Source organism: Triticum urartu, chromosome 3 (genome assembly GCF_003073215.2).
Source record: "Triticum urartu cultivar G1812 chromosome 3, Tu2.1, whole genome shotgun sequence".
Taxonomy (NCBI): Eukaryota; Viridiplantae; Streptophyta; class Magnoliopsida; order Poales; family Poaceae; genus Triticum; species Triticum urartu.
The window spans coordinates 635014509-635086597 of record NC_053024.1 but is presented as its reverse complement, the minus strand read 5'-3'; the positions used below and the strand labels follow the sequence as shown (position 1 = coordinate 635086597).

The 72089-nt window shown below is 41.8% G+C and overlaps 1 protein-coding gene across 1 annotated transcript; it reads right to left on the bottom strand.

Moving 5' to 3' along the window:
• Positions 1–42142: 42142 nt before the first annotated feature.
• LOC125545517 (probable inactive receptor kinase At2g26730) lies at positions 42143–47605 on the bottom strand. The gene is made up of 2 exons (XM_048709479.1): positions 46082–47605; positions 42143–43272 (listed from the first exon to the last, which is right to left on the bottom strand). Exons 1-2 carry the CDS (start codon positions 47496–47498, stop codon positions 42590–42592), a joined length of 2100 nt encoding a protein of 699 aa, XP_048565436.1. The 5' UTR covers positions 47499–47605; the 3' UTR covers positions 42143–42589.
• Between the last annotated feature and the right edge of the window lie 24484 nt (positions 47606–72089).

The following is a 72089-nucleotide window of genomic DNA, read 5'->3' as shown; positions in this document are numbered from 1 at the left end:
CTGAAATCCAATCTCTTTAAATAGACACTTTACTTACATGGCTGGGGTGTTATGTGCAAAAAATACTATGGCCTCTCATATTCGCTCGACACGTGGAAGCTGAAGCCATGGATGCACAGAATCCGATGGGTGCAACATTAAATGGAGGGCCGAATACAACTCCTTGAAGTCATCGGAGGAGGAACCCACCTTGCAATGCCGAAGACAATCTGCACGCCGGACACCTCGTCATTGAAGCCTAGTTCGGGGGCTACTGAGGGAGTCCTGGACTAATGGGTCCTCGAGCGTCCGACCTGTTGGACATGGGCCGGACTGATGGGCTATGAAGATACAAGACCGAACATTCTCTCACCCGTGTCCGGATGGGACTCTCCTTGGCATGGATGGCAAGGTTGTCGTTCGGATATGAAGATTCCTTTCTCTGTAACCGACTTTGTACAACCCTAGTCCCCTCCGGTATCTATATAAACCGGAGGGTTTAGTCCGTAGAGACAATCATAATCATATAGGCTAGACTTCTAGGGTTTTAGCCATTACGATCTCGTGGTAGATCAACTCTTGTAACCCACATACTCATCAATATTAATCAAGCAGGACGTAGGGTATTACCTCCATCAAGAGGGCCCGAACCTGGGTAAACTTTGTGTCCCTTGTCTCCTGTTACCATCAACCTCAGACGCACAGTTCGGGACCCCCTACCCGAGATCCGCCGGTTTTGACATTGGCAGCGGGCGGCCATGGAAATCAAAGGGCTCACATCCCAGTGGGCCTGCGCAGAGTACAACTCGCACGCTTCCCGGTGAGCCTGCGCACTCGAGGACAGCTTGCACGCCTCTCGGTCAGCCTGCACACCGGACGGCGCTTGCACGCCTCCCGTTCAGTCAAGGTCAAGTAGCTGTCCGCACGACACCCCCTACAACCATTAAAACCAAGACACGTGGCATCACATGAATGGTTAACGGAATTTTGAATTTACTAGAATTTAAAAACCAGGCATCACAATGTTTTGCCTGCAATCAACGGTGCCTCGGTGTTTGAAATTCATGCCCATTTCTTGCATGGGACCTAAGCATGCACCCAAGGACACAGATTTGATTTTTCAACCAATTTATATGCACTGGAGCATGTGCATGTAGTTCAAATTCGAATTATGCACATAAAATGCAATGAAAACTCAGTTAATGCATAAAAATGTCCAAACGAACCCCCCAAAATGACAAAAATTCACACTACACTCTTGTTGCTCTATGTTAACACGAGAATTTTTTTGAAAGCACTAAGAGGCAATGGATATCGTTTCGACCCCAAAGGTGGACGTTCCCTACCGAAAACCATCATGCTTGTTGTGAGAAGCTCCGGTTTGTGAAAAACATATACCCAAACCTGCCCCAAATGGGACAAAATTTGTACACAACATGTTGATGCCACTCCATGGTAGCATGCCAAGTTTCATGAATTTCAGACGAGTTTTGGATTTACTAGAATTTAAAAACCAGGCATCTCAATGTTTTGCTGGCGATCAATGGTGCCCTCGTGTTTGAAATTCATTCCCATTTCTTGTATGGGACCTAAGCATGCACCCAAGGACGTAGATTTGATTTTTCAACCAATTTATATGCACTGGAGCATGTGCATGTAGTTCAAATTTGAATTATGCACATAAAATGCATTGAGAACTCAGTTAATGCATAAAAATGTCCAAACGAACCCTGAAAAATCACAAAAATCCGCACAACACTCCTGTTGTTCTATGTTGACTCGAGAAAAAAATTTGAAAGCAATAAGAGGCAATGGATATCGTTTCGTCCCCAAAGGCGGAACGTTCCCTACCGAAAACCATCATGCTTGTTGTGAGAAGCTCCGGTTTGTGAGAAGCATATACCCAAACCCGCCCCAAATGGGACAAAATTTGTACCACGACATGTTGATGCCGCTTCATGCTAGCATGCCAAGTTTCATGAATTTCAAACGAGTTTTGGATCTTTGTCTGCACAATGAAGAAGACATCAGTTCACTACAGGATGGTACTGACTATTATACCTTGCCTTTTTTATTCCTTTGTCCCATTTCCAATATAGAGAAGATATTTATGCACATCCTTGTTTTCAGGCCTTTCCAAAGCATTTCACTAATGATTACCTCTCAAACCACCTGTATGGTCAGGAGGCGAGGAAGGTATTCATACAACACCCACGGTTCAATATTGAAGTGTTCCTGAAGAGGACGAAGGATGGACGGTCAATCATCCACACGCACTGGCCTAAAGTTACAAAGACCTTCAACATCAATGAAGGCTCAATATTCGCCTTCTGCTTCAGCAGTTTTCCAGATGAGATACATATGTCTATGTACCGTCTATGATGCTAATTTCGAAAGGTTATAGATGTTGCATGTGAAACTTGGTCCTGGTGTAGTTGTGTAATGGGGTAGCTGAGTGCTGAAGCTATATGATGTTGTACTTTGATGTATTTCAATTATGAAAATGAAATATATTGTGAGCTTAATATGAACTGTCAATTAGATTAATAAATGGATTATGCATAATCGGATAATTAGCCTGCTAATTGGGTTTTGCTATTGCAAACGGTTGTTAAAAAAATACCATGGGTGATGACCTCAAGCAATGCACACAGTTTCTAGGAATAAACCGTGTTAGATCAATGAACAATCACACACGATTTTCTCTTGAAAACTGTTTGTGTTAGGCCACCTTGCGCAAACGTTTACCACATGAAAACTGTGTGTGATGGACATCCTTTCACAGTTTCTTCCATGGACCGTGTGTGATATATTCAATAACGCAAGAGATTTAATGGGAAAAATTGTGTGTGATGTACCTGCAAAAGAAAATGTTTTCCTTCGAGCGACTGTGTGGGATGTACATACGAACGGAAATGTTTAGCAGGGACTGATTGTGTGGGATGTACTTGCGACCGGAAACAATTTCGTTGTATAATTGTATTTTTTAGCTCTACTATATGTATTTCCATATTTGAGCGCTCGTCGGTCGCACACGACCTCATTTTGCCAAATGTGTGTGCCAGGAGGGCATATCGCCAACGGTTTTGGGGTCGTGTGGAAAGGACCCCCTATCGCCCACACTAACTTGGCGACGGTTCCAACACCGTCGCGGAAAGGGGTTTTAAACTGTTCGTTTAGGAGCTCGTTGTACTAGTGCAATTCTAATTTTCAAAATAAACTTCTCTTTTGTGTGTTTGTTTCGCTCGCGGAGCGGTGAGGGGTGGCTAATATTTTCCATGCTAGATGTGTTATTCTCAAGATGAGTGTTTATTCACTTGTCATTACACAAGAGTAAGGCAAAGGTATTAGGGATGCCCAATCCCGAAATGCAAAAAAAATGAATTTACTTTATCTCATCAAATAATAAATTCCTTGGAAAGCGTTGGTATGGAGGGTAACCATGGATACGGCTAGCCATGGAAAGTGAAAGTTATGGTGGAAAAAGGAATAAACTTTATTTCCTGTTTGGGAACCGCCTATGATATATCTATGCATGGAAAGTATTGGGAACTCTAAGTCGTTTTCGTTGGTGGGATGGATACACCTCTCAAAATGTTTTTATCTCTAAGTTTTTCGCTTTGAGCTCTGGCACCTCTACGAATCCCTACTTCCCTCTGCGAAGGACCTTTCTTTTACTTTATGCAATTTTTATTTTGAGTCTCCATCTTCTCTTATAAAAGCACCAACTAGGAGGCAATATGATCATACTTAAGTATTGGGTGTAGCTAATATTCGAGTGTGTTTCATGAATGGATCAATGTTTGAGCATGATGGGTTAGGGATAACTTATTTTAGCGTTGATATCTTGAAAGACATGGTTGCTTGTTGATATGCTTGACTATCTAAATTATCATGTCAAAACTAGACTATTGCTTTGAACAACTAAAATTCCAATTGTCCATGCTATAAATAAAAGAATATGATATGACATGATATGCAGCATTCCACATCAAAAATTCTATTTTTATCACTTACCTACTCGAGGACGAGTAGGAGTTAAGCTGGGGGATGCTGATACGTCTCCAATGTATCTATAATTTTTTATTGTTCCTAAAGGAAATATGCCCTAGAGGCTATAATAAAGTTGTTATTTATATTTCCTTATATCATGATAAATGTTTATTATTCATGCTAGAATTTTATTGACCGGAAACTTAGTACATGTGTGAATACATAGACAAACAGAGTGTCACTAGTATGCCTCTACTTGACTAGCTCGTTGAATTAATGATGGTTATGTTTCTTAACCATAGACATGAGTTGTCATTTGATTAACGGGATCACATCATTAGAGAATGATGTGATTGACTTGACCCATTTGTTAGCTTAGCACGATGATCGTTTAGTTTGTTGCTATTGCTTTCTCCATAACTTATACATGTTCCTATGACTATGAGATTGTGCAACTCCCGAATACCGGAGGAACACTTAGTGTGCTATCAAACGTCACAACGTAACTGGGTGACTATAAAGATGCTCTACAGGTGTCTCCGATGGTGTTTGTTGAGTAGGCATAGATCAAGATTAGGATTTGTCACTCCGAGTATCGGAGAGGTATCTCTAGGCCCTCTCGATAATGCACATCACTATAAGCCTGGCAAGCAATGTGACTAATGAGTTAGTTACGGGATGATGCATTATGGAACGAGTAAAGAGACTTGTTGGTAAGGAGATTGAACTAGGTATTGAGATACGGACAATCGAATCTCGGGCAAGTAAGATACCGATGACAAAGGGAACAACATATATCGTTATGCGGTTTAACCGATAACGATCTTCGTAGAATATGTGGGAGCCAATATGAACATCCAGGTTCCGCTATTGGTTATTGACCGGAGACGTGTCTCGGTCTTGTCTACATAGTTCTCGAACCCGTAGGGTCCGCACGCTTAACGTTCGGTGACGATTGGTATTATGAGTTTATGTGTTTTGATGTACCGAAGATAGTTCGGAGTCCCGGATGTGATCACAGACATAACTAGGAGTCTCGAAATGGTCGAGACATAAAGATTGATATATTGGATGACTATATTCGGACACAGGATGAGTTCCGGGGGTCACCGGACGGAGTGCCGGGGGGTTATCGGAACCCCAGGGGGACTAATGGGCCAACATGGGCCTTAGTGGAGAGAGAGAGGGCCGGCCAAGGAAGGGCCACGTGCCCCTCCCCCTCTAGTCCGAATTGGACTAGGGAAGGGGCGCAACGACCCCCTTTCCTTCTCTTCTCTCCCTCTCCTTCCTTTCCCCCTTCCTCCTCCTAGTAGGACTAGGAAAGGGGAGTCCTACTCCTACTCGGAGGAGGACTCCTCCCCTCCTTGGCGCGCCTCCAAGGGCCGGCCGGCCTCCCCTTTTCTCCTTTATATACGGGGGCAGGGGCACCCCATAGTCACACAAGTTGATCATTGATCCCTTAGCCGTGTGCGGTGCCCCCCTCCACCATAATCCACCTCGGTCATATCGTCGTAGTGCTTAGGCGAAGCCCTGCGCCGGTAGCTTCATCATCACCATCATCACACCGTCGTGCTGGCGAAGCTCTCCCTCGACACTTAGCTGGATCGAGAGTCCGTGGGACATCACCGAGCCGAACGTGTGCAGGTCGCGGAGGTGCCGTACTTTCGGTACTAGGATCGGTCGGATCATGAAGACGTATGACTAGATCAACCGTGTTGTCTTAACGCTTTCGCTTACGGTCTATGAGGGTATGTGTACAACACTCTTCCCCTCTAGTTGCTATGCATCACCATGATAGATCTTGCGTGTGCGTAGGAATTTTTTAAAATTACTGCGTTCCCCAACAGTGGCATCCGAGCCAGGTCTATGCGTAGATGTTATATGCACGAGTAGAACACAAAAGAGTTGTGGGCGTGGGTATATACATATTGCTTTCTGTCACTAGTTGATTCTTGATTCGGCGGTATTGTTGGATTAAGCGACCGAGACCGACATTACGCGTACGCTTACGCGAGACTGGTTCTACCGATGTGCTTTGCACACAGGTGGCTGATGGGTGTCAGTTTCTCCAACTTTAGTTGAATCAGATTCAATGAACGGGGTTCTTTCTGAAGATCAAAAAGCAATCACTATACCGCATTGTGGTTTTTGATGCGTAGGTAAGAACAGTTCTTGCTCAGCTCGTAGCAGCCACGTAAAACTTGCAACTACAAAGTAGAGGACGTCTAACTTGTTTTTGCAGGGCATGTTGTGATGTGATATGGTCAAGACATGATGCTAAATTTTATTGTATGAGATGATCATGTTTTGTAACATAGTTATCGGCAACTGGCAGGAGCCATATGGTTGTCGCTTTATTGTATGAAATACAATCGCCATGTAATTGCTTTACTTTATCACTAAGCGGTAGCGATAGTCGTAGCAGCAATAGTTGGCGAGACAACAACGATGCTTCGATGGAGATCAAGGTGTCAATCCGGTGACGATGGTGATCATAACGGTGCTTTGGAGATGGAGATGAAAGGCACAAGATGATGATGGCCATATCATCTATACCTACTAATAAAGCAAGGTGCGTTTCTCCAAATTTTTCATCCGTTCACCAGCGAATAGATTTTTTTACTATCCGAGGTGGTACTATTTTTTTGTGCATCCATGTGCTAGAAAAAGAAATATGGTTTATCCAGAATTTCGTGCATGGGCCACGCGTTAAAGCCCAGTAAAGCCAACCCACTTATTTCTCTGCCTACGCAGCTGGGAAACCCCTATTTGCCGCACGTGGCGACAGATAGTTGGAAGTTCGCGCAGATAGCCCTAGACTGGGCCGGCCTGTTTTCATTTTTTGTGTTCATTTTATATTTAACATTTTATGTTCCTTTCTCTTTTTATTTCTTCTTTACTCTTTCTTTTTCCCGTTTTCATTTTTAATCTTATTTTTGTTTATTTTTACTTTTTTATCAAATAATTTTTTTATGAAATGTTTAGAATTTCAATTTAGTTCAAAATTTTGAAGAATGTTCAGAATTCCAAATTTCATTCCTGTTTTAAAAATGTTCAGATATTAAAAAAATTGTCATTCTGAAATTTGTTGAAAACGGAAAAATGTTTCTCTTTTACAAAATTGTTTCAGATTTTCAAAAAAAACATTGTATTTTAAAAATGTTCCAAATTCGAAAAAAAATCTTATTGTATTGAATTTTTCACAAATTCAACTTAAAAATATTTTAAATAGCCCCGTATTGCTCTTTACATACGGTCTTACCAATTTATAAACGTGCGTGAAACTACATGTAGTAATAAGATGTATGAAGTATGGATCTATTATTCCGGACAAAGGATGGATGCATTGGCACGTGAGCTAGCTGGAAAGGGACACTGAAATTTTTAAATGAAAAGTAATGTTCCCATTTTTTCAAAACAAATTGTATTTTCCAAAATTGTTCAAGATTCTTAAAAAAATACATTTTAAAAAATGCTCCAAATTTGAAAAATATTCTTGCTATAGAGAAATGCTCACAAATTCAAATAATGTTCACGTTAAAAATTACACATTTTCTAAGATTGTTCTGAAAGGTAAACATGTTCCCATTTTTGAAAATTGTTCAAAAATTCAAAAAATGCTCGTGTTCTTACAAAAGGTTAGTGTTTTTGAAAAATGTTTGTGAATTTTAGAAAATGTTCCCATTTCAAATTTTGTTTTTGTATTTCTGAAAATGTATGTAACTTCCAAAAAACAAATTACAGTTTTGAAAATTGTTTAGGATTTCAAAATTTGTTCATGTTTCCAAGAATATTCGGCAATTCATAATAATAATGATTTTTTAAGAAGTAAAAAAAAGTAATCATAAAATGTTTCAAATCTGACGTTGCGGTATGTTCTTAAATATTTACATTTTCCATTGGTTAGCAGAACATGTTTATTCGAGTCAATGGCAACACTGTGTCAGGTGTTTGAGATCGTGAGTACGATCCTTCAACTCATCTTTCTTTCTGGATTTTTACTCACGCCTTACAAACACAGGTCAATTCGATGTCTGAGAATTTCACACCCCACACAATTTAGCTAGCCCAGCTACCTAGGAAATAAGGAAAATAAAATATGTTCAATATTCCCATATTGCTCATTTACATACAGTCGTATCAACTTTTATACGTGTGCGAAACTATATGTAGTGAACTGAATGAAGGATAGATGAATTAAACTGAATGAAGCATGGATAGATTCGTACGTGAGCTTTCTAAAAAAGGGAATTAAATTCAGTACGTGAGCTAGATGGATGAATTGCTAGCTAAACTATCTACAAAAGGGCCCTAAATTTCTCAAGGATTCCTACTCGAGGCAAAGAGAAGAGAATACCCGACTACGGGAGCTAGATGCATGAAAAAGAAAAGGCCCGGCGACCTCCCACATTATGGAACTTCAGACTTAAATCCTCTCGACCAAGGAACGCAAAATAGTGGACTACAATTAACTCCGGTTGTACACATCGGTGACTTGTACATGGAAAAGAGAAGACCCGCCTCATTTCCATATTATTGAACTTTATGCCTTAAAATCCCCTCAAATGAATGCAAAAATAGATTGAATAATTCACGGACGTTCTTTGGTGTGCGATGACCTAATAAAACTCTTAAATCGACTAGATCAATGAATGTAAAAATAACAGATTGATTACTTCACACGCGGCGAAACCCAGAACCAAAATGTTCCTTCTTGACATGCACACAGTGTTTTTCTTGCACATATAATTCTCAGTACATTAAGTGCACACTATTTTTCCTCCCGTTGCAACGCACGGGCATATGTGGTAGTATCACTTATATTGATTGCATGTGATGATTATCCTTTATGCATATTATTTTTCTTAGTTCGGCGGTAGCATTATAAGATAATCTCTCACTAAATTTCAAGGTATAAGTGTTCTCCCTGAGTATGCACCGTTGCTACAGTTCGTTGTGCCGAGACACCACGTGATGATCGGGTGTGATAAGCTCTACATTCACATACAACGGGTGTAAGCCAGTCTTGCACACGCGGAATACTCAGGTTAAACTTGACGAGCCTAGCATATGCAGATATGGCCTCGGAACACTGAGACCGAAAGGTCGAAAATGAATCATATAGTAGATATGATCAACATAGTGATGTTCACCACTGAAAACTACTCCATCTCACGTGATAATCGGACATGGTTTAGTTGATATGGATCACGTGATCACTTAGATGATTAGAGGGATGTCTATCTAAGTGGGAGTTCTTAAGTAATATGATTAATTGAACTTTAATTTATCATGAACTTAGTACCTGATAGTATTTTGCATGTCTATGTTGTTGTAGATAGATGGCCCGTGCTATTGTTCCGTTGAATTTTAATGCGTTCCTAGAGAAAGCTAAGTTGAAAGATGATGGTAGCAACTACACGGACTGGGTTCGTAACTTGAGGATTATCCTCATTGCTGCACAGAAGAATTACGTCCTGGAAGCACCGCTAGGTGACAAACCCGCTGCAGGAGCAACGCCAGATGTTGTGAACACCTGGCAGAGCAAAGCTGATAACTACTCGATAGTTCAGTGTGCCATACTTTATAGCTTAGAACCGAGACTTCAACAACGTTTTGAACGTCACGGAGCATATGAGATGTTCGAGGAGTTGAAGTTAATATTTCAAGCAAATGCCCGGATTAAGAGATATGATGTCTCCAATAAGTTCTACAGCTGCAAAATAGAGGAGAATAGTTCTGTTAGTGAACATATACTCAGAATGTCTGGGTACCACAACCACTTGACTCAACTGGGAGTTAATCTTCCTCATGATAGTGTCATTGACAGAGGTCTTCAATCACTGCCACCAAGCTACAAGAGCTTCGTGATGAACTATAATATGCAAGAGATGGATAAGACGATTCCCGAGCTCTTCGCAATGCTAAAGGCTGCAGAGGTAGAAATCAAGAAGGAGCATCATGTGTTGATGGTTAACAAGAACACCAATTTCAAGAAAAAGGGTAAAGGGAAGAAGGCGAACTTCAAGAAGAACAGCAAGCCATTTGCTGCTCAAGTGAAGAAACCCAAGTCTGGACCTAAGCCTGAGACTGAGTGCTTCTACTGCAAAGGGACTGGTCACTGGAAGCGGAACTGCCCCAAGTATTTGGCGGAGAAGAAGGATGGCAAAGTGAAAGGTATATTTGATATACATGTTATTGATGTGTACCTTATTAATGTTCGCATTAGTGCCTGGGTATTTGATACTGGTTCAATTGCTAACATTTGTAACTCAAAACAGGGGCTATGAACTAAGCGAAGATTGGCTAAGGACGAGGTGACGATGCACGTGGGAAATGGTTCAAAGTCGATGTGATCGCTGTTGGCACGCTACCTCTACATCTACCTTCAGGATTAGTTTTAGACCTAAATAATTGTTATTTGGTGCCAGCGTTGAGCATGAACATTATATCTGGATCTTGTTTGATGTGAGACGGTTATTCATTTAAATCAGAGAATAACAGTTGTTCTATTTATATGAGTAATATCTTTTATGGTCATGCACCCTTGATGAGTGGTCTATTTTTACTAAATCTTGATAGTAGTGATACACATGTTCATAGTATTGAAGCCAAAAGATGCAGAGTTGATAACGATAGTGCAACTTATTTGTGGCACTACCGTTTGGGGCATATTGGTGTAAAGCGCATGAAGAAACTCCATTCTGAGGGACATCTGGAATCACTTGATTATGAATAACTTGGTACTTGCGAACCATGCCTCATGGGCAAGATGACTAAAACTCCGTTCTTCGGAACAATGGAGCGAGCAATAGAGTTATTGGAAATCATACATACTGATCTATGTGGTCCAATGAACGTTCGCAGCGGATATCGTTATTTTCTCACCTTCACAGATGATTTGAGCAGATATGGGTATATCTACTTAATGAAACATAAGTCTGAAACATTTGAAAAGTTCAAAGAATTTTAGAGTGAAGTGGAAAATCATCGTATCAAGAAAATAAAGTTTCTATGATTTGTTCATGGAGGAGAATATTTGAGTTACGAGTTTGGTCTTCATTTGAAACAATGTGGAATAGTTTCGCAACTCACGCCACCCGGAACACCACAGCGTAATGGTGTCTTCGAACATCTTAATCATACTTTTACTAGATATGGTGCGATCTATGATGTCTCTTACTGATTTACCGCTATAGTTTTGGGGTTATGCTTTAGAGACAGCTGCATTCACGTTAAATAAGGCACCATCTAAATCCGTTGAGACGACACCTTATGAACTGTGGTTTGGCAAGAAACCCAAGTTTTCGTTTCTTAAAGTTTGGGGCTGCGATGCTTATGTGAAAAAGCTTCAACATGATAAGCTCGAACTCAAATCGGAGAAATTTTTCTTCATAGGATACCCAAAGGAGACTGTTGGGTATACCTTCTATCACAGACCCGAAGGCAAGATATTCGTTGCTAAGAATGGATCCTTTCTAGAGAAGGAGTTTCTCTCGAAAGAAGTGAGTGGGAGGAAAGTAGAACTTGATGAGGTAATAGTACCTGCTCCGTTATTGGAAAGTAGTTCATTACTGAAATCAGTTCCAGTGATTCCTACACCAGTAAGTGAGGAAGCTAATGATGATGATCATGAAACTTCTGATCAAGTTACTACTGAACCTTGTAGGTTAACCAGAGTGAGATCCGCACCAGAGTGGTATGGTAATCCTGTTCTGGAGGTCATGTTACTTGACCATGACGAACCTACAAACTATGAGGAAGCGATGATGAGTCCAGATTCCGCAAAATGGCTTGAGGCCATGAAATCTGAGATGGGATCCATGTATGAGAACAAAGTGTGGACTTTGGTTGACTTGCCCGTTGATCGGCAGGCCATAGACAATAGATGGATCTTCAAGAAAAAGACTGACGCTAATGGTAATGTTACTGTCTGATAACCCACAAGTATAGGGGATCGCAACAGTTTTCGAGGGTAGAGTATTCAACCCAAATTTATTGATTCGACACAAGGGGAGCCAAAGAATAATCTTAAGTATTAGCAGTTGAGTTGTCAATTCAACCAGACCTGGAAACTTAATATATGCAGCAAAGTATTTAGTATCAAAGTAATATGATAGTAGTGGTAACAGTGGTAAAAGTAACGGTAGCAGTTTTGGTTTTATAGTGATTGTAACAGTAGCTACAGAAAAGTAAATAAGGGAAGAACAGTATGTGAAAAGCTCGTAGGCAATGGATCAATGATGGATAATTTTGTCGGATGTGATCAATCATGCAACAGTTATAACATAGGGTGACATGGAATTAGCTCTAGTTCATCAATGTAATGTAGGCATGTATTCTGAATATAGTCATGCGTGCTTATGGAAAAGAACTTGCATGACATCTTTTGTCCTACCCTCCTGTGGCAGCGGGTTCCTATTGGAAACTAAGGGATATTAAGGCCTCCTTTTCATAGAGTATCGGACCAAAGCATTAACACATAGTGAATACATGAACTTCTCAAACTACGGTCCTCAAACTACATAATGGATACTAGGGATCAAACCCTAACAAAACTAACTCGATTACATGATAAATCTCATCCAACCCATCACCGTCCAGCAAGCCTACGATGGAATTACTCACGCACGACGATGAACATCATGAAATTGGTGATGGAGGAAGGTTGATGATGACGATGGCGACAGATCCCCCTCTCTGGAGCCCCGAACAGACTCCAGATCAGCCCTCCCGAGAGAGATTAGCGCTTGGCGGCGGCTCCATATCGTAAAACACCATGAATCTTTCTCTTCGATTTTTTTCTCCCTGAACACGAATATATGGAGTTGGAGTTGAGGTCGGTGGAGCACTAGGGGGCCCACGAGGCAGGGGGCGCGCCCAGGGGGGTAGGCGCCCCCCACCCTCATGGACAGGGTGTGGGGCCCCTGGCCTTGATTCTTTCGCCAGTATTTTTTATATATTCCAAAAATAATCTCCGTGTATTTTCAGGTCATTCCGAGGACTTATATTTATGCAAAAAAATAACACCATGGCAATTCTGCTGAAAACAGCATCAGTCCGGGTTAGTTTCATTCCAATCATGCAAGTTATAGAGTCCAAAACAAGGGCAAAAGTGTTTGGAAAAGTAGGTACGATGGAGACGTATCACTATCTGCAAAGCTCGACTTGTTGCAAAAGGTTTTCGACAAGTTCAAGGAGTTGACTACGATGAGACCTTCTCACCCGTAGCGATGCTTAAGTCCGTCCGAATCATGTTAGCAATTGCCGCATTTTATGATTATGAAATTTGGCAAATGGATGTCAAAATTGCATTCCTTAATGGATATCTTAAAGAAGCGTTGTATATGATGCAACCAGAAGGTTTTGTCGATCCTAAAGGTGCTAAAAAAGTGTGCAAGCTCCAGCGATCCATTTATGGACTGGTGCAAGCCTCTCGGAGTTGGAATATACACTTTGATAGTATGGTCAAAGCATATGGTTTTATACAGACCTTTGGAGAAGCATGTACTTACAAGAAAGTGAGTGGGAGCTCTGTAGCATTTCTGATATTATATGTAGATGACATATTGTTGATCGGAAATGATACTGAATTTCTGAATAGCATAAAAGGATACTTGAATAAGAATTTTTTCAATGAAAGACCTCGGTGAAGCTGCTTATATATTGGGCATCAAGATCTATAGAGATAGATCAAGACGCTTAATTGGACTTTCACAAAGCACATACCTTGATAAAGTTTTGAAGAAGTTCAAAATGGATCAGGCAAAGAAAGGGTTCTTGCATGTGTTACAAGGTGTGAAGTTGAGTCAGACTCAATGCCCGACCACTGTAGAAGATAGAGAGAAAATGAAAGCCATCCCTATGCTTCAGCCATAGGTTCTATCATGTATGCAATGTTGTGTACCAGACCAGATGTGTGCCTTGCTATTAGTTTAGTAGGGAGGTACCAAAGTAATCCAGGAGTGGATCATTGGACAGCGGTCAAGAACATCCTGAAATACCTTAAAAGGACTAAGGATATGTTTCTCGTATATGGAGGTGACAAAGAGCTCGTCATAAACGGTTACGCCGATGCAATCTTTGACACCGATCCGGATGACTCTAAGTCACAAACTGGATACATGTTTTTATTAAATGGTGGAGCTGTCAGTTGGTGCAGTTTCAAGCAGAGCGTCGTGGCGGGATCTACATGTGAAGCGGAGTACATAGCTGCTTCGGAAGCAGCAAATGAAGGAGTTCATATCCGATCTAGGTGTCATAACTAGTGCATCGGGTCCAATGAAAATCTTTTGTGACAACACTGGTGCAATTGCCTTGGCAAAAGAATCCATATTTCACAAGAGAACCAAGCACATCAAGAGACGCTTCAATTCCATCCGCGATCAAGTCAAGGAGGGAGACATAGAGATTTGCAAGATACATACGGATTTGAATGTTGCAGACCCGTTGACTAAGCCTCTCTCATGAGCAAAACATGATCAACACCAAGACTCCATGGGTGTTAGAATCATTACAATGTAATCTAGATTACTGACTCTAGTGCAAGTGGGAGACTAAAGGAAATTTGCCCTAGAGGCAATAATAAAGTTGTTATTTATATTTCCTCATATCATGATAAATGTTTATTATTCATGCTAGAATTGTATTAACCGAAAACTTAGTACATGTGTGAATACATAGACAAACAGAGTGTCACTAGTATGCCTCTACTTGACTAGCTCGTTGAATCAATGATGGTTATGTTTCCTAACCATAGACTTGAGTTGTCATTTCATTAACGGGATCACATCATTAGAGAATGGTGTGATTGACTTGACCCATCCGTTAGCTTAGCACGATGATCGTTTAGTTTGGTGTTGTTGCTTTCTCCTCCATGACTTATACATGTTCCTATGACTATGAGATTGTGCAACTCCCGAATACCGGAGGAACACTTAGTGTGCTATTGATACGACTCCAACGTATCTATAATTTTTTATTGCTCCATGCTATATTATCTACTATTTTGAATGTTTATGGGCTTTATTATACACTTTTATATCATTTTTGGGACTAACCTATTAACCCAGAGCCCAGTGCCAGATTCTCTTTTTACCCTGTTTTAGGGTTTCGAAGAAGAGGAAAATCAAACGGAGTCCAATTGACCTGAAACTTCATGGAACTCATTTTTGGAAGGAAAGAAGCCCAGAAGACTTGGAGTGCACGCCGGGGGATCTGCGAGGAGGTCACGAGGCAGGGGGCGCGCCCACCCCCCCTGGGCGCGCCCTCCACCCTCGTGAGCCCCTCGTGGGCCCCCTGACGTACTTCTTCCGCCTATATATCTCCATATACCCTAAAAACATCTGTGAACACAATAGATCAGGAGTTCCGCCACCCGAAGCCTCCGTAGCCACCGAAAGCCAATCTAGACCCGTTTCGGCACCCTACCGGAGGGGGAAATCCCTCTCCGGTGTCCATCTTCATCATCCCGGTGCTCTCCATGACGAGGAGGGAGTAGTTCTCCCTCGGGGCTGAGGGTATGTACCAGTAGCTATGTGTTTGATCTCTCTCTCTCTCTCTCGTTCTTGAGGTGATACGATCTTGATGTATCGCGAGCTTTGCTATTATATTTGGATCCTATGATGTTTCTTCCCCCCTCTACTCTCTTGTAATGAATTGAGTTTCCCCTTTGAAGTTATCTTATCGGATTGAGTCTTTAAAGATTTGAGAACACTTGATGTATGTCTTGCCATGGATATCTGTGGTGACAATGGGATATCACGTGATTCACTTGATGTATGTTTTGGTGATCAACTTGCGAGTTTCACCCATGAACCTATGCATAGGGGTTGGCACACGTTTTCGTCGTGATTCTCTAGTAGAGCTTTGGGGCACTCTTTGAGGTCCTTTGTGTTGGTTGAATAGATGAATCTGAGATTGTGTGATGCATATCATATAATCATACCCACGGATACTTGAGGTGACATTGGAGTATCTAGGTGACATTAGGGTTTTTGTTGATTTGTGTCTTAAGGTGTTATTCTAGTACGAACTCTAGGGCTATTTGTGACACTTATAGGAATAGCCCAACGGATTGATTGGAAAGAATAACTTTGAGGTGGTTTCGTATACCCTACCATAATCTCTTCGTTGTTCTCCGCTATAGTGACTTTGGAGTGACTCTTTGTTGCATGTTGAGGGATAGTTATATGATCCAATTATGTTATTATTGTTGAGAGGACTTACACTAGTGAAAGTATGAACCCTAGGCCTTGTTTCACACATTGCAATACCGTTTACGCTCACTTTTATCATTCGTTACCTTGCTGTTTTTTATAATTTCAGATTACAAATACCTTTATCTACTATCCATATACCACTTGTTTCACCATCTCTTCGCCGAACTAGTGCACCTATATAATTTACCATTGTATTGGGTGTGTTGGGGACACAAGAGACTCTTTGTTATTTGGTTGCAGGGTTGCTTGAGAGAGACCATCTTCATCCTACGCCTCCTACGGATTGATAAACCTTAGGTCATCCACTTGAGGGAAATTTTCTACTGTCCTACAAACCTCTGCACTTGGAGGCCCAACAACGTCTACAAGAAGAAGGTTGTGTAGCGCGGACATCAGCTATCAAATGTCACAACGTAACTGGGTGACTATAGAGATGCTCTACAGGTGTCTCTGATGGTGTTTGTTGAGTTGGCATAGATCGAGATTAGGATTTATAACTCCGAGTATCGGAGAGGTATATCTGGGCCCTCTCGGTAATGCACATCACTATAAGCCTTGCAAGCAATGTGACTAATGAGTTAGTTATGGGATGATGCATTATGGAACAAGTAAATAGACTTGCCGGTAACGAGATTGAACTAGGTATTGAGATACCGACGATCGGATCTTGCGCAAGTAACATACCGATGACAAAGGGAACAACATATATCATTATGTGGTTTGACCGATAAAGATCTCCGTAGAATATGTGGGAGCCAATATGAACATCCAGGTTCCGCTATTGGTTATTGACCGAAGACGTGTCTCGTTCATGTCTACATAGTTCTCGAACCCGTAGGGTCCGCACGCTTAACGTTCGGTGACGATCGGTATTATGCGTTTATGTGTTTTGATGTACCGAAGATAGTTCGGAGTCCCGGATGTGATCACAGACATAATGAGGAGTCTCGAAATGGTCGAGACATAAAGATTGATATATGGGATGACTATATTCGGACACCGGATGAGTTCCGGGGGTCACCGGATAATTATCGGAGTGCCGGGGGGGTTATCCGAACCCCCGGCGGGACTAATGGGCCAACATGGGCCTTAGTGGAGAGAGAGAGGGCCAGCCAAGGCAGGGCCGCGCGCCCCTCCCCCTCTAGTGTGAATTAGACTAGGGAAGGGGGGCGGTGCCCCCTTTCCTTCTCTTCTCTCCCTTTCCTTCCTTCTCCCTTCCTCCTCCTAGTAGGACTAGGAAAGGGGAGTCCTACTCCTACTAGGAGGAGGACTCCTCCCCTCCTTGGCGCGCCCCCAAGGGCCAGCCAGCCTCCCCCTTGCTCCTTTATATACGGGGGCAGGGGCACCCCATAGACACACAAGTTGATCATTGATCCCTTAGCCGTGTGCGGTGCCCCCCTCCACCATAATCCACCCCGGTCATATCGCCGTAGTGCTTAGGCGAAGCCCTGCGCCGGTAGCTTCGTCATCACCGTCATCACACCGTCGTGCTGACGAAGCTCTCCTTCGACACTCAGCTGGATCGAGAGTCCGTGGGACGTCACCAAGCCGAACGTGTGCAGATCGCGGAGGTGCCGTACTTTTGGTACTAGGATCGATTGGATAGTGAATACGTACGACTACATCAATCGCGTTGTCATAACGCTTCTGCTTACGGTCTACGAGGGTACGTGGACAACACTCTTCCCCTCTCGTTGCTATGCATCACCATGATAGATCTTGCGTGTGCGTAGGAAATGTTTTGAAATTACTGCGTTCCCCAACACTTCCATGCTGTTATATTATCAATCTTGGATGTTTTATAATCATTTTATAGTCATTTTATATCATTTTTTGGTACTAACCTATTGAAATAGTGCCAAGTGCCAGTTCTTGTTTTTTCTGTGTTTTTTACATCGCAGAAAATCAATATCAGACGGAGTCCAAATGCCACGAAACTTTACGAAGATTTTTTATGGACCGGAAGGAACATGTTGGGCCCTGGTTGCACCTAGGGGTAGTCCCGAGGAGGGGACAACCCACCAGGGCGCGCCAGGAGGCCCAGGCGTGCCCTGGTGGGTTGTGCCCACCTCGGGTGCCCCCCGGACTGTCTCTTTGCTCTATAAATACCCCAAAAATACCAAAACCCTAGGGGAGTCGACGAAATATTCATCCAGCCGCCGTAGAGTCCAGAACCACCAGATCCAATCTGGACACCATCTCGGATGGGGTTCACCACCTCCATTGGTGCCTCTCCGATGATGCGTGAGTAGTTATTTGTAGACCTTCGGGTCTATAGTTAGTAGCTATATGGCTTCACCTCTCTCTCTCTTGATTCTCAATACAGTGGTCTCTTGGAGATCCATATGATGTAACTCTTTTGCGGTGTGTTTGTTGGGATCGATGAACTTTGAGTTTATGATCAGATCTATCTTTTTATATCCATGAAAGTTATTTGAGTTTCTTTGATCTCTTATATGCATGATTGCTTATAGCCTCGTATTTCTTCTCCGATATTTGGGTTTTGTTTGGCCAACTTGATCTGTTTATCTTGCAATGGGAAGAGGTGCTTTCTAGTGGGTTCGATCTTACGATGCTTAATCCCAGTGACAGAAAGGGAAACGACACGTATGTATCGTTGCTAATAAGGATAAAACGATGGGCTCTATCTCTACATAGATAGATCTTGTCTACATCATGTCATTGTTCTTATTGCATTACTTCGTTTCTCCATGAACTTAATACACTAGATGCATGTTGGATAGCGCTCGATGTGTGGAGTAATAGCAGTAGATTGATACGTCTCCATCATATCTACTTTTCCAAACACTTTTGCCTTTGTTTTGGACTCTAACTTGCATGATTTGAATGGAACTAACCCGGACTGACGCTGTTTTCAGCAGAATTGCCATGGTGTTATTTATGTGCAGAAACAAAAGTTGTCGGAATGACTTGAAACTCCATGGAGATTATTTTTGGAAATAATAAAAAATACAGGCAAAGAATCAAGGCCAGGGGGCCACACCCTATCCACGAGGGTGGGGGCGCGCCTGCCCCTTGGGCATGCCCCCTGCCTCGTGGGCCCCCTAGTGCTCCATTGACCTCAACTCCAACTCCATATATTCGTGTTCGGGGAGAAAAAAAATAAAGAAGAAGGATTCATCGCGTTTTATGATACGGAGCCGCCGTCGAGCCCTAAACACTCTCGGGAGGGCTGATCTGGAGTCCGTTCAGGGCTCCGAAGAGGGGAATCTGTCACCGTCGTCATCATCAACCATCCTCCACCACCAATTTCATGATGCTCACCGCCGTGCGTGAGTAATTCCATCGTAGGCTTGCTGTACGGTGATGGGTTGGATGAGATTTATCATGTAATCGAGTTGGTTTTGTTAGGGTTTGATCCCTAGTATCCACTATGTTCTGAGATTGATGTTGCTATGACTTTGCTATGCTTAATGCTTGTCACTAGGGCCCGAGTGCCATGATTTCAGATCTGAACCTATTATGTTTTCATGAATATATGTGAGTTCTTATCCTATCTTGCAAGTCTATAGTCACCTACTATGTGTTATGATCCGGCAACCCCGAAGTGACAATAATCGGGACCACTCCCGGTGATGACCGTAGTTTGAGGAGTTCATGTATTCACTATGTGTTAATGCTTTGGTCCGGTACTCTATTAAAAGGAGGCCTTAAGATCCCTTAGTTTCCACTAGGACCCCGCTGCCACGGAGGGTAGGACAAAAGATGTCATGCAAGTTCTTTTCCATAAGCATGTATGACTATATTCGGAATACATGCCTACATTACATTGATGAACTGGAGCTAGTTCTGTGTCACCCTAGGTTATGACTGTTACATGATGAACCACATCCGGCATAATTCTCCATCACTGATCCATTGCCTACAAGCTTTTCACATATTGTTCTTCGCTTATTTACTTTTCCGTTGCTATTGTTATCATCACTATAAAACACCAAAAATATTACTTTTGCTATCGTTACCTTTTGTTACCGTTACCACTACTATTATATTACTTTGCTACCAAACACTTTGCTGTAGATACTAAGTTATCTAGGTGTGGTTGAATTGACAACTCAGCTGCTAATACTTGAGAATATTCTTTGGCTCCCCTTGTGTCGAATCAATAAATTTGGGTTGAATACTCTACCCTTGAAAACTGTTGCGATCCCCTATACTTGTGGGTTATTAAGACTATTTTCTGGCGCTGTTGCCGGGGAGCATAGCTCTATTCTTTATGTCACTTGGGATTTATATTTGTTTATCATTATGAAGAACTTGAAAGATCCAAGAACCAAGATTTATCCCTCAACTACGAGGGGAGGTAAGGAACTACCATCTAGCTCTGCACTTGACTCACCTTCTGTTTTGAGTAAGCTTGCGACACCTAAACCTGCTTCTGCTATTAATTCTGATATGTCGCATGTTATTGATGATGCCACTTCTGCTATGCATGATACTTATGATGAAACTACTTCTATGCTTGATACTACTGTGCCACTTGGTGAATTTCTTGATGAACAACTTGCTAGGGCTAGAGAGAATGAAATTATTGAAACTGATAATATTGATGAAAGTGATGATGAAGGCTCTCCCAATAAATATGAATTGCCTGTTGTGCCTGAGGGCTATGTTATGGATGAAGAAACTAAAAGAGACTTTCTTGCTTGCAATGATAGAAGTGATCTTAAGAAATTATTAGCTAAGCTTAAACAAAAAACTCTAAATGCTAGAATGAAATATGATCCTGCTTATGCTACTTCACATATCTTTGTTACTGATAAGGATTATGAATTCTCTATTGATCCTGATATAATTACTTTGGTTGAATCTGATCCTTTTTATGGCTATGAATCTGAAACTGTTGTGGCACATCTTACTAAATTAAATGATATAGCCACCCTGTTCACTAATGATGAGAGAACTCACTACTTTTATATCCTTAAAATATTTCCGTTCTCATTAAAGGGTGATGCTAAGATATGGTTTAATTCTCTTGATCCTGGTTGTGTGCGTAGTCCCCAGGCTATGATTTATTACTTCTCTGCTAAATATTTCCCTGCTCATAAGAAACAAGCTGCCTTAAGGGATATATATAATTTTGTGAAAATTGAAGAAGAGAGTCTCCCATAAGATTGGGGGAGGCTTCTCCAATTACTTAATGCTTTGCCTGATCATCCTCTTAAGAAAAATGAAATACTTGATATCTTTTATAATGGACTAACCGATGCTTCCAGAGACTACCTGGATAGTTGTGCTGGTTCTGTTTTTAGGGAAAGAACACTGGATGAAGCTGAAATTCTATTAAACAATATGTTGACAAATGAAAATAATTGGACACTTCCTGAGCCTATTCCTAAACCAACTCCGAATAAAAGAGGTTTTCTATTTCTCAGTCATGAAGATATGCAAGAGGCAAAGAAATCCATGAAAGAAAAGGGTATTAAAGCTGAAGATGTTAAGAATTTGCCTCCTATTGAAGAAATACATGGTCTTAATTTACCGCCTGTTGAAGAAATATATGGTTTAATCCATCACCTATTGAAGAAACACATGGTCTTGATAACTCGACACAGGTAGTAAAGGTAAATTCTCTCTATAGATATGATAAAGCTGAAATCCCTCCTACTAAGTTTGCCAGCCAATGTTTGGATGAGTTTGATAACTTTATGGTTAAGCAAGAAGACTTCAATGCTTATTTTGGTAGACAATTGAAACAAAATGCTTATATGATTGAACAATTGGGTGATTATATGTCTAGAGTGAAAGGTGAACTTAAACTCATTAGTAAACATGCTTCTATGGTTATCACTCAAGTAGAACAAGTACTTAAAGCTCAGAATGATTTGCTCAATAAATTAAATAGTAAGAAAAATGATAATGTTGTTAGAGTTATGACTAGAGGTGGTAAAATGACTCAGGAACCTTTGTATCCTGAGGGCCATCCTAAGAGAATTGAGCAAGATTCTCAGAGAAATAATATAGATGCACCTAGTCCTTCTAAAAGGAAGAAAAAGAAAAATGATAGGACTTTGCATACTTCTAGTGAACCTGTTATTGACACACCTGAGAATCCCAATGATATTTCTATTTTTGATGCTGAAACACAATCTGGTAATGAACATGAAACTAGTGATAATGTTAACGATGATGTTCATGTTGATGCCCAACCCAGTAATGATAATGATATAGAAATTGAACCTGCTGTTGATCTTGATAACCCACAATCAAAGAATCAACGTTATGATAAAAGAGACTTTGTTGCTAGGAAGCACGGTAAGGAAAGAGAGCCTTGGGTTCAGAAACCCATGCCTTTTCCTCCTAAGCCATCCAAGAAAAAGGATGATGAGGATTTTGAGCGCTTTGCTGAAATGGTTAGACCTATCTTTTTGCGTATGTGTTTGACTGATATGCTTAAACTAAATCCTTATGCTAAGTACATGAAAGATATGATTACTAATAAAAGAAAGATACCAGAAGCTGAAATTTCCACCATGCTTGCTAATTACACTTTTAAGGGTGGAATACCAAATAAACTTGGAGATCCAAGAGTACCCACTATACCATGCTCCATTAAAAGAAACTATGTTAAAATTGCTTTATGTGATCTTGGAGCCGTTGTTAGTGTTATGCCTCTCTCTTTATATCGTATACTTGATTTGAATAAGTTGACACCTACTAAAATATCTTTGCAAATGGCTGATAATCAACTGCTATACCTGTCGGTATTTGTGAGGATGTGCCTGTTGTGGTTGCAAACGTTACTATTTTAACGGACTTTGTTATTCTTGATATTCCCGAGGACGATAGTATGTCTATTATTCTTGGAAGACCCTTTTTGAATACCGTAGGGGCTGTTATTGATTGCACCAAAGGCAATGTCACTTTTCATGTTAATGGTAATGAGCATACGGTACACTTTCCGAGGAAACAACCTCAAGTTCACAGTATCAATTCTATTGGAAAAATTCCATCGATTATTTTTGGAGGCTTTGAATTTCCTCTTCCTACTGTCAAGAAGAAATATGATATTATTATTGTTGGGAATGTGCATATCCCCGTTGAGGCAACCTAGTGTTATTCGAAAATTCTCTGGTTCCATGTTATTCGGAATGAGTTCGTTAACAAGACCTGATCAACCTTGTTAGTGGATTCCTTTTGATGAGCGTGAGATGGACGAATTTAGAAAACACAACTCTCTGTACCCTCTTTTTACTTTCTGCTATTTATATTAAATAAAGCAAAATAGTAATTTCTGTCTGTTTTCTGATTATCCGTGCAATATAAAAATACCCCGAAAATAAAAGTTCACCAAATGCCCTGAAATTTAAATATGATTTTTTTCTGGAATATTTGAGAATATCTGGCACTGAGAACATAGCAGGGGGAGCAAGCACCTGGCCATGAGGGTCCACGGCACGCCCACTCCCTAGGCGCGCCCCCTGCCTCGTGGGCCCACGGTGGCTCCCCTCCACTTATTCCTGCACCCACACACTTCTTCTTCCTCCCCAAAAAATCACCATGCAGCTCAAGCACGAGTTCTGGCTCATTTTGCTGCGATTTTCGATCTCCTTGCTTAAAGCACCTCTCACAAAACTGCTTTGGGGGATTGTTCCTTGGTATGTGACTCCTCCATTGGTCCAATTAGTTTTTGTTCTAGTGCTTTATTCATTGCAAATTTGTGCTGCCTAGGTGACCATGTTATTGAGCTTGCATGTCAAATTTATATGGTTCCAAGTAGTTCTAATGCATGATATAGGCTCTAGGCACTTGTAGGGGTAGTTGCTATGTATCCATATTATTGAGCTTGGTTCACTTTTATTTGAAGTTACAAAAAATTTTAGAAATTTTTCACAAGAAGAAATGTGTTTAGGAAGATGTACCAAGGAGGTCCTTCAAGGAATCAAGGACCCATGCTTGCAATGCGTGATGATGATGATGAGCCACCAAGGGACGCTCCAGTGCGGCCTTGTGAATGGCCTTCAGAGGACTTCATGGGTCGAGCAGGAATTAAGGAAGAATTTAACGCATATTTGTGTAACGCTGATCTTGTGAGCTTCGAGGCAGAAAAGTGCTGTCAGTACCACTATCTCACTAGTTCCTTTGTGAGGAGGTTTGAATTTTCATCTTCACGCAATTCTCAAACTGTCATGTTTGATCTTTATGAAAATTCTTATACTATGGACTTAGAGGACTTTACCACTGCTTGCAAACTTCCACAATGGGGTAGTGCTAGTGAACCTCGCAAATCTGAATTTAGAGATTTTCTTGCTAGTATAACTGTGGGGGAATCTAGAGATATAGCACAAGCTACCATAGGGAGCATTCATTTTCCTGCTATACATTATTTTGCTCTCTTCATAGGTAGGTGCATAAATGGTAAAGATGAAGCATGTCATATGTGTGTCCCTGACCTCAGTATTCTTAGGAGTGTTGTGTTTGGAGATAAGTCTTATAATTTGGGAGCCATTGTTGCACGTAGGTTGCATCATAATATATTTAATGGAGATTTCTTCGGTGGAATTTATGCAACCCGTATAGCTAATTTTCTTGGTATAACCATTCGTGAGGATGATATTGAGTTCCCCCCTGCTTATTTGGATTATGAGGCTGTGGTTCATCATCATTTTGTTGAGAGGAACGATCAGTTCCTCCAGTACCAACTAATCTTTGATAGACGACGCACCTATCACGTCGCTCTCCCTGCTTCTACTTTCTTTGACTTTCAGGCAAAAGGGAGATATTTTATAACCAGAGAGGAGGCGAAAGAGTATAAGAGGAGGGATGAGATAGCTCGCCTCCAAGCTGCAGCCCACCATGCAATGACTGCTGCATCTCAGTACGACCCCAACTACAACTTTGGATATCCGCCAGGCCATCCGTGGCATTAGACCAACTTAGGCCTAAAGCCTAAGCTTGGGGGAGTACGTATTTCCCACCGACATTACATTCATATTCACACACTCATTGCTAGTTGTCGGTGCTCATACTTTTTCATTGTATCATCCATACTAGTTTATTTCCTTTTTATGCTTTCTACTTGTGTGTTTGATAAACCTTAAGAAAAACCAAAAAAAATAGTTGTAGCTTTTAGCTAGCTTTAATTCCTATGCTTGTAGTAGTAATTAAAAAGAAAACCCAAAACGATTTCCTGTTCTTCTTTTGCTTGTTGGGAGAGTTCCCGTGTAAATAGTTTTATTCTTTTCTTTTCTTTGGGGGTCGATAGGAGAAGACCATAATTAAATTGTTAAAGTGGCTCTTATATGCATTATTGTTGATCTGACAAAAGAGCCCATATTGCCTTGTCTTCTCCTGTTTATTGAATGCTTGCAGATTCCAGCTTAGTCCAATGCACGTGCACTATTATTATTATTATCCACATCGTTCGGTCGTGCAAGTGAAAGGCAATTATGACGATATATGATGGACTGACTGAGATGAGAAAAGCTGGTATGAACTCGACCTCTCTTGTTTTTTGTAAATATGATTAGTTCATCGTTCCTGATCCAGCCTAGTATGAATAAACATGTTTGCAATGACAACTAGAGATCATAGTTTCTTGTGCCATGCTTAATTAGCTAGGAGCCTATAATGGTTTACCTTGCGTGCCAACATGCTATTAAAATGGTTGTGATGTGGTATGATAGGGTGGTATCCTCCTCTGAATGATTTAAGTGACTTGACTTGGCACATGTTCACGCATGTAGTTGAAACAAAATCAACATAGCCTTCACGATATTTATGTTCATGGTGGATTATATCCTACTCATGCTTGCACTCAATGTTCATTGACTTTAATGCATGTTCATGGTTGTTGTCGCTCTCTAGCTGGTCGCTTCCCAGTCTTTTGCTAGCCTTCACTTGTACTAAGCGGGAATACTGCTTGTGCATCCAATTCCATAAACCCCAAAGTTATGCCATATGAGTCCACCATACCTACCTATATACGGTATCTACCTGCTGTTCCAAGTAAATTTGTATGTGCCAACCTCTAAACCTTCAAATATTCATTCTGTTTTGTATGCTCGAATAGCTCATGTATCAACTAGGGCTGTCCGTATCTTCCATGTTAGGCGGGTTATTCTCAAGAGGAGTGGACTCCGCTTCTCACTCATGAGAAAATGGCTGGTCACCGGGATGCCCACTCCCATGATTTATGCAAACTAAATCAAAATAATTGCAAACAAAACTCCCCCTAGGACTCTTGTTAGTTGGAGGCACTCGTTGTTTAGAGCAAGCCATGGATTGATGCTTGTTGGTGGAGGGGGAGTATAAACTTTACCATTCTGTTTGGGAACCACCTATAATGTGTGTAGCATGGAAGATATCGCCATCTCTTGGTTGTTATGTTGACAATGAAAGTATGTGGCTCAAAATATTATTCATCTCTATTTTAAGACCGAGCTCTAGCACCTCTACAAATCCATGCTTCCCTCTGCGAAGGGCCTATCTATTTACTTTTATGTTGAGTCATCATCCTCTTATTAAAAAGCACCAGTTGGAGAGCACGGCTGTCATTTGCATTCATTACTGTTAGTTTACATGGAGTATGACTTGATTGGATCTTTTTTACCATGAATTACAATGTCTAGTCAGTCCTTGATCTTTAAAGGTGCTCTGGATTTATGTTTTGCGGTCTCAGAAAGGGCTAGCGAGATACCATCTTGTTATACCATATCATGATTGTTTTGAGAAAGTGTTGTCATCCGAGATTTATTATTATTGCTCGCTAGTTGATTATGCCATTGATATGAGTAAACATGAGACCTAAATCTTATTGTGTATATGGTTAGTTCATAATCTTTGCTGAAAACTTGAATGCTGGCTTTACATATTTACAACAACAAGAGCAAACATAGTTTGTAAAAGTTCTTCTTTATCACTTTCAGTTTATCAACTGAATTGCTTGAGGACAAGCAAAGGTTTAAGCTTGGGGGAGTTGATACGTCTCCGTCATATCTACTTTTTCAAACACTTTTGCCCTTGTTTTGGACTCTAACTTGCATGATTTGAATGCAACTAACCCGGACTGACGATGTTTTCAGCAGAATTGCCATGGTGTTATTTATGTGCAGAAACAAAAGTTCTTGGAATGACCTGAAACTCCACAGAGATTATTTTTGGAAATAATAAAAAATATTAGCAAAGAATCAAGGCCAGGGGGGCACACCCTAGCCACGAGGGTGGGGGCGCGCCTGCCCCCTGGGCGCGCCCCCTGCCTCGTGGGCCCCCTGGAGCTCCACCGACCTCAACTCCAACTCCATATATTCGTGTTCGGGGAGAAAAAAATAAAGAAAAAGGATTCATCGCGTTTTACGATACGGAGCCGCCGCCAAGCCCTAAACTCTCTCGGGAGGGCTGATCTGGAGTCCATTCGGGGAGAGCGATGTGATAGGTGCATCATCCATAACATGTGACGTGATAGGCCGCCAAGCCCTAGCAAGTTGTTCATCAAGAAATTCACCAAGTGGCATAGTAGTATCAAGCATAGAAGTAGTTTCATCATAAGTATCATGCATAGCAGAAGTGGCATCATCAATAACATGCGACATATCAGAATCAATAGCAGAAGCGGGTTTAGGTGTCGCAAGCTTACTCAAAACAGAAGGTGAATCAAGTGCAGAGCTAGATGGCAGTTCCTTACCTCCCCTCGTAGTTGAGGGATAAATCTTGGTTCTTGGATATTTTAAGTTCTTCATAATGATAAGCAGATATAAATCCCCAGTGACTCAAAGAATAGAGCTATGCTCCCCGGCAACGGCGCCAGAAAATAGTCTTGATAACCCACAAGTATAGGGGGTCGCAACAGTTTTCGAGGGTAGAGTATTCAACCCAAATTTATTGATTCGACACAAGGGGAGCCAAAGAATATTCTCAAGTATTAGCAGCTGAGTTGTCAATTCAACCACACGTAGAAACTTAATATCTGCAGCAAAGTATTTAGTAGCAAAGTAATATGATAGTAGTGGTAACGGTAGCAAAAGGTAATGATAACAAAAGTAATGTTTTTGGTATTTTGTAGTGATTGTAACAATAGCAACGGAAAAGTAAATAAGCGAAGAACAATATATGGAAAGCTCGTAGGCAATGGATAGGTGATAGAGAATTATGCCGGATGCGGTTCATCATGTAACAGTCATAACCTAGGGTGACACAGAACTAGCTCCAATTCATCAATGTAATATAGGCATGTATTCCGAATATAGTCATACGTGCTTATGGAAAAGAACTTGCATGACATCTTTTGTCCTACCCTCCCGTGGCAGCGGGGTCCTAGCGGAAACTAAGGGATATTAAGGCCTCCTTTTAATAGAGTACCGGACCAAAGCATTAACACATAGTGAATACATGAACTCCTCAAACTACGGTCATCACCGGGAGTGGTCCCGATTATTGTCACTTCGGGGTTGCCGGATCATAACACATAGTAGGTGACTATAGACTTGCAAGATAGGATCAAGAACTCACATATATTCATGAAAACATAATAGGTTCAGATCTGAAATCATGGCACTCGGGCCCTAGTGACAAGCATTAAGTTATCGGCAACTGGTAGGAGCCTTATGGTTGTCGCTTTATTGTATGAAATGCAATCGCCATGTAATTGCTTTACTTTATCACTAAGTGGTAGCGATAGTCGTAGAAGCAATAGTTGGTGAGACGACAACGACACAACGATGCAGATCAAGGTGTCAAGCATGTGACGATGGAGATCACGACGGTGCATTGGAGATGGAGATCAAAGGCACAAGATGATGATGGCCATATCATGTAACATATTTTGATTGCATGTGATGTTTATCTTTTTATGCATCTTATTTTGCTTAGTATGGCAGTAGCATTATAAGATGATCCCTCACTAAATTTCAAGGTATGTGTGTTCTCCTGGAGTATGCACCATTGCTACAGTTCGTCGTGCCGAGACACCACGTGATGATCGGGTGTGATAAGCTCTACGTTCAGATACAACGGGTGGAAGCCAGTCTTGCACGTGCAAAATACTCAGGTTAAACTTGACGAGCCTAGTATATGCAGATATGGCCTCAGAACACTGAGACCGAAAGGTCGAACGTGAATCATATAGTAGATATGATCAACATAGAGATGTTCACCATTGAAAACTACTCCATCTCACGTGATGATCGGACATGGTTTAGTTGATATGGATCACGTGATTATTTAGATGACTAGAGTTATGTCTATCTAAGTGGGAGTTCTTAAGTAATATGATTAATTGAACTTTAATTTATCATGAACTTAGTCCTGATAGTTTTTTGCATATCTATGTTGTTGTAGATCAATGGCCCATGCTACCGTTCCCTTGAATTTTAATGTGTTCCTAGAGAAAGCTAGGTTGAAAGATGATGGTAGCAACTACACGGACTGGGCCCGTAACTTGAGGATTATCCTCATTGCTGCACAGAAGAATTACATCCTAGAAGCACCGCTAGGTGCAAGACCCGCTGCAGGAGCAACTCCGGACGTTATGAATGTCTGGCAGACTAAAGCTGATGACTACTTGATAGTTCAGTGTGCCATGCTTTACGGCTTAGAATCGGGACTTCAAAGACGTTTTGAATGTCATGGAGCATATGAGATGTTCCAAGAGTTGAAGTTAATATTTTAAGCAAATGCCCGAGTTGAGAGATATGAAGTCTCCAACAAGTTCTATAGCTGCAAGATGGAGGAGAACAGTTCTGTCAGTGAACACATACCCAGAATGTCTGGGTACCATAACCACTTGACTCGGCTGAGAGTTAATCTTCCTGATGATAGTGTCATTGACAGAGTTCTCCTATCACTGCCACCAAGCTATAAAGGCTTCATGATGAACTATAATATGCTAGGGATGGAAAAGACAATTCCCGAGCTCTTCGCAATGCTAAAGGCTGCGGAGATAGAAATCAAGAAGGAGCATCAAGTGTTGATTGTTAACAAGACCACTAGTTTCAAGAAAAAGGGCAAAGGGAAGGAGGGGAACTTCAAGAAGAACAACAAGCAAGTTGCTACTCAAGGGACTGGTCACTAGAAGCGAAATTGCCCCAAGTATATATTTGGCGGATAAGAAGGATGGCAAAGTGAAAGGTATATTTGATATACATGTTATTGATGTGTACCTTACTAATACTCGTAGTAGCGCCTGGGTATTTGATACCGGTTCTATTGCTCATATTTGCAACTCGAAACAGGGGCTACAGATTAAACGAATATTGGCTAAGGACGACGTGATGATGCACGTCGGAAATGGTTCCAAGGTCGATGTGATCGCCGTCAGCACGCTACCTCTACATCTACCTTCGGGATTAGTTTTAGACCTGAATAATTGTTATTTTGGTGCCAGCGTTGAGCATGAACATTATATCTGGATCTTGTTTGATGCAAGACGATTATTCATTTAAATAAGAGAATAATGGTTGTTCTATTTATGTGAGTAATATCTTTTATGGTCATGCACCCTTGATAAGTGGTCTATTTTTGTTGAATCTCGGTCGTAGTGATACACATATTCATAATATTGAAGCTAAAAGATGCAAAGTTAATAATGATAGTGCAACTTATTTGGGGCACTGTCGTTTAGGTCATATTGGTATAAAGCGCATGAAGAAACTCCATGCTGCTGGGCTTTTGGAATCACTTGATGCTTGCAAACCATGCCTCATGGGCAAGATGACTAAGACTCCGTTCTCCGAAACAATGGAGCAAACCACTGACTTATTGGAAATAATACATACTGATGTATGCGGTCCGATGAGTGTTGAGGCTCACGACGGGTATCGTTATTTTCTGACCTTCACAGATGATTTGAGCATATATGGGTATATCTACTTCATGGAAAATAAGTTTAAACATTTGAAAAGTTCAAAGAATTTCAGAGTGAAGTGGAATATCATTGTAACAAGAAAATAAAGTTTCTACGATCTGATCGTGGAGGTGAATATTTGAGTTACGAGTTTGGTCTTCATTTGAAACAATGTGGAATAGTTTCGCAACTCGCGCCACCTGAAACACCACAGCGTAATGGTGTGTCCGAACATCGTAACCGTACTTTATTAGATATGGTGCGATCTATGATGTCTCTTACCGATTTACCACTATCATTTTGGGTTTATGCTTTAGAGACGGTTGCATTCACGTTAAATAGGGCACCATCTAAATCCGTTGAGACGACACCATATGAACTGTGGTTTGGCAAGAAACCTAAGCTATCGTTTCTTAAAGTTTGGGGCTGCGATGCTTATGTGAAAAAGCTTCAACCTGATAAGCTTGAACCCAAATCAGAGAAATGCATCTTCATAGAATACCCAAAGGAAACTATTGGGTACACCTTCTATCACAGATCCGAAGGCAAGATATTCATTGCTAAGAATGGATCCTTTTTAGAGAAGGAGTTTCTCTTGAAAGAAGTGAGTGAGAGGAAAGTAGAACTTGATGAGGTAATTGTACCTTCACCCTAATTGGAAAGTAGTTCATCACAGAAATCAGTTCCAGTGATTCCTACACCAATTAGTGAGGAAGATAATGATGATGATCATGAAAATTCAGATCAAGTTACTACCGAACCTCGTAGGTTAACCAGAGTACGGTCCGCACCAGAGTGGTATGGTAATCCTGTTCTGGAAGTCATGTTACTTGACCATGACGAACCTATGAACTATGAGGAAGCGATGATGAGCCCATATTCCACGAAATGGCTTGAGGCCATGAAATCTGAGATGAGATCCATGTATGAGAACAAAGTATGGACTTTGGTTGACTTCGCCGATGATCGGCAAGCCATAGAGAATAAATGGATCTTCAAGAAGAAGACTGACACTAACGGTAATATTACTGTCTACAAAGCTCGACTTGTTGCAAAAGGTTTTTGACAAGTTTAAGGAGTTGACTATGATGAGACCTTCTCACCCATAGCGATGCTTAAGTCTGTCAACTCATGTTAGCAATTGCCGCATTATGAAATTTGGCAAATGGATGTCAAAACCACATTCCTTCATGGATTTCTTAAATAACAGTTGTACATGATGCAACCAGAAGGTTTTGTCGATCCTAAAGGTGCTAACAAAGTGTGAAAGCTCCTGCGATCCATTTACGGACTGGTGCAAGCCTCTCGGAGTTGGAATATACGCTTTGATAATGTGATCAAAGCATATGGTTTTATACAGACTTTTGGAGAAGCCTGTATTTACAAGAAAGTGAGTGGGAGCTCTATAGCATTTCTGATATTATATATGGATAACATATTGTTGATTGAAAATAATACAGAATTTCTGGATAGCATAAAAGGATACTTGAATAAGAATTTTTCAATGAAAGACCTCGATGAAGCTGCTTATATATTGGGCATCAAGATCTATAGAGATAGATCAAGACGCTTAATTGGACTTTCACAAAGCACATACCTTGGTAAAGTTTTGAAAAAGTTCAAAATGGATCAGTCAAAGAAAGGGTTCTTGCCTATGTTACAAGGTGTGAAGTTGAGTCAGACTCAATGCCCGACCACTGCAGAAGATAGAGAGAAAATGAAATTCATTCCCTATGCCTCAGCCATAGGTTCTATCATGTATGCAATGATGTGTACCAAACCTGATGTGTGCCTTGCAATAAGTTTAGCAGGGAGGTACCAAAGTAATCCAGGAGTGGATTAATGGACAGCGGTCAAGAACATCCTGAAATACCTGAAAAAGGACTAAGGATATGTTTCTCGTTTATGGAGGTGACAAAGAGCTTGTCGTAAATGGTTATGTCGATGCAAGCTTTGACACTAATCCGGGTGACTCAATGCCGCAAACCGGATACATACTTATATTGAATGGTGGAGCTGTAAATTGGTGCAGTTCCAAGCTGAGCGTCGTGGCGGGATCTACGTATGAAGTGGAGTACATAGCTGCTTCGAAAACATCAAATGAAGGAGTCTGGATGAAGGAGTTCATATCCGATCTACGTGTAATACCTAGTGCATCGGGTCCAATGAAAATCTTTTGTGACAATACTGGAGCAATTGCCTTAGCGAAGGAATCCAGATTTCACAAGACCAAACACATCAAGAGATGCTTCAATTCCATCCGCGATCAAGGCAAGGAGGGAGACATAGAGATTTGCAAAATACATATGGATCTGAATGTTGCAGACCCGTTGACTAAGCCTCTTCCATGAGCAAAACATGATCAGCACCAAGACTCCATGGGTGTTAGAATCATTGCTATGTAATCCAGATTATTGACTCTAGTGTAAGTGTGAGACTAAAGGAAATATTCCCTAGAGGCAATAATAAAGTTGTTATTTATATTTCCTTATATCATGATAAATGTTTATTGTTCATGCTAGAATTGTATTAACCGGAAACTTAGTACATGTGTGAATACATAGACGATACAAAGTGTCCCTAGTATGCCTCTACTTGACTAGCTCGTTAATCAAAGATGGTTAAGTTTCCTGACCATAGACATGTGTTGTCATTTGATGAACGGGATCACATCATTAGAGAATGATGTGATGGACAAGACCCATCTGTTAGCTTAGCATAATGATCGTTAAGTTTTATTGCTATTGCTTTCTTCATGACTTATACATATTCCTCTGAGTATGTGATTATGCAACTCCTGAATACTGGAGGAACACCTTGTGTGCTATCAAACGTCACAACATAACTAGGTGATTATAAAGATGCTCTACAGGTGTCTCCGAAGGTGTTTGTTGGGTTGGCATAGATCAAGATTAGGATTTGTCACTCCGAGTATTGGAGAGGTATCTCTGGGCCCTCTCGGTAATGCACATCACTATAAGTCTTGCAAGCAATGTGACTAATGAGTTAGTTACGGGATGATGCACTACGGAACGAGTAAAGAGACTTACCGATAACGAGATTGAACTAGGTATGATGATACCGACGATAGAATCTCGGGTAAGTAACATACTGATGACAAAGGGAATAACGTATGTTGTTATTACGGTTTGACCGATAAAGATCTTCATAGAATATGTAGGAACCAATATGAGCATCTAGGTTCCGCTATTGGTTACTGACCGGAGATGTGTCTCGGTCATGTCTACATTGATCTCGAACCCGTAGGGTCCGCACGCTTAACGTTCGGTGATGATTTGTATTATGAGTTATGTGTTTTTGGTGACCGAAGTTTGTATGGAGTCCCGGATAAGATCACAGACATGACGAGGAGTCTCGAAATGGTCGAGAGGTAAAGATTCATATATTGGAAGGTAGTATTCGGACATCGGAATGGTTGTGAGTGGTTCGGGTATTTTACCGGAGTACCGAGGGGTTACCGGGACCCCCCCCCCCCCGGGGAAGTATTGGGCCTAGATGGGCCTTAGTGGAGAGAGAGGAGGGCTGCAAGGGGTGGCCGCGCCCTCCTCCCCCATGGCAGTCTGAATTGGACTAGGGGAGGGGGCGGCGCCCCCCTTTACATCTCCCTCTCATACTCCTTCCTTTTCCCCTCTAGTGAAGAAAGGAAAGGGGGGCGGGCGAATCCTACCAGGAGTGGAGTCCTAGTAGGACTCCCCCCCCCCCATGGCGCGCCTCCTGACCGGCCGCCTCCTCCCCCCTCCTTTATATACGGGGGCAGGGGGCACCCCATAGCACATCAATTGTTCTCTTAGCCGTGTGCGGTGCCCCCCTCCATAGTTTACTCCTCCGGTCATAGCGTCGTAGTGCTTAGGCGAAGCCCTGCGCGGATCACATCACCATCACCTCCATAGTTTACTCCTCCGGTCATAGCGTCGTAGTGCTTACTCTCCCTCGACCCTCTACTGGATAAAGAGTTCGAGGGACGTCATCGAGCTGAACGTGTGTTGAACTCGGAGGTGCCCTACATTCGGTACTTGATCGGTTGGACCGCGAAGACGTTCGAGTACATCAACCATGTTAACCTAACACTTCCGCTTTTGGTCTACGAGGGTACGTGGACACACTCTCCCCCTCTCGTTGCTATGCATCTCCTAGATAGATCTTGCGTGATCATAGGATTTTTTAAAAAATTGCATGCTACGTTCCCCATCAGCACCCCCCCAGGTGCTTCTTCGGCCCATTGGTTGTCTTCTGGTCCAAAAAAATCTCCAAAAAGTGTCACTGCGTTTGGACTCCGTTTGGTATTGATTTCCTGTGATGTAAAAAACATGCAGAAAACAACAACTAGCACTTGGCACTATGTCAATAGGTTAGTACCAAAAAATGACTATAAAATGATTATAAAACATCCAAGAATGATAATATAACAGCATGGAACAATCAAAAATTATAGATACGTTGGAGACGTATCAACTACTCCTAGTTCTATTAGTGTGAAGCGACGTGCAATAATAGCTCCCAGACTGTAGGTTCTATCACTGAAAAGTGCACAACATAAAATGGCAAGGTCAGGGGCACTGAGCGTACCACCCTCATGTCTAGTAGTCAAACGTTTTCCTATAAATAAACCAAAGTAATGCACAACAGCAAAATGCAGACTAGTAACTCTAGACTTAGAAACTCCTCTAAATTCTCCCACATGCAATCCTCAAACTCATCAGGTTGAGGTTCACCCAACTCACCCTTAGACGGAATCATGCATATTTCACAAAACCTATCAAATGGTATTTCAAAGGGTTGATCATATAGGTGAAAAGCAAACCATGGGAATGTCTAGTCTAGGCATGAAGTATTGTACAAATGATTTTGTGAGAAGTAGGTATAGATTACACTTATCCACAGTAAAGTTGGTCAAGTCAGCGTTCGCCATGAATTGCTTGAACTCGTGTCGGGAACCGGCCTCACTCATGAAGGTGTGGCATGGCCATTCACACGGCCATACCTCCGTTCTACGAGGGAGGTTGAGACCGGGTGCTCCATCCGAAACTCCCTTGGAGCCTCGGTTCGAAGAACCTCTCCTAAACAAGTTCATCTCTCTGGAAATGTTCTGAATTACTTTGCCACAAATAAAAGTTCAACCGATCTCAAAGTTGATAGCAACAACTCACACAAGTGTCTAGAGGCTATATCAGGCATTCAAACTACTTAGAACCAAATGAATTCAACATGCAAGCTCATTTTCATGGTCACCAACAGTAGCAAAATAACCAAAATATAAACCATTAGAACAAAAACTAATTGGACCAATGGAGGAGTCACATACCAAGGAGCAATCCCCCAAAACTTTTTCAAAAACGGAGCTCCAAGCGAAGAGATAAAAAATCTCAGGTTTCGGGGCAAGAACACGAGAACAAGAGTTACCATGATTTTTTCTAGAGAAAGAAGAAGCGATGGGCAGGTGTACTAAGTGAGGGGGTCCCCATGGGCCCCATGAGACACCATGGCGCGCCAAGGGGGTAGGTGATACATCTCCCTCGTATCTACTTTTCCTAACGCTTTTGCTCTTGCTTTAGAATCTAATCTGCATGATTTGAATGAAACTAATCTGGACTGGCGCTATTTTTAGCAAAACTACCATGGTGTTGTTTTTGTGCAGAAATAAAAGTTCCCGGATTTGGACGAAACTTTTTGGAGAATTACTTTGGAATAAATGATAAATATTGGAACCAAGACCCACTGGAGGGGGGCTGGCTGCCCACAAGAAACCAGGGCGCGCCACCCCCCTCTAGCGCACCCTAGTGGGTGGTGGGGCCCTCGAGGCCCCTCTGACCCTAATTCCGACACTGTAAAATCCTATTTTTCATTTTTCTAGAAAAAATAAGAGAGGAAGTTTCATCGCGTTTTACGATACGGAGCCGCTGCCACCTCCTGTTCTTCGTCGGGAGGCCAGATCTGGAGCCCGTTCGGTGCTCCGGAGAGGGGGATCTTCTGTCTTCGTCATCACCAACCATCTTACATCACCAATTCCATGATGCTCCCCACCGGGAGTGAGTAATTCCTTCGTAGGCTCGCTGGTCGGTGAGGAGTTGGATGGGATTCATCATGTAATCGAGTTAGTTTTGTTAGGGCTTGATCCCTAGTATCCACTATGTTCTAAGATTAATGTTGCTATCACTTTGCTATGCTTAATGCTTGTCACTAGGGCCCGAGTGCCATGATTTCAGTTCTGAATCGTTTATATTTTCACAATTATATCTATGTTCTAGATCCAATCTTGCAAGTCATATGCACCTATTACGTGTTAGGATCCGTAAACCCCAGGGTGACAGTAATTGCGATACTTTCCGGTGATGACCATAGTTTTGGACTTTGAGGAGTTCATGTATTCACTATGTGTTAATGCTTTGTTTCGGTTCTCTATTAAAAGGAGGCATAATATTCCTTAGTTTCCTTATGGACCCGCTGCCACGGGAGGGTAGGATAAAAGATGTCATGCAAATTCTTTTCCATAAGCACGTATGACTATTTACGGAATACATGCCTACATTATATTTATGAACTGGAGCTAGTTATGTGTCGCCCTAGGTTATGACTATTATATGAATATCATCCAACAAAGTCATCGATCCAATGCCTACGAGCTTTTCACATATTATTCTTGCTAAGTTACTACTGTTACAACTGCTACAAAATTACTGCTACCATTGTTACTACCGTTACCGTTACCACTGCTATCAAACTATCATACTACTGTGCAACTGATCACTTTGTTGTAGATATTTATTCTTCAGGTTTGGTTGAATTGACAACTCAACTGTTAATACTTAGAAATATTCTTTGGCTCCCCTTATGTCGAATCTATAAATTTGGGTTGAATACTCTACCTTCGAAAACTGTTGCGATCCCCTATGCTTGTGGGTTCTCAGCGCGCAGCCGAGGTCCCTGTCGGCGCTGCAGGAGGCAACCGCCGCCACCGGGCACCACCATGACTCCATGGCCTCCGCATGAAGGGAGACACGAACTGTGCTCGACTTGGGGGGGGGGAGGGATGGAGCCGCATCACGAGGGGACGCTTCCGGCCACCGGAGGACGTCAGAGCCGGACGGGAAGCGGATCTTCGGATCCCGACTGTGTGGTTGGGGCGGATTAGGCGTCGCGGTGTCGCAGCCATGGGCGAGAGGCCCCGCCGCCGCCGCCACAACACAGGCTTTGCCTGGAGGTGGCCTTCGATGGCGGCGAGGGGAGGGGAGGGTAGGTGGGCTGGCGGCGTGCTATGGGGGAAGCCGACCGTGTCGCCTAGGGTTAGGCGACGCGGGGGCTGGGCTCGTCGGGGGTGTAGTTCTTACAAAAGGCTACCAACCGAAAATGACGCCGTTCAAATAGTTTTGATAGTTTAACTTGCAATCTATCTCTATTATTTTTGGACTCCAAGACTTGTATCTTTCCCTTATATATATATATATATAGTAATAAAGCACGGATTGACTTCGTGTGTTCACCGTCACAATACGTTTCTTCCCGTAAGTTTACGCTTTCATTTCGAATTTAAAACATATACACGAGGTGGTACTAAAGTAAAGTTTCCAGATATTGGCTCTTTTTGGTCAAGCACCCACGATCGGTTTCCCAGGCACGATCGATCCTTCCTGACCGATGTCTAGTCAAATTGTTCTGGCCCATGCGACCCAATGAAACCTGACGGCCCAGTTGAACAAGGATGGCCCAGTGCAGTCTGGAGGAGGCAAAATATAATTGCTGATTTTGTGATTTGAACACGTGACCTAGTGGCAAACAAATACTATCAATACCAGCTAAGGTACCATGAACTATGCGTTGTAAAGGAAGCCTGACCTGTATATTAGTCCTACCTCAGTCCCTTACATGCAATCCTCTCAACTTAAATACGTCTTTGAATTTTTTGGATATCAAGGAGCCTTGTTAGAAATCAAAAAGGAAGGAAATAATTTGTCATGTTCAGATAAAATAAGGAATGAAAGAGAATATAAGGAAGGAAAGGAGAATAAGCCGGTCCGTTCCTCCACATGATTGGAAAGAGAGTAAGAAGATGAATCATGTTCGTGAAATTAAGGAAGGAAGCAAAATTGAATCCTATCTGTGATGGTCCTTAAAGGAAGTAAACAGAATTGATATTAGTGAAAGGAAGGAAAGTGTCAAAGAGGCAGTCGGAATCGAATCTATTTAAGCCCCTCGCAACAGCCGCAACAGCAAAATACAAGTTGCCGGCTAGCTTGATTGATCTGTGTTAGCATAATGATGAATACACACGCACGCTACTTACGTATTATGTTTACACAGCTGCACCGATCCGGCGGAGAGTAGATGGCTCGATTTATTGCTACTGAGAACTCGCATGTAAGCCAACGGGACGAGTACATGCACCTTGTGAAATCAGTTTTCCATAGCTAAATTGGTTACACAGGAAGTTACTATTCTACAAGGAGGAGGAAAGAGGGTTTTTTCCCATGTATGAAAAAGGAATATCGTATTCCTACTATTCTGATTTTTTTAGCTGTTGATTTATTTCTATTTGACTTCATATGTGTTTTTGCATAACTCCAAGAGTGCTAGAGAGATATTTTGCAAGAATTGGTTTTTTTTCCATGTATGAAAAAGGAATATCGTATTCCTACTATTCTGATTTTTTTAGCTGTTGATTTATTTCTATATGACTTCATATGTGTTTTTGCATAACTCGAAGAGTGCTAGAGAGAATTGCAAGAATTGGGGTTTTTTCCATGTATGAAAAAGGAATATCGTATTCCTACTATTCTGATTTTTTAGCTGTTGATTTATTTCTATCTGACTTCATATGTGTTTTTGCATAACTCGAAGAGTGCTAGAGAGACATTTTGCAAGAATTGGGATCCTCAACGCAATGCATACCCTAATAGCATTCATGTTACCTTTTCTGTTCATCTCCAAGGTCAAAATCTTTTATTTTCATACTACTTTCGGTGCAGAAGAAAACTGACATTCACTTAGACTAATTTGCATATCACGCTAGGTATGCGAAGGAGGAACTCAACAACTACACATGCAAGCTCACATCTCTTCTATAATATTAATTGTTGAATAGTTATGCAGAGGTGTAGCATTTTTGCAAAGATGGTTATGCTGAAAGTACATAATTCTTATTCATGGCGGGAATAATTGAAGTGTATCATAAATGAAAGACTAAATTCCAATTTTACCCCTAAAGTTGATTCTTGTGGTAGAAAACATCACAAAAGCGTACATTTAGGTTTTTGCTTATGTTATAGGCCATGTTTAGGCTTAAATCATTACATGCTTACTGGGATAGGAGAGTGAAGTGTTTTTTATTTCTTCCATAGCAATTGATGGACATATTTCGGTGCTACCTTTCGAATGTTGTTATGAGACGTTGGCGGTCAATAAACACAAAAAAGTCTACCCCATTGGGAAATATGCCCGTGCGTTACAATGGGAGAAAGAGAATACCACATCTCTAAGAATGATTCAAGACCATTCACTCGGTCCACGTTCTCTATTTTAACATAGCATCAAAAATGTCGTCACTTATCCTCCCTCCCATCCTCCCCTCCCTTATGTGTGATATGTAACTGCAATGCTTTAAGACTACAGAAATATTGAAAATCCTATTTATCCACAATATTCTCATGATATGCAAAAGTAATATTTGATTGTAATATTCACCATTTATTATCCATAATATTCTCACAATATCCAGGAGTTTAAAACATAAGAGCCAGTAGGTACCAAATATGAACATTTCTTAAAAACACGGGAGAATTCCACTCAAACAACTTTACAAGTAACAAAAAAAATAAGGCAACATTATTCAAACTATTTTGGTTGAAAATATAGTAAACATGCCTGGAAAAGAAAAATATCACATGTCTTAAATCCAATAACGACACCACATCTGTATGAATCCACACGATGCTGGCATGGTTGAGCATAAAGTCTGAACGGATTTGAAACAGTCTCCGGCTGGCATCACGTGAGCAGCCGCACCGTGTGCAGGCCGACCCTGTCGATGTATTTCCCTTGAGAGATCTACATCAATTTCTTTGGCTTGCTTTTCGTGCGGCTCCTCCCTCCTTACGGCCATTGATCGGTAAAGGCGAACTCCGGGAGTTGTTTGTCTGGTGATGTTGGTGATGATCACAACTACCGGCGGAAGTGGAGGAATTTTGCCATACTTTTGAGCTTGGAGGAACCAGACCAATTTATAACAGAAGCCTCATAAATTACTTTACAAACCAATAAATCTGCCCAATGATTAACACAGTCGATATGGCATAATTTTAGTTACCCAATGGCTGCACCTGCCAATAGGAATTGAGCCCCCCATTAAAATAAAGAAAGGACATGCACTGCTCGCAGATTGACTCTAGTTAATCTAATAAAAAGCAGAAGGACATGCACTGTGCTGACTCACTCTAATTAAATGATTGCTTGGTTGGCTTGTGTGTAACCCGGTGAAAGAGAATCAAGCCGTTGTGTGACTTCGCTAGCGCATTTTACTGAGTATCTTTTCGGTGCTGCTTTTTCATACTGTTAATGTTTTTATTTCTCAGCGATTTTGCTATGTCAAATGGGAATTTGCTGCATATTTACCAAAGAAATATCTGGTTGATCTACATGCAGTTTCGATCGAGCGTCGCTCCAACAAACAAGACACACGACATTGCAAGCCCCGTTAATGCTGCTACAAGAAGTACGCAATGCTCCAAAGCTGGACTACCGTTGTTGCTGTAAGGCGGACCGCATGCTGCAAAGCTCGACCACCATTGTTGTGATTTCGGATGCCAGTATTGCAACAACCTTCTTCTTCGGAGTCAATCAAAGCTTACGCCTAGCGACACCTATGTCGTGGGTATAACTGCATATAATTTAGTTTCAACAGTAAAAGTTTTGTTGGATATGTTAATTTTTTTTTCCGTTGCAACACACAGGCATATATGCTAGTTTTATATAAACAGCCCATTGAGGCCCCAATCAATACAATTATTATTCTCCAATCTTCACCGCGAACAACCCATATGCAATATGAAGGCTTATAGTTTAGCTAGGCTAGCTATTACTCTTGATGCTGGTCGACATGTTTGGTTACTCAAACGCCCTGATGGTCTTTGCATCCCTATGAATGGAAGAAATCTGATTTGATCGAAAAAAGTTAATAACATTTGAGCTCACGTGGTTCCCGCATTTTTCTGTTGAGCTCAGGTACACACGAGAACCTTCCACATTTTTTTTGAGCATCAATACAGACACAAGCGCTCATATACACGCGCATACACTCATCTGTATGAACACACACACGCACACCCTACCCCTATGAGCATTTTCGAGAGACTGAGCCGGCATATCATCTTGAGATTTACGAAATCACCGTAGGCGCCTCGTTGTCGATGGAAACGTCTCCTCCCACTGAAAGCGCATCGCCAGAAATCATGAAATAAATCCAATAATAATGCGAGCATCAGGATTTGAACCCTGATGGATTGGGGATACTACTGTCCACCTAACCATCTCAACCACTGTCTTTGCATATATCCAAACTCCAAACACATTGTCTGTTGTTGGTGGATCACGACGTTGCTCTGGTGCCCGTCGGCGTGCCCCATGACTGCTCCTCCTCTTCGGATGCACCCTGCACTCTATCCTCTGTCGTGGCCCGCCCGTGCCTAACGCCGATCTCCTCGACCATCCTCACGACCTCCGAGGCGTCTGGCCGCGCGTCCGGCGGCGTGGCCGCACACGCCATAGCCACCTGCAGCAGCGCCACCATCTCCTCCTCGGCACTGCCCCCATCCAGGCTCACCAGCTCCTCGTCGAACACCTCCGCCGTCCACTCCTCCCTTACCACCGACTGCACCCATCGCGGCAGGTCCGACGACACACCACTATCACCCACACCGGTCGACGCCGCCGTGGGGGACCTGCCGGTGAGGATCTCAAGGAAGAGCACTCCGAGCGAGTATATGTCCGACTTGAATGTCGGCCGACGCGCATCCACGAGCTCCGGCGCGCGGTACCCACCGACACTGCCCTGCACGGACGACGGTGGTGGGGAGAAGAGGTGCTGGAGGGAGTAGTCGGAAAGCGCAGCGCCTTCCGGGTCGCCGTGCCGGAGTAGCAGGTTAGACGACTTCAAGTTTCCATGGGTGAGGTTGTGTGCCGCGTGCAGGTGCGCCACCCCGCGCGCTGCCGACAGCGCGGCCCGCTTCCGCGTGTTCCAGTCCATCGGTCTCCGGCCGGAGCCGCTGCTACCTGTAGGAAAATAAAATGCACTGTGAGAATTTTCATATAGAGACATGCATCATGCATGCATAGTGAAACTGCAATATGCAGTACAAAAACATACTCCCTCCATTGCAAAATGTAGTGTCTATAGATTTTTTTTTAGAAAATTCAAAACTTGCAAACTTTGATTAGTATGTAGAGAAAAATATTTACATTTAGAATACCTAATACATATCACTAGATAAATCATGAGATATATGTTAATATTTTATATGTTTGATGTTGTAGATGAACTTGGTTAAAGTTTGCTAAGTGTAACTTCATAATTTTTTTTTTATAGGCGCTAAATTTTGACTAAACTTTAGGCTAGTAAAACATGACTTATAAATTTGGGACCAAGTTCCACTATCATCAAGGTAACGGAATAACAACAGACCGGCATCCATGTGCAGCAGAACGTAAAAGAAGTCTAAATGTTCAGCTGCCAAAAAATAGGAGTTATATGCAACAAAAAGTATAGGGTAGTTGGATTCATATTCGGAAAAAAATCAATAATATACTTTTTGTGCCGAATAAACCATAATTTCGTCAAAATTTGGATCAAAATTCAAAGGGACCAATAAACACGAACTAATGAAACACGAACTAATCAAAATCCATGTGTGTGTGTGTGTGTGTGTGTGTGTGCGTGTGTGTGTGTGTGTGTGTGCATACTTGTATGAAATTGCATTTTCTAGTGGAGCATGTATGTACTGACTAAGAATCTGTCTTTCATTCGTTTTTAGATCCGTGCATTTTGGACTCATATGCATGCGGTAGTCTATGTATTTGCTTTGCCTCTTATCTGGAATAGCAATTTCATGTCACATCATAGGTTCCATCACCTTTTTGTGATAGAGAAGGACCTAATGTGCACGCATGACTCTACCATTCTCCATTCTCCCCCCATTGAAAATACTAGCATTAATTTTTCTTAGTGTTTCCTTATATGATTCATATCTTTCAAACTAAAATTTGGCTTTTGGTATATATATTTGAAATCCCGATGACAAGGTCTTTCAAATAAGATCAATATTAAATTTATTTTAAACTCATTTAATTTTTTGTTGTTTCACAAAATTGATTGGAATTGAAATGAGTATAATTTTTAACTGTTTCTTTTGTTGATTGAAATTGAAATAAATTTCATATATCACTTATGTCATACATTTCAATAACTTAGTTACCAAATGCATTTCAGTTACCGAATCACTTTTTTACTTTATGCATTTCAATAACGGATGCTTCACTATCAGATTAGTTTGTCAGCATATGAATTTCAATACCAGATGCATTTCAATTACCATACAACTTTCAGTACCATATTCATTTCAATAACATGCACATATTTCAATTTCAATACTATTTTAAATATACATTTCAATAACATAAAAGTGAATTACAAATGATAAATTTCACTACCAAATGCATTTCGACACTAGAGGCATTCCAGTACCAGATCACTTTGTTACCATATGCTTCAGTGCTAAATCACTTTGTTAGCAGTTGCATTTCAATACCAGATCCATTTCGATTAGTAGTTCACTTTGTTTTGAAATACCATAGCACTCTCAGTACCATATCCATTTCAATAACATGCATTTATTCTCAATTTTAGAACATTTATAAAAAAATCATGTTTTTAGATATTTATAATATATATTTAAACAAAACATTGATTTTAATTATTTATACATATTTTTAAACTAATGGGATATAGAAATATGAAACACAAATTTCACAATCACAACTGTCAATGTGAAACTGAAATAGTAAAAGTTAAATGACTTTTGAAATGTATCCAAAATTAATCTTGTTCAAAAGGTCTTGCCGCCGGGAATTCAAATGTGTGTACACATATAAAAACTGAATTTTGATTTAGAAGTTATGATTGATTTAAAGTATCGCTTAGAAATAAAAAAGGCTGCTTTACGTATGCGCAGAGGAAGAATAGAAATCGTGAATGCGACGTCCTTCTCTGCGCCCTCTATTTCTCTTTTTTGACACAATTGACAGGAAGCTGACATGAACCATGCATATTCTCATGCGTTGCTTCTTTTATGGCATAACATGCAAAGTTGCAGAATCTCCAAAAAGTTTTGAATGTGGATCTTTATTCTTTTATGGCATAACATGCAAGGTTGCAGAATCTCCAAAAAGTTTTGAATGTGGATCTTTACCCGGTACATATATGCTCGCCTAGGAAGAACTTTGGCATATTTATATTTGTATGCTAGCAAACATTTGTATGCTACCGTTCGTTGAAAACAGGTTGAAGAAAAGACATATTATTAGGCTAATCAAGCAGCAGGCTGCAATTCAAAGTTTTCAAACTTTGACCAGGTTTTATAAATAAAAATCCCGCTAATCCCGGTAGACCAGACTGGACAAAGAAAAAGGAATCTCTGGAGGGAGCCATCACGGATAACCGACGGCTGCGGAGCCATACGTTCATCTGTGCGTCCCTTTCGAATGATTTGGAGCTACCAAGATTTTTCTGTACCCTCAGCAACGCTAGCCAAATGCAATCGCTATGATTGCCACCTTTCAATCCCATCGTACGACTGGAACCAGGAAAAATGCCGGACAAACGCGCAAGGGAACGTCGCTGTCCTGAGTAATCGACCGGAGTTTCACCTCATTCCTTCGATCGATGCAAACCACGGCAATGGCGGTTAAAACGAGCTAGCTAGCAGCGATCAGTGCAGTAACTAATGGCACTGTCACTGACGAGCGCGGGCCACTGTGAGCTACGGATGTGGTGAGAGGGGATGGCCGGATAGAGCAGGGGACTGACCGTGGAGCGCGGCGGAGAGGCTGCCCTCGGGGAGGAAGTCGGCGACGAGGAGCTTCTCGTCGCTGGAGAAGTAGTAGCCGCGCACGGGGAGCAGGTTGCGGTGCTGCACCCGGCCCAACGTCTCCACGGCGGACGCGAACTCCTGTCGCTCCGCCGCCACGTTCTTCAGCCGCTTCACCGCCACCGTCGTCCCGTCCTCCAGCGTCGCCCTGTACGTCGGCCCCGCGACGCCGTTCCCCAGCACCTCCGCCGACGCCCGCAGCAGGTCCTCCAGGTCGAAGCTGTAGCCGCCGCCGCCCATGAACACCAGCCGGCTCCTCATCATCTCCGCCGCGCCGCCGCCCGCTGCCGAGGGTATCTCCTTTGAAGACGTCAGGTCGGTCATCTCGCCTGACACCGTCGACGGCGTCAGCGTGTGCCCTCTCACCGGCGTTGCCGGCGTGGGCGCCTTGTTCCTGTCGTCGCCGCTGGCTGCCGCGTCGTCCCGGCGGCTGCGGACAAAGCAGAGCACGAGCAGGATGAGAACGAGCAGCGCGCCAGCCGCGGCGCCCACGGCGATGGCCGCGACCGCCGTGCCGGAGAGCCGCTTCCTCTTCTTCTCTTGCACCGGCGGGACGACGCCGCCGCCGGGGGACGGGCATGGCTTGTCGAGGGGTTCGCCGCAGAGCCGGAGGTTGCCGGCGAATGACTCTGGCGGGAAGCGCTCGAGGGAAGCCGGGACGGCGCCGGCGAGCTGGTTGTCCGAGACATTAAACACCTCGAGCCGCTGGAGGCCGCTCAGGCTCTGAAGGCCACCGGAGAGGCGGTTGCCGTCGAGCCTAAGCAACCGCAGCTCCCTCAGGCCGGCGAGCGCGGCCGGTATCTCACCGGACAGGTGGTTGTCGTAGAGCGCGAGGTGCCGGAGCTCCGCGAGCCCGGCGACATCGGGCGGGATGGAGCCGGAGAGACGGTTCCCCTGGAGGTAGAGCGAGTGGAGCAGGGGAAGCGCGAAGAAGTCGGCGGGGATGGCGCCGAAGAGGCGGTTGTTGCGGAGGGAGAGCGTATGGAGGCCCCGAAGCTCGCCGAGCTTGCCGGTGGGGAGGGCGCCGGCGAGGCCGACTCCGGGGAGGCGGACGGCGACGACCGTGGCGTTGCTCGCGTCGCAGGTGACGCCGGGCCAGAGGCACGCCGAGGGCGCGGACGGCGAGTTCCAGCCCAGATCGCGCTCGTGCGGCAAGGCGGCGAGGAAGGACTGCAGCGCCGTCCGCTCTTGCTTCGGCGGCTCCACGGCGTGGCAGCCGAGAGCGGCGACGGCCAGCGCCAGCAGCAGCACCGGCGTTCGTGGTGGGATCGCGGCCATCTGTGTGCGCGTGCGCCGCCGCTTGGCAAGTCTGATGGTGTGCTGCGGCCACGGCTGGGAAGGACGCGGCCCCGGCATTTGAGAGGCGCTTGCGTGGCTCGCGAGCGAGCTACACCGACTGCCACAGGTTGAAGGGTGTATGGATGGGAGCGAGCTATGTCCCGTGTCTTATGTACAGGTCGGGTTGCCTCTTGCCTGGCTTGGCATAGGATCTGGAGTTTCATGTGGTTATAGGCTGACTCTGTTGCCGACAGAGTGGAGACAGAGAGAGTGGCGCTGCCGCCATTTGCACGTGCGCGCAATGGGGGCAGAGCATTAGCCGTTGGAACATTCTCCTCGGATCCGGGCTTGGCTTGGATCGTAAGTAAGCGGTGGATCATATGCATGCATGCATATGCATGGCATTTGGCATCATGTCCACTCTACTCCGCATGTCGCCGAGACACGATCGAGTGAGCCGCCTACAATGCCGTTTATGCCATCATTTTTTCCTTCTTATTTTGCTCACGTCATGATTTGTAAGTGGGGAGGTGTTTTTACTCTTCTTCTTTTTCTTTTAATCATGTTTGGATTGCACGAACCAACCTGTAGTTGGATGTTTAGAGTGATTGTAGTATCTCAGTCCATCAGGGTTTAAATCTTGATGCTCGCATTTATTTCTAAATTTATTTCAGGATTTTCAGCGATGCGCATTCAGTGGGAGAAGACGTTCCCGTCTTTCGGAGGTGCTCATAGGATAGGGTGTGCGTGTGTGCGTTCATAGAGGTGAGTGTATGCGCATGTATATAAACACTTGTGTCTGCACTTATGTTCAAAAAAAATAATCATGTTTGGATTGCTTACCACGAGTGCCACGTTGTACTCTTCTTTTTCGAATTGAGGAGAATCACGCTCCGAGTTTTCATTATCATAGATGAAAACGGATAATACAGAGGGGTAGTAGACGCGCCAACGGTATGTACCCGATATTTTTGGCACCAATGATGTGCTGCCACATGTAAAGAGATAGGACCACATGCATGTGTATATCACTGTATTTCAGTAGCCTATTTATTGTATCTGTGATTTTTGGTCAAATCATGGGGCTCATGTTTTGTCAAGAAACCGTACACACGCAACATCTCTTCTCCGAAATCACTAATTAAAAAGTACTCGTTGTAAATATCAATTCAATTTTCCTAGTTACGACAATGGGCACACATGCAGCGCGTCATTTGTCGCAACCTGAGAGTTTTCCATTTTTTGATAGATTCATTTATTCAAAACGTTTTTATCTCTCAAACCATGCATCCAAATCTCGAACCGCTTTAACCGTTGGATTCCTCACGTCGAGATCTTTAAAAACTAGATCCCATGTTGATAGGTTTTAACGAACTTTTTTTTCACGAAAAAAACCGAACGAAAAACCCAGTAAAAAAACGAACCGGGTGCACGGGTTTTTTCCCTTTCCGAAAGAGGCACGCCCATACCTCTCACGAAATCACAACCGTGCCTCTCGCGAAAACAAAACTGTGACTCTCGCGGAAGAAAAAAAAGAAAACGCATTTTTTTCGTTTCCAAGAGGTACGGCCGTGACTCTCGTGAAAGCACAACCGTGACTCTCGCGAAAAGAAAAAACAGAAAACACGTTTTCCCCTTTCCGAGAGGCATGACCGTGACTCTCGCGAAAGCACAACCATACTTCTCACAGAAGCAAAACCATGACTCTCGCGAAAGAAAAAAAAACAAAAAACGTATTTTTTCCCGTTTCTGAAAGGCACGGCCGTGACTCTCGCGAAAGCACACCTGTACCTCTCGCGGAAGCAAAACCGTGACTCTCGCGAAAGAAAAAAAAAGAAAACGCGTTTTTTTTGTTTTCGAGGAGGCAAGGCCGTGACTCTCGTGAAAGCACAACCGTGACTCTCGCGAAAGGAAAAAACAGAAAACGCGTTTTTCCCCTTTCCGAGAGGCACGGCCGTGACTCTCGCGAAAGCACAACCATACTTCTCGCAGAAGCAAAACCATGACTCTCGCGAAAGAAAAAAAAACAGAAAACGTATTTTTTTTCAGTTTCTGAAAGGCACGGCCGTGACTCTCGCGAAAGCACACCCGTGCCTCTCGCGGAAGCAAAACCGTGACTCTCGCGAAAGAAGAAAAAACAGAAAACGCATTTTTTCGTTTTCGAGAGGCACGGCCGTGACTCTCGCAAAAGCAAAACCGTGTCTCTCGCGGAAGCAAAACCGTGACTCTCATGAAAGGGGGAAAAACACGTTTTTCGCGCAAAAAAGCAAAAAAAAATGAAAAGCTGAGGAAGACCGGTGAAAAACCAAAACGTCGAAAAAACCCGTTTAAAAGCCGAAAACGCATGCGGAAAAATAAAAAATAAAATCGGAAGGGAGCGCCCAGAGCGCGACACGTGGCGAATGACTGAGAGCGCGCCAAGTGGCGCTGATCATTGCGAGGCTCCCGAAAGAGCGCTCGTTAACTAGTTGCTCCCTCTCTCCTCTCTCTACCTCCCAAACAAATCAATGGGCTTTATTCCATCTTAACCCGTTTAAATCATTTTTATATTTTAGACCATAATCTTATTTTTGAAACTTTTATATATTTGTACTCCTGGCGCCAACACCTTTCGAACAAGACCAATCTTGGATATATTTTAAACATATTTAAATTCAAAGTCAGAAAGCACTTATTTCACTCAATCTATTTCACGGTATGAAATTACTTAGTTCAGATCAATTTCTTGAAATTAGTGAAGTTAGTTGATTGAAATGACTGAAGTCTGACTCTCAAAAGGGTTGAAATATGTTGTTTGATAGAACTGAAATCGGTTATTTTATAAAGAGTGAAACTAATTTCTAGAAATAGTTGAAACCATTTTGTGAAACTTGTTGTTTCAGTGTGTGAAACTAATTATTTCAAAAATATGAAATTGAAGTTTTCAAAAAAGTACACTCGATGCTTTAATTTTTTTTGTGAAATCTGTTTTTCGAAATGAGTGAAATCTGTTTTTCAGTCATTTTAAGTAACTAATTTCAAAAAAATTATTTCACTCATTTAAGTGAAATCGGTTTCTTGAAATAAGTAAACTCTGTAAATTGAAATGAGTAAAAATAGTTACTGTAAACAATTGAAATCATTTTGGAGAACTAATTGTTTCAGTGACTTATTATTTAAAAAATATGAACTGATAGTTTTCAAAACAATAGATTCAGTGCTTTTTGGAAAATGTGTGAAATCTATTTTTCAAAATGAGTGAAATCAGTTTTTGAAACATAAGCCCGATTAATACTTTATTTTTTAAAGGAACTTTAACAAACCAAAGGGCATTGAACTTGTAAAGTTTTAAGCCTTAAGTATGTTGATCTTAGAAGTTGTTAGAAATCATACACATCTATTTATACGTGGAATGGGGTTTACAATAGTGTATAGTTAAGCAAGGGATCCAAGTGAGATCATCGCCTTATTCGTCAACTTCGAATTGAAGAAGAAGATTTCTAAGATGATGGCTGACATTTTTCCGACTTCTCCTTTGTTTGTATCAAGCATCGTTTCAAACATTTACCGTGTAGCTTCTATTGGTTCTTCTGTTACTGATGATCAATATATAGCGGCATACATCCGCGTATTCGCGAGCACGCGCATGAAGACAAAAGAAAAATTAAATATGTTGTAGTAGAAACAAACGACATTGTAGTTTGTTTACTCTACAATGGTTTTCAAAATCAAAGACTAAGTGCATAAATTTTGACGAATTTGGTTGATTTGAAGTGAGTTACGCTGAGGGATGCAAGTTGGTGGTATTTTCAATTTGAGTTGTATATATATAAGTAATAAGAAGCACAAAATTTACTTCTTACACAAGCAAACATTTTATATATCAAACTTGGACACATTTCATGAGAGTTGAGCTAGCTGATATTATTCAAGACCAAATGCAAAGTACACACCGCGATGCCAACTGATTGTTAAACTCAACACATGACATTTAACATATCTAACACATGACATTTAACTTAGTTCCTTCCTAGTCTCTCTTAGCCAGATATCTTAAGTTAATATATTATAATTTTCTTCGAATTTTCAAACTATCAAATGGTGTTTGTGTTTTAAAAAAATGTTTGGAACTTTAAATTTTGTTCTTGTTGAAATTTCTTGAAAATTCAAAAAATATTACCACTCTTTGAAACAATGTTCTTGTTTTCAAAAACTAACTGATATTATTCAAGACCAAATGCAAAGTACACACCGCGATGCCAACTGATTGTTAAACTCAACACAGGACATTTAACATACCTAACACATGACATTTAACTTAGTTCTTTCCTAGTCTCTCTTAGCCAAATATCTTAAGTTTATATATTATAATTTTCTTCAATTTTTCAAACTATCAAATGGTGTTTGTGTTTTTAAAAAAATGTTTGGAACTTTAAATTTTGTTCTTGTTGAAATTTCTTGAAAATTCAAAAAAGATTACAATTCTTTGAAACAACGTTCTTGTTTTCAAAAAAAATGTTCTAGATTTTCTTAAAAGTTCAAAATTAGATCATGTTTTAAAGAATTGTTCACAAATTCAAAAAGATGTTCGCATTTTACAAAAATGTTCATGTTTACTAAAGTTGTTCCAAAGTTTTGAAGCACATTCTTGTTCTAAAAATATGTTCACATATTCAAAAAATGTTCATGTTTTCAGAAAAATATCACATTTGAAAAAATATTCAGAAATTTGAAAAAAGATCCTGACTTAAAAGATTTGTGTTTTGAGAAAATGTGTGGAATTTTCAAATAAAATATTCATACTTTAAAAAACTGTTCAGGATTTCAAAAATTGTTCATAGATCCTTAAATGTCAGCTCTTTAAGATTTTGTTCAAAGTTTATTTTTTTGCATTTTAAAAATTTGAACAAAATTTTGTTCAGTGTTTGTGTTGTCACAAAATGTTCGCGGTTCAAAATTTCAAAAAACGTTCCCTTCATTCAAAAATTGTTCACAGATTAAAAAAATGTTTATTTTTCCAAAAAGTTTGAGGTTTTTTTAAAACTGTTCATAAATTTGAAAAGTGTCCATGTTTCAAAAATACATTTCTTGAAATAAACCATGTTCGGAATCTGAAAACATGTTTTAGATCTGTTTTTGTTACTCGTCTTATCTCACCGCATAGGCGCGATCGTTCGCCAGCGGGAGGATCTCGGTTCGATCCCTATCACACACATAACTTCTTTTTGGGATTTTCTCACTGATTTGAATGACATGCTGCTTGCCCGACCAGTCGGCTCGCCCTATGCGCCCCACTGATGTTGGACGTAGCGAGCGGCGTATAGGAGGTCCCGACGACCACAAACAAGAAAAAGCAATCGGGCTGAGCATGTTAAATCATCATGGGTCGTGCCACGTGTCACCCGATTGATCTTTTAAAAAGATCGGTTGGGCCACGACTCGTTCGATTCAACACGGGATAGCCGTCAGATTCAACTGATGAGGTTTGGAAGAGAAGGTCATGTTGTGCTTGGGTGTTTGCAACAACGGTCTTGTTGTCGAAACCTTTGCAACAGAGGTAATGTTGCAAAAACAATCTTTGGAACAGAGGTGATGTTGCAGAATTTATTTTTTATCTTCACCTTTTTGAAACATAGGTAATCTTGCGGAAGAAAATTTTGCAACATGGATGATGTTGCGGTAATTGTTGGCGATGAACAGAGTTGGCCGGGATGAAGTGGTAGTGGTTGTCGATAGTTGCAGGGTTTGACGGTCATGGATGGGACTCGAGCTCGAGGCCGAACCGAGGAGGAGGCGCAGGGTCCCGGAGTCAAAGTCGCCGGCGGCAGCAACGAGGAGGCAGGAGCCGACGTGATGGAGGGATGGCATTGGTCAACGACCATGGATGGGCTGGAGCTCAGGATCAAACCGAGTAGGAGGCAGGGGGCCCCAAAATCAAGGTCGTCGTCGTCGTCGACAATGAGGCGACAGGAGCCGACGTGGTGGAGGGAGGCGCTGGGGTGTCGCATGGGAGAGACGGCGGGCGCGAGCTTGGTAATCAATCTAATGATAGGAAGCGTTTCACATATATATAAAAGGTCAACAACAGATCCTTAGACATGATTGCAGGACCGAGATTCCAAGTGACAACTAAAACTTCACTTCTCATCTGACTATACTATTAACTATGCTTCTATGATCGAGTTGCCTCTGGTCGTATGAAAATTGGCGGACGCTGCACGTCGGCCGGGTGAAGACATGAAGGGGTTGGCCGCCTCGGCACCCATCAGAGCATCTTCAGCCACATATCTCCAATTTAATCCCTCAAACGTCCGTGGACGCGCCCGGTCAGTAATTGAGCGTGTTCGTTTTGAGCCTCTATTTTTTCGTCCGCACAGCCACACTTCTCATATTTGTTCTCATATGTCCAGTCATTTGCACATGATTGATGAAGAAGAAGAAGGAGAAATAAAAGAATGAATAAAGAAAGTGTAAAGATGGTCCGGGTGGGGTCGTGTCATACGTGGCGGACCGACCAGGCGTGCACGGACGCGTCTGCGAGACCTCATATTGTCCTCACATTTAAGATAGATCTGAGGGGTGCCGGTCAGTCCGAACGTTTAAGATGGATATGAGAGGTCTGGTTGGGTCGTGTTTTTGTGACCGGTCACTGGCCGGACGGCATGTCCGGGCGTTTGAGATAGATATGAGGGGTCTGGTTATAGACGCTCTTAGGTGGCGAGTGAGACGGCCGTCCGATCTACCATCGCGCCAGCTCCAATTAATCTTTGTAACAAGCACCATGTTATGCTCTGTTACTTTGCAACACAGACCTTGTTTGCAGCCGTTGTGAACTGTTTCACGCCTTTGTAACAAGCCTTGTGTTGAGACCACCGTTTGCCCTGGTAGCTCTGCAACAGAGTCCGTTGTTGCACTCGTTTGGATTGTAACAAGGGTCAAGTTGCCAAGTTGGACTACACGGCGAGTTGTTGCGGCCGTCAGATCAAACTCGGGTCCGACGGCCGCGCAGGCGGCCGAACGCTGGCGGTTTTGATTGCAATCGTTTCCTGACGATCCCTAAAGGAAACGTTTATCAACAGCCCTAAAAAAGCTATTGGGTCTCATACAGATAGATAGGTCACGACTCAGGAGCACGTACGCAGCTAGGCCTCCCTTAGCTTTGCTTTCTTGATCCGATCCGCCGCCGGCTTAGCCTTGCTTGCTCGGTCCATCATGTCGCCGGTTGTTTGCCCCTGGCCATTAGGCAGACCACCCAGCCCAAGGAGGTATCGGCAGCCTCAGATCAAACAAGACCTCCTGCTGCACAGGATGGAACAAGGCGGCCAGAGCCAGACAGAAGATTATTCTTCCACCGCACGTGCAAACTTGAGAGCCTTTTGCAGGATCTTCATAAGGGTACGTACTTAATACCACGTATTGCTACCCAGCTTCCAAAACCATTTAGATCACGGTATTTTAGGACGGAGGGAGTATAATATACTTCCTCCATAAATAAATATATAAGTGTTTAGATCACGGTATTTTGAATGAAATTCGCCATTAGTTGGCCAAAAACTCAGAAAGTGATCAAATTTAGAGCATAAACATGTTTAAGTGATCAACTTAGGGCATATGGAGCTGTGATTACAGAATTTCAGGAACGTTCTCTAGGTTTTGTTTCCAGTATTTTTAGTCATGAGTATAGAACCTCGAATGTTGAGGCTCACAATCTCGCAAAGAATGGTATTATTTTAGGGGTTGGTCGCCATGTCTGGTTAGACCGACCCGGAGATCTTCTATTCGTCCATGTAAATGTTCTGACGTCTTAATAAAGCTTGCGAGTCCGTCTAAAAAACTTAGGGCAACAAATTGATTGGGGAACGCAAAATCGTTCATGTGGCTGTCAGGTCGGATGCAGATTGTGTGGTTTTTCTATATATTACACTGTTATAAGAGGGTTTTATTTTGCGTTCAACTTGTAAATATATGTATGATGGTGTTCGTGAAAAAATAATACTTCTTTTAGTATAAAAAGTCTTATATTTTGATACAAAGGGAGTAATATGTATGATGGGTTTTGGGGAGGCCAAATTTAGAACAACGCAGCCAATAATGTTGTAACTTGTTGGAGAGATTCTGTATTCTTAGCTGATTTCGAACCTTGTTGTAGTTGTACTACTATTTATTTCTGTCCTATTGCGTACCTAGTACTCACTCCGTTCCAAAATAAGTGTTTCAATCTTAGTATAATTTTGTACTCCCTCCTTTCCGGTTTATAGGGCTTATCTCAAAATTTTAGTTTTTCCATTTTATAAGGCTCAATTTGATTGTTCCCCATCACATGTTCAGACTTTAAGATGCATTAAATCATTCCATGCAAGTATTAAGAGAAAACTGACCAATGCATGCACTTTATGCATGCATGCATTGCAATTAATGCATTCGTAAACATAATTTTTTGAAGAAAACAGGAGCATTAATTGGGTGCTTTTGCAAACTATAAAAAATATTCCATCACTCATCATCTACTACCTCCGTCTCGGTGAATAAGTCATTCGCGTAGTTCTAGGTTGACGATTTAACTATCTAAATATGTATTATATGTGATAAAAATATATATTTAGAAACTACATCCGTGTAGAAATATAGTGATATACTTTTCATGACATATAATACATATTTAATTCCTCAAATCGATGACCTAGAACTACGCGAATGACTTATTCACCTAGACGGAGGTAGTACCATGGTTGGTGAGATTTTTGAATTGAGCCTTATAAACCGGAAAGGAGGGAGTACTAGAGTTAGTACAAAGTTGAGACATTTATTTTAAGACAGAGGGAGTATATATGAACTGATGGATTCAACATATTTTTGTGCTTATATATTTTAGTGGAATTTCACCTTTTTTTTGCTGGGTAACTAAAGCGAGCAACGGTATCAATTACTTCCAAAATAAATAAAATAATAGAATTGTGCTCTTTTTAATTAACGAATTGTAATTCTAGTACTCCTTCTGTCCCGTAATATAGTGTGTATTGCTTTTTTTTTTTGCAAAACTCAAGCTTCACAAAGTTTGAAAATTATCTATATCTGCAATATAGAAAATTTTATCTATACGATAATATCAAATATATATATATATATATATATCATAGGAAAATATTTTGCATGATGGTATTGATATGGTATTCCAGTTGTTAATATATTTTTCTATAAAGTTGATCAAAAATATAAATTTATACTTTTAAAATTTCAGTACACACCATATATTATATGAAGGGAGGGAATATCTTCAATTCGCTAATCGATATATGTACTCACCTCTAGGTTCTCCTCCTTTTCTTTTCTTTTCTTTTCTTTTCAGTGTTTTACTCCGCTGGCCGGCGTGGCTTTGGTGGTATATCTCTTCATGGCGAGGCACAAGCATCTTGAACCTGGATTGCAGAATCCTTGGCACATGGCACTGATTGTGTTTATAGTTATCTGCTTCATGCCGATAGGGTACCTGTTGACCCAAGATGATTAAAACTAGCTATATTCCATAAATCTCTTAGTCGTGGAGTGTGTCGATCTAGCTCAATTTTTTGGCTATAATTTCTCAATGTTCTCTTAGCAAAAAGTTCCCCGGTCATGTGCAAGCCGGACATCACGACCTTCCTGGCGTAGCCCGCTCCCCCCGCGTCGCCCCCGCTCGGGCGACTCGGGCGGGATCACAACCCTAGCCGCCGGGGGCTCCCCGTCCTTCCATCCCTCCCTCCGCCGCCGTCGAAGGACGCCGCCAGCCTATAACCCCGGGGCTGACAGCGGTGGCGGGGGTCTTTCCTCTCTCTTGCGCCACGGGGGCGGTGCGGAGCCCCGCTGCGTGTGGTGGCACGGCCGATCTGGCCTTGGTGGCGTGGCGGGCCTGCCTTGACCGATGGCGGCACGAAGGCCTAGGGCAGCGATGGTGGCGGGTGCGGTGGCCGGCCCTGCTTCGGGAAGCGGCTTTGGCTTCATTCGGCGGCGGCGGCCGGGTCTGCAGCGACGGACCATCTGACCTCGGATCGGTGGTGACAGCATGGAGGGCCTGGTGGTTGGTTCGATGCTATGCGTGGTTTGCCCTCCTGACAGATCGGACCTGGCCGGTGCGGCCTGCTTGATGTGCGGCGGCTCAGATCGGCGGCGGCCCGTGCACACAATGCTTGATGGAGGTTCTTCGAGCGGATCCGGGTGAAAATCTCGTTCTCGGCTTGATGCCAAGACCGGCGTTGGTGGCATTCTTTTGTGCCATTACCTTCTTGAAGGCGTCGCCATGGAGAAGCTCCAGACCTCTATCCGCTACCTCCGGGAGAAACTCTAGATCAGTAGATCGGATGATGGCGGCGCGTTGGTGTCGTTTCCTCCTTGGAGGCGTCATTCTTGGAGGCGTACACGGAATCGAGGGACCAGTGGGAGGCTTTTTTGGTGGAGCGGTGCTTCATCCTACACATTGATGACGGCGGATCTCGGCGGCGTGGCGCAGTGGAGACTCGGCGCCCGATGTGCGGTGATGGACTTGCGCAGGAGGAGGTAGTTGTCTGGCGTCATGGTGGCGTCGATGACAGAGTGGCCTGACAAGGTAGAAGTCTCAATATCTGCTCTGAAGACGGACCTGTGGAAGATGGTGGCGACGACACATGTGAGTGCGTCAGACCAGTTTATGCCCCAGACCCGGTATGTGGCTCGGCTGGGGTTTCTGGCTTTTGATGATAGGCTTAGGTGAGTGGTCTGGGTATTTGGCCCAGTTAGCACCCCTTCATCATATGGATAGGAGTAATGGCATATGTTGCCAAGATGGCGGATTTAGGCATATTGTTGTAATACTTTGTAAGGTCCTCGAGAATAATCAATAAAGTGGCCGCATGCATCTCCCAGATGCAGAGGCCGGGGTCATCCTTCTTTTCTAATAAAAAATTAAAAAAATGTGCAAGCCAGAAAGGTGTGTATATAATTGTTATTTCTTTCAAATTTTCCTTTTCAATCAACCAACAAATAGCATAACCTTTTCGTATAGAAGAAAAAGAATGTACGGAGGTGCCAAGTTTTTGACAGGAATTTGCCGAAAGTCATTATGTCGCAGAAAAAATAACTAATTCTTTGGTCAATACGGCACGGCGCTGCTGTCCGCCGACTGCCTCCATCCAGCTTTGTCGCCCGACCTGCAAGCTCCTCCGCCGCCCCCTCACCGACCTCTCTAGTTCGTGCACATCGCCAATCGAAGAACAACTGCTAGCGACCGCTGCTAAAGGGGTGGGGGTGGTCTTCCTCTTCTCCGTCACGCTCTCCTCTACACCCACCAGAGCTGTATCACGACCTCCTACATCACCCCAACCTGCCCAAGTACATGTGTTCTTCTCCAGATTTGTTTGGATTTGGTTGCAGACCTAGATAGTTGCGATATTTCTATGATGTATGGCAGTAGATTATGGCCTGATTAGCCCCAGATTATTGCGTTTTATTGTGTGTCGATGCGTACAATTTGTATGGCCATAGTGCATCTATTTTGTATTACTTTTTTGTTAAGGAATGTAAATATTCATATGTACAATTTGCATGGCAGCAGTATGTGCATGATGCCCAGTTTTAGTGAATGTTGTTTCTGCCATTTAGGAATATAAGATAGATGTTGAGCTATTTTGTAATATGTCTAGAAGTGTATATAATATTTCACGCCGCTCCTAGTAATCTAGTTGCCGGGATTTTCCTTCTAAAAATACAAGTGTTGTAAGGTACTGATGTAGGTATTGATCAAAGATAAATATTTTGGTTGGGTTGCTAGTTAATTATGTGATAAGTTGTTTGCTATTTCCATTTGTGTGCTACGTATTGATCCATATAACAAGATGCTACTCTTCCATCATGCCAACATATCAAGTTGATTGTAAGAGTTGAATAATTATTTAATTTGATTTTTATTAGTGCTCTAAAATCTAAAGTAACATGTAATGATGTTATTATTGTTAAACGATGCACAACCAATCTTTCAGCTCTTCGGGGTATTTTAGACATTTATCTCCGCACTTGTATCTCATACAACTAGTTTGCCAAACGACCTATAACTTTCTCACAACAGATTTTCTACCACTGCTTTCCCACATCAGATTTTCTGCAGGTGCTTTTAGAAATCCACAGCCTAACCAAACACCACCTAACTAGCTGTGTTACCACATACCTCTCTTTCTTCATTAATTACTTGCCACATCATCTATTTTGGCTAGATATATGTTATGTTACCACATATGTTGCTCCATTGTGGGTAGTCTGATGTCCTCGAAAGTGAGGGCTCCTACCTCAAAATGAGTGAGGTGTGTTTTCCTAAAAATGGGACAATTATTTCAAAGCGTGCGCAGGAGCATTGTGTTTCGCTGTTGTTTCTTCTTAGACATAGAGGTTAGCATTGATGACCCACAAATGTAGGGGATCTATCATAGCTTTTTGATAAGTAAGAGTGTCGAACCCAACGAGGAGCAGAAAGAAATGATAAGCAGTTTTCAGTAAGGTATTCTCTGCAAGCACCGAAATTATCGGTAACAAATAGTTTTGTGATAAGGTAATTTGTAACGAGTAGCAAATAATAAAAGTAAATAAGGTGCAGCAAGATGGCATAATCCTTTTTGTAGCAAAGGACAAGCCGACGACACATGGGAATTATCGTCAAGCTAGTTTTCATCACGTTCATATGATTCGCGTTTGGTACTTTGATAATTTGATATGTGGATGGACCGGTGCTTGGATGCTGTCCTTACTTGGACAAACATCCCACTTATGATTAACCCCCATTGCAACCATCCGCAACTACAACAGAAGTATTAACGTAAACCTAACCATATCATGAAACATATGGATCCAAATCAGCCCCTTACGAAGAAACACATAAACTAGGGTTTAAGCTTCTGTCACTATAGCAACCCATCATCTACTTATTACTTACCAATGCCTCCCTCTAGGCCCAAACAATGGTGAAGTGTCATGTAGTCGACGTTCACATGACACCACTAGAGGGATGACAACATACATCTCATCAAAATATCGAACGAATACCAAATTCACATGACTACTAATAGCAAGACTTCTCTCATGTCCTCAGGAACAAACATAACTACTAATAGCAAGACTTTTCCATTCCGTTTGCAGATCTGGCTTCCTGGGTATCATCCACGAGGTACACAATGAAATCATCACCAAAGGACTTTGCAGTCCTCTGTCTCTTACTCCTCACAGGAGTTCCATTGTCACCCTCAACAGGATTCTTAACGTGTTCCATCGCAATGGTGGGTTCAGGAATTACAGTGAATTCCTCACTAGATGGAGTAGGTATCTCCTGATTTGATGAACTCGACATATCATTCATAGGAAATATGTCCTCAAAGAAAATTGCATCATTCGACTCCATAATCGTACCAACATGCATGTCGGATACCTCATATTTTATTATAAAAAATCTATAGCCGATGCTATGAAAAGCATAGCCCAGAAGGACACAATCCATGGTTTTTGGTTCAAGCTTGCGCTTCTTGGGAATTGGTATATTGACTTTCGCCAAACAACCCCAAGTACGTAGGTAAGAGAGTTTCAACCTTTTCCTTTCCCATTCCTCAAAGGGAGTCATGGTCTTATGCTTTATGGGAACTCGGTTTAGGACATGACACACAGTCATTAGCGCCTCCCCCCACCATTCCTTGGATAGACCCGAAGTGTCTAACATGGTGTTAACCATATCAGTTAGAGTTTGGTTCTTTTTTTCGGCTACCCATTTGACTGGGGTGAGTAGGGAGGCGTCCTCTCATGGATTATACCATGTTCTGCATAAAACAGATCAAATTCATTGAAAAAATACTCTCCACCACGATCGGACCTAAGCCGTTTAATTTTTCGATCAAGTTGGTTCTCTGCCTCAGCTTTATAGTTTTTGAAGAAAGTCAAAGCCTCATCTTTTGATTCAGAAGATACACATAGCAATATCTAGTGGAGTCATCAATCAACGTCATGAAGTATCTCTTTCCACCTTTTGTCAACACGTCATTCATTTCACAAAGATCAAAATGTATAAGCTCTAGTGGCGCCAAGTCTCTTGCCTCTGCAGTCTTATGGGACTTGCGAGGTTGCTTAGCTTGCACACATACTTGGCACTTAGAACCTTTGACAGTAGAGATTTTCGGAATTAAATTCATATTGGCTAGCCGCGTCATGCAACCAAAGTTAATGTGACAAAGTCGTGAATGCCAAATATCAGACTCATTGTTGTGGCAAACATTATTAATAACTTTAGTGCAAATATCTGACAAAGACAGGCGGAACAAGTCTCCACTCTCATAGCCTTTTCCAACAAATTGTCCATACTTAGAAATTATAACTTTATTGGATTCGAAAATCAACTTAAAACCATCTCGACATAAACGTGAACCGCTAACGAGATTTTTATTGATGGACGACACATGATGAACGTTCTTCAGACGCACGGTCTTTCCTGAAGTAAACTTCAGATCGACCATACCAACACCTCGAACGATGGCATGTGACCCGTTCCCTATCAGCACGGGAGAAGTCCCAGTGGCCTGGTAAGAAGAAAACATGAAGGCATCAGCACAAACATATACATTGGCACCGGTGTCAATTAACCAATCAGGGGTTTGGAATACTGAAAGGATGGTAGGAAAAATACCGTACCATGATTCCTTCATATCATTATCACCGATGACAACATTAGCGGACTTGCCTCTCTTCTCATGTTCGCGCTCCTCAAAGCGGTTAGGACACTTCAGAGCCCAGTGATTAGGATCACCGCAGACATGGCAAAGTCCCTTCCCCTTCTTATGAGAATTCTTCTTAAAGTTGGTAGAATGTGATGGCTTGTTCTTTGTATCAAATTTGCCTTTGCCCTGAGTTTTGTTCTTGTTGTTTTTGAACTTGTTGGGCTGGAAGTTCTTCTTTTGTACCATGTGGGCACTAGAACCTCCCTCAGCAACTCAAGCACGTGTGTCCTTTGCTCTCGCCTTCTCTTCAATATCAAGAGTACCAATGAAATCCGCGACGGAAAACTCCTGTCTCTTGTGTTTCAGGGAAGTAGTAAAATTATTCCATGAAAGTGGAAGCTTGGCAATGATGTCTCTGGCAACAAATTTGTCTGGCAACACACACTTGAAGTACTCAAGTTCTTTTGCGAGCGACTGTATCTCATGAGCCTGCTGTACAACAGGGCGCTCATCAGTCATCTTGTAGTCATAGAATTGCTCCATGATGTACAACTCGTTGCCGGCGTTCGAGGCACCAAACTTGGCCTCGAGCGCAGCCCACATGTCCTTGCCGTTGTCAAACGACATATACGAATCCACAATGGAGTCATTAAAAACACTCAGAAGAGCGCCTTTAAAGAGGGTATGGATCTTTTCGAAAGCTTCCAGCTGTGCTGAATTAAGATTGCCCTCAGGCTTGCCCTTGGTGGCGTCATAGCAGCCCATGGTCTGAAACCAGTAGACTGCTCTCGTGCACCACCTCTTATATTGCGCACCCTTAAAGGCAGGCGGCTTCAGATGCGCAGCAAAACCACTCGAAATAAATTGCCTATAATCAGGTTTTTGGATTGTTGGAAAAATGAGCAAATTATTACGAGATTTAATCCGAATAAATAGGAAATAGATCATGACAGCAATAATAGAGATTAAACTAATCATGCGAACTAGCATAGTAGATGAACAGATCACATCTAGGGCACATACTAGAAACATGAATTCTACCACGATCTCGCACAAGAAGGATAGAATAACATACGGTGCAGCGGGTGCAGCACCGCCGGCGTTGACGTTGTCGCCCATGTCGTCGAGGATGAGGTTGCCGAGATCGGGGAAGAAGTCGTCGCTGCCAGCAGTCGCGCGAGTGCGCTCCCCAAAAACCTGATCGCCCCTCTTCCGTACAGGATCACGAGAGGCGGGGTTCCGGAGGCCTGCTGTCCCTTCTCCCGGTGCACGTCGAAAGGAGGGATGGAGAAAACTTGGCGGCACAATGATCTGGAACGGTGGTGAGAAACCATACGAAGCGGCGACGGCTAGAGTAGACGTCTTCCTGAATATATAGTGCGGGTCGGGTAGGTCGTGGGAGTAAACCCCACGTCCGAGTCGTCACGATCCAAAAGAATCGAAAACGGTTCAGTAATTAACGCGTCCATTGATTATTAATTAATGACTCATTAATTTTTCCCGAGCAGCAAAAATATAGACAACGTGCATAGCTCTATCCTCGCTCAATACCGCAACCCGCGGCGCGGCGAGCGAGGAGGAACACGCGTGCAGGTCTCCTCTTCTCATGCTCATACAACTGGTAGAAGAGCTCACCTTATAAAAAGGTGCAACTCTTTTTCAATTTTTGGGTGGGACTAAACTTTAGTCTCACTCACTCCATTTACATGTGTGCATGAATGGATCAAGAGAATTTCAGAATTTTAATTGGGCTTTGGGCCAAAGGCCTACTATCAAAATTCCAACACGTACTAGTATTCTGTTATCAGTTTCCTCTAAACGAATTGCCATTGTAGTTTCTTCGATACGTTCGTGGATATATGTACTCACAGCCAGGCGATCTCTCTCCGCAGTGTTTTACTACGTTGGCAAGCATGGCGTTGGTGGTTTACCTCTTTGTGGCAAGGAACAAGTATCATGATCCTGAATTGCAGAATCCTGGGCACATGGCGGTCCTTGTGTTCATAGCTATCTGCATGATTCCAATCGGCTATCTGTGTACACCTTCACTAGATGATTAAACCAAGCTAGATTCTGCAACAGTTCATCAATTCATGTGCAAGTCAGGAATTTGAATTTAAACTTTTTGAGAGGGCTATTATAGTCCTTAAATTTGAGACCAGATTATCTTTCGTCAGCATATATACATTTGTATGTAAATATTAGATTGCATGTGCCTTCTCAGGTAGCGCATGCAAAACGTTGATGGTGCTTGAAGGAAAGAGGATGGAACTGGTGGTGCTGGCATGGTCCTACGTGACCACAACGGCGCCATAATATTTGCTTCCTGCAGGTTGCTGACTAGTTGCGCGAGCGCTCTTGAGGCGGAGGTCGCCGCATGCATGGAAGGGGTGGCCTTAACACTCAAATGGAGCTCCCTGCCTTTCTCTCTGGAAACGGACAGCTTAGTCGCTGCTAATATGATCAAAGAAACTGAACAAAACAGGTCTCCAGTTGCTGCCATCGTTAGAGAGATCAAGCGGCTCCTTGCACTTGGTCGTCAACATGTGGTAACGCATGTTTGTAGGAGTAAAAATAAAGTTGCTCATGCTTTAGCCCAAATGGGGCGTTCTGAACCACGTACTGCAGTTTGGATACGTCATGGACCTGATGCAATTGGCGCACTGTGCCAACAGGATTGTAATGATCTCCTTTGATTAATACAATCCTCTTTATTCGCAAAAAAAAAAAGCGCATGCAGTGGCTGAGGACACGACACAAGTGCGGCCAAACGGGCATTGGATCCGGAGCGTCCAAGTTTCTCTTTCTCAGCATATATTATGTCTGTAAACATTTGCTTGCATGGGCCTTCTCAAGTAGCGCATGCAGTGGCCCAGGACACGACACAAGTGCGGCCCAAGGCACATTAGATCTGGAGCCTCGTTATAGAGTGACTAGACCACTTGGCGAGAGCTATATCTCGCTTATAGCATGTCTCGCCTGAAGATTTTTCTTTCCCTGTTGTTTCTGGACCAGCCCATTTTGGTAAAAAAAATATCTTGTTCGTTGTGTGATGTTCATTCATTGGTCCGGCTTTCTTCTTTTTCATTTTTATATTTTCTTTTACTTTCTGTTTTTTCGTTTTTTTTGTTTCTTCATGGTCTTCTTTGGGGTTTTCATATTCTTTGCTTTTTCACCAGTTTTCGTCGTTTCTTTCTCTTTTTGAAAGTTTCTTCCATTTTTCTACGATTTCTGTGAGTCCTTTTTTCTTGATTTTCATATAATTTTTACTTTTTTCTTTCTTTTCTTCTTCTTTTTCTCTGCTTTCTTATTTCTTCGTTTTTCTTTGTTTCTTCCTTATTTTCATTCTTCACTCAGCTTCTTTTTTTCTTTTTTGGTTTTCATTGTTTTTCTACATTTCTCTTTGTTTCTTTGTACGTTTTCAACAGTTACTTATTTATTCAACACATGTTTACTTCTTTTAGTACACAATGTACATTTTTAGTGTACATGTGAAATATTTTGTTGATGCACGTTAAACATATTTTAAATACACAACATAGATTTTCTTAAATACATTTTTAAACACTTTTTCGACTATATGGTCAATATTTTTAAAAATACACAGGGTGATTATATTTTTAATGGAAATAAAACATTTTGTTTGTTTTTTATCTTTTCCTTATACAGCAGGAACATCTTTTATAAACATTAATAATTTTGGAAAAATATAACTAATATTTCTAAAACATATATGTTTTGGGGTCTACTTTTTTGTGTACAGATTGTACATTTCTTATACACAGTAGGAACATTTTTTCCTACTTGTTAAACTTTTTTCAAATACAGTATTAACATTTTTTTCATATATATGTTTTGATGTCCACCTTTGTCATAAATACTGTACATTCTTCTTAGACATAAAAGAGAGAAAATCTAATACAAGTTTAACATTATTCAAATACATGATTTAGCATATTTTCCCAGATATGTATTTTGATGCCTATTGTCGTGGGTTCGAATCCCATGTAATGCATGCGTACTTTTCTTTTTCTCTGGTGGTAGCGATGCGAGGAAACAGTGAACTTTAGCGAGGGCAGAGCACACCCAGCGCGATCTAGATCCAGCGGTCAACGAAGCGTTCGGATCTAATCACAAAATCCAAACATTTGGAAGTTACAAATTTCGTTAATTTTTTCCATGTACTCCTTTGTAAACACATTGTACATCTTTTTATACACGCTTAACATTTTCTAAATACATGATTGAGATTTTTTTTCATATATATATATCTTATGTCTATTTTTCATACACATTTCTATATTTTTCCAATACATTCGAAACATTTTTCCACAACTAATATTTTTAAAATGCTTGACTAACATTTTCGAACATTTGAATGATTTTTCATGAAATGTTTGATTAACATTTTTTTAATACGTGAACAACTTTTTCATACACATTTTATATTTTTTGTACACATTTTTCATATACATGAAAATCATTTTTCTGTACGCATTTAATATTTTTCAAAATTTTATATGAAGGTTTTTTTTGAATAAACATATTTAGAATATTTTGGAATACATAAAAAGGTAGAAGAAATAAGGCAAAACGAAAAAACTAATGTGAATAGAAGCATTGAAAAACGAGGCAGTGGCCTGCTGCCCATCGGGCTGGCTCAGTCTCGCGCTGGCACAAAAGAGGCTGCTTTACGTATCGCCACGAGTGGGACATAGGCACGCCCGGACAATAAAAGATGACTTCATTGTTTTGTATTATATTCTTAAATATTACATATATACATATATATTATATAGTGTAGTTAGATTTTAAAAAGTATCCACCGCACATTGAAAAATGTTCGTGCAACATCAAAATTGTTTGTGCAATGTTGAACTAATTTTATAAACAATGTTTCTGTGGTTACTGTATTAAAATGTTCTAACAATTTTTTATGTAATTTTTTAAATATATGCATACCATTAATAATTTTAATGATATTTAATATATGTTTGTCTATTTAATAAATATGTTTCATGAAATTTTAAAAATGGTTCCTGCAATTTTACCAAAAAATCATAACATACGAAAAATGTATGTGTTATTTAAAAAATCTAATATTTAATATTGTTTGCACTTTTTGAAAAAATGTTCATTGGACTTTGTATTTAAAAATGGTTCACTATGTATTTATAAAATATTCAATGTGCATTTTACAAATTTTCAACATGTATCTAAAAATGTTCAGTATATTCAATAAAAAGTACACATGTATTTGAAAATATGAAAAGGTGCTAAAATCGGGGAATTACAAGGATGCCAAATCCCTATCCTAGTGGAGTATGGCGAACAAGCTGATGTAGGCCTTCATCGCATTCTCATAAGGCATCTCAAAAGTCTTTAGGGCCCAAGGTGCGGATAACTTGGACATGAGCTCTGCGATTGGGCGTGAGTGGGGCGGATGGAGGGGAAAGCATTTGCCTTGGGAAATGAGTGTGACATTCTGTCGCAACAGGGCCTGAGGTCAGCGGACACATTGCATCTCTGCCTGCTTGTCGTAGGGGGGGCGCCAAAGGCGGATAGCAATGTCGTGATGAGGAACTTGTCCAAAGCTTTCAGGGGGAAGGTGTAAGCCAAGGCAGGGGACATCGATACAATGCAACATTGGCGACGATGACTTGACGAAAATAGATAGACGGTGAGGCATATTGCGAGTGTTCACGAGAAAGAAGTGCTGGCCCAGGGTACCGGCTTGGGCCGCAGCATCACGCGGTGCTTCATGTTCCAAAACAGGTCCATGATGGGCCATAGTGGTAGTTGTCGCTTATGCTAAATCACTAGTTAAGGGGTACACTTTGCAAATATCACTTCTATCTCCTCTAGTGTTGACAAATGGCGCATTGCATGTTCGTTACTTGTCCGATTTGTTAGAGTTTGAATTAAATTTGTTTATTTTTGTTGAATTACAGTTGAAATGTAAACGGACATATGTGGTTAGTTTTGGATGGCCGACTCCTGTATCAGTGTCCGCAGAATGATCCCCTTATGTCCACGGACGGATGTCGGAGCCAATTATGTGGGTCAGTGTTGGAGATGCCCTTAGTAGTAAAAACGTACCTTCTTCTGGCTTTCTAATGAATTTCTTGGCTTTGTTTTACTTTGAAGACACCCAGTAGTTCTATGATGGTGCACCGATGCATTGGCTTTTTAGGACTGGATTTTTGCCATCATATCAATTTTTCTAGACCATGTTCTATCTTCTCATTTTTAAACTTATGGAATAAAAATGGTTTTCCTCTAAAACTGAACTTAAAAACTAGTTATGTTGTCTCATTACCAACAAATATTCTCCTCTGCCATTTCTAACCAAAATAGATGTCTTTAGTAAAAACTTAACTTTTACCTTGCATCCCTCTATGCATTTTATAAATTCATGCCCATCTATTGTTAAAATTAATGGTTGTAGCAACACATGCAATCATGATCTAGCTAGTATTTTGTGACTCTGTCCCACTCCCACCACCAGAGAGGGCCTCCGTGCTTGTCTAGCTTTTCGGAACTCGCCATAAAAGCTACAAAAAATGTTCCAACTAACAACAACTCTTAATCCGTCTCATTCCAAAAATTCATCCCTAAAACTTAATTCATAAAGAAACACGTCGGAGTTGGTGCTATTCGTAGTGAAATCCTGGAACAAAGACGACACAAAATCCTAAGGGTTTATTTTTCTCGCTCTCACCATTCTCTGGAAGTTGTGGGATGCTCGGAACTCCATATTCTCTGAAGCGAGTTGCACTCTCCTTCGACCACCATTAGGAACATTATTGTGGATTTTACTCTTTGGTTTTTCTTTTGTTTCGAAAAAGGCCATCCAAAGGATGACACCATGTCATGGCGGCAATTCCTCACTTCTCGCGCACGTGCTCTCCTGTAACAACTCGCCGGGTGGATATCAGGTGATACATATCTTTTACATGCCCCCATGCTACAGATTCTTTCAATAAAATCTAAAAAAAAAGTTGTAGATGTTCACAAGGCATATGCCTGTAACCCCTAAAAAATCCAGATCAAAATTCAAAATATACATTGAGAAACAGAAAAGACAAATCTATATTTGAATAGTGTCATTTCTAACACTGTTCACATTTTGTCTTCTTTTGACTTTATTCATTCTAGATTTGTCATTTTTGTTTCTCAATAGGTACTTAGAATTTGGATCTGAATTTTTTACGTGTCATAGACGTATGTCTTGTGAACATCCATATTTTTTTCGGAATTTCCTGAAACATCCAGATGTGAATTTTTTTCAAAACTCGTAGCATGGTAACATATCAAGGGTGGTATCACCTATCACGTGATATTTTCCCACAACTCGCCTAGTTGGCCTTTGAGGTTGTTGTTAGGTGCAAGGAAGACAGATAGGCAGGCCGCAGGCACGTCGATCACATCCGGGAAGGTCGGGTTTTCAACGACGCTAGCTTGCTTGCTGACTAGTAAGTGTGCACGTGCAACGTACGTCTATTTGAACTAATAAGTGTGCACGTGTAATACGCATCTATTTGAATTAACACATTATACTAAACTTAATACAAGACAATTTATTCATAAATTTGAATTTTTCCTATAAAATACACAATCTCTTATTCCCTACTCATACAAACAATTTGAAATGTCATTTCTCCTTAATCAACATGTCTCCTGTATTAAAAGACCACCAAGTGTTCCCAATGTATAAAACTCAAAATTATTTAGAAAATTTATCATGATTCTCCATATGCACACATTTATGCAAATATAATCACACATGAAAATGTCACTGAGGACAAGCTAAGAAATCGTTTCAGTGCCAACAAACTCCAGTCAAGAATTATTATTACAATTGAGTGTCAACCACAGTAGTGGGAAGAGACCTCTATGGTTTGTTGAAAAGAGAAAGCCATTGTCAGATAGAGAAGTGTAGAGATGTCTTGACTGCATAGAATCAGCTGTGAAACAAGACAAAAAAATGCTAGTTGGACCATCCGATTCTACTATTGCACACAAGTATCGTAATGTCTGGAAGCAAGAAAAGTGACTTACTTTATTATGAAAATAGAACATGTAAACCAAATAAAAATTACAGTGATAAATTGCATAATTATACTTGTTATTCACTGGACAAAAGCATTAATACGACAACTTGGAACAGTTACTTGAGTACTACACATTTTTTTAAGGGCTCAACATTCTAAATTTTTGACAATATAACAAATATCCTTTCAGTTTGTAGTAATAATGATACGAAGATAAATAATTTGGAAATGGTCTTTAACATGCGTAGGCTACCACTTGTAAGAATAACAGTGGAAAAAAGGCCAACAAATGCCGGTTTAGAAAGAAAAACTGCAGACATGCTTCCAATTTTAGCAACTCTAGTGGATAAAACATACCTTATATCTCAAGTCAGGAAATAGTCAAATGAAAAAATGTATTTCTTATAAGTAGTAGAGATGAAGTCATAAGGACCATGATTCAAGATATTCGGAGAAACATGGTTGGTCTCTCTGTATGATGCGAACTCGTCACCTCTACCAAAGTGGTCGTGCGTGGTATGTAATGTAGAGTGCAATAATGAAATAAAATAAATGATACGAGAATTTACCATTACCACAAAATATCCTACATTCGTCATCATCATAATCAACATGCATTTTTTGCTTCTCTTGTATATGGTCCAAGTTTTCTATCAGGAAAACATGTTAACTCAACTGTAGATAAGGACGGTATGAAAATGCTCATGTCAAATTACAATTGTCATGTATCTGTTGGACAAACAAATACACTTATGCAAACTTCAGGTTTTTTAGTAAAACTTATGCGAACTTTATATTTTTCACTAAAACTTATGCAAACTTCTGGGGTTTTTTCACATAATTTCATGACTGCAAGTAAGGTCTTGGTTCAACGAATTTGTCTGTAAGTTCACTATGTAGTCGTGAGTTGGCCATGTAATAACCGATGGTAGTCAGTACTTAAAAAACAGGGATATCTGTTGCAGGTACGTAAAAATCAGTGAAAAAATAAAGAAAGAAAGAAAGAAGGCATTGGTTGCCTGAAACCCAACTGTGTGTGCTCCAGCGCGCCTCTGTTTCTCATTGCCTCATCTCTAGTTCCTGTACTTCTAGATGTGTCACCACCGGCGAGGTAACGATGATAGTAAAAAAAACAACACTCGGTGCTTACCTGATTAGTGCGTGTGTGCGGCGCGTTCGCGTGAAGGCGAGCGTCTCCGTCGTTCAGGCCTGCGAGCGGCCGCGGTGACCGTGTCCTCTCACCAGCTGGGCGGCGTTGTCGACGCAGGTGAATCAGTCGTCCAGCTTTGAGGCGGCGCCCTTCATGCACCGAGGCGCCCCCTACTTAATTTTTTTGGCCTGCTTATACTGATCCAGGATACTCAGCGTTGCCCCCACTTGAAGGGCGTCGATGGTGGGTGGTTGTCAGCGTGGGTATTGTGGACGGAGCTGAAGTCGGCGCGGATGTCGGTGGTTCTCGGAGAGCATGCCAAGACGTGGACGAAGTCGTTGCAGTGAGTAGAAAAGTGACCCGGCCTCCAGGCAGAAGACGAAAGCGGCGACAGCACGTGTGTGTGTTCTGAGGAAGCCGTAGCTCCTCCTCGCGTGTCTCCCACTGTGGCTCGCGTGGGTGGTGGGCTGGTGACGGCAGGCGACTCGCGATCGCGATTCCCGAGACGATAGGATGCGCTCGCGATTAGTTTCCTAATAATTAGATGTGTTCATGATTAGTTATCTAATAGGATGCGTTCGTGATTAGTTTCCTAATAATTAGATGCGTCCATGATTAATTTCTTAATAGGATGCGTGCGTGATTATTTTTCTAATAATAGGATGCGCCCGTGATTAGTTTTCTAATAATAAGATGCATTTATGATTAGTTTTCTAATAATTAGATACGTCTGTAATTAGTTTATTAATATGAGTTTCCGTGATTATAGTTTCCTAATTGACCAGACGTGGAC

Coding starts and splice junctions, on each gene's coding strand:
- LOC125545517 (XM_048709479.1), bottom strand. CDS start 47,498: ATGCCGGGGCCGCGTCCTTCCCAGCCGTGGCCGCAGCACACCATCAGA. Junction 43,273..46,081: donor CCTCTCCGCCGCGCTCCACG/GTCAGTCCCCTG, acceptor ATTTTCCTACAG/GTAGCAGCGGCTCCGGCCGG.